Source organism: Mauremys mutica, chromosome 1 (assembly GCF_020497125.1).
Source record: "Mauremys mutica isolate MM-2020 ecotype Southern chromosome 1, ASM2049712v1, whole genome shotgun sequence".
Classification (NCBI taxonomy): Eukaryota; Metazoa; Chordata; order Testudines; family Geoemydidae; genus Mauremys; species Mauremys mutica.
Genome location: NC_059072.1, coordinates 215,088,261 through 215,160,349, shown reverse-complemented (window position 1 = coordinate 215,160,349; position 72,089 = coordinate 215,088,261). Strand labels below are relative to the sequence as shown.

General features: G+C 44.2%; 1 protein-coding gene and 2 long non-coding RNA genes across 4 annotated transcripts in view; 1 reads left to right on the top strand and 2 right to left on the bottom strand.

The window, feature by feature from the left end:
• DMD (dystrophin) overlaps positions 1-442 on the bottom strand; it is a 2,044,659-nt gene extending 2,044,217 nt beyond the window's left edge. The window contains exon 1 of one of the 2 annotated variants that reach the window (XM_044996713.1): positions 296-442. The gene's annotated coding sequence lies outside the window, so the exon portion shown is untranslated. The remainder of the gene's footprint in view (positions 1-295) is intronic. The other variant, XM_044997415.1, reaches the window with a different exon arrangement.
• A 34,549-nt stretch (positions 443-34,991) lies between these two features.
• On the top strand, positions 34,992-44,696 carry LOC123372117. The gene is made up of 3 exons (XR_006580111.1): positions 34,992-35,194; positions 43,857-44,177; positions 44,425-44,696. It is a non-coding gene; the product is annotated as an uncharacterized LOC123372117 (long non-coding RNA).
• A 1,042-nt stretch (positions 44,697-45,738) lies between these two features.
• LOC123372107 lies at positions 45,739-52,248 on the bottom strand. The gene is made up of 3 exons (XR_006580103.1): positions 52,201-52,248; positions 51,352-51,425; positions 45,739-48,149 (listed from the first exon to the last, which is right to left on the bottom strand). It is a non-coding gene; the product is annotated as an uncharacterized LOC123372107 (long non-coding RNA).
• Between the last annotated feature and the right edge of the window lie 19,841 nt (positions 52,249-72,089).

Here is a 72,089-nt window from a genome sequence, read left to right as displayed (position 1 = left end):
CAGCGGCTCCAGCAAGGTGAAAGAGGAGGAGGTATGATACTCGATAAATCAGCAGCCAACTTGGGAGACTCCAGAGACTCCCTTTCCGCCCCGCGCGCGATCAATGCAAACAGCAGCAATTAGAGAGCAAATTGCTAAAAGAAGCAAACAGAAGCATGAATGATTTAGCAGCCCCCACTTAAAAGCGTTCACTTTAATGCAGAGAGGGATTAAAAAAGCACGTCCCCCCCGCTCCCTGTAACCCAGTTTAGCTCCATCAGAACAAACTCCTCATGCAAACAGCCTGGCTCTATACCTGAGGCTATGATCAGTGAAGGCAGGGAAAACTATTATACTGCCTTCATCTATGCAAGGTAGAGACATCTAGCTGGCATCTCTCTTCTCCAGCTCACCCCTCACAGGCGAACTTGGCTAGGGGTCCCAGGATGTACAAGGGTTTTTATTCTTCTTTGTTTGGAAGCAAAAATGCAGCAGTGGTAGAGAGCGCAGCCTCCTTAAAACCTTTAGCCCCGTGGCTAGGACACACCCCTGGAATGTGTGAAACCCAGATTCAAGTCTCCCCTCCAGGGCCAGATTAACTTTTTGTGGGCCCCCATTAGGGAAATGGGGCATGTGATGGGAGGCAGTCTGCAGAGTGATGGGCTGGTTGGAGACAATGAAGTGCAGTACAGTGGGAGTGGCCCCACTCAGCCCAGCATAAGGGTACTGTTTACAAACCCACAACTGCTAGACGCACACTAGCCCACCGAGCCCTGCACTGCCAGCGTGCCCCTTCCACACTGCCCCCCTGCCCAGTGCCCTGCCCTTATGCCCAGCACTCCTCACCCAGAGACTTCCCCTACAGATCCCTATGCCTAGCGCCCCCTCACCCAGAGACCTTCCCCACAGATTCCTATGCCCAATGCCCCCAGACCTGCTATGCCCAGCACCGCTGCCCAGAGACCCCTCCCACTGACCTCCCACCACAACTGCATAGCACTCTGGACACCATGCCCCCTGCCCAGCTCCCCCACCAACAGATCCCCTACTGGCCAGCACCCCCTTCACAGTCCCACCATCACAGCTGTACAGTGCCCCATATTCATGAGGGAATTCTGCATCAAATTCTGAGCATAATATTTTAAAATTCTGCAATTTTTTTTTACAATAAATAAATGTGGAAACTCCACCATGGCAGTGGGGAGCACAGGCCAGTGGCTGCATGGAGGTGGGAGAATACCCTGCAGCCTCCCCCGCCCCCCTGGGACATGGACTTGGCAGTGAGGCTGAACCTGCACAGCACAAGGGCCATGCCTCCCATAGAAACATGCTGGGGTCCTGCCCCTTTTGTGCCAGGCACACCAGATGTGAGCAGGGAGGCTCAGCCTGGCGGCACGATCCAAGTGCAGGGGGATTTAGTGTGGTGGGATCCAGATGGGGGTAAGAGGGTTCTGTGTGGGGCAGTCTGGGTGCAGGCAGATCAGTGGGGGATCTGGATGCACAGGGAGGTTCCAGGTGCAGGGGCAATGGGAGTCTGCAGCAGGGACCAAGTGAAAGTGGTTGGAGCTCAGCAGGGTGCGGGGGGGAGGGTCTGGGTGCAGGGAAGATGGGGTTCATTTGGGTGGGGGTCCAGGTGTCCGTAGTTGGGGCTCAGTGGGGAGGGTGTCTGGGGGGCTCATTGGGGTGGAACAGATGCAGGGGAGATGGGGCTTGTCAGGGTGAGGGTTTGATGGGCCTGCTTAATAGGGGAACCCCAGCTGCTGCCAAGGGGATCCACATGCTGGGCCCCCGCTTCCCCTATCCCCTTCTCTTCCTCATCCTATGCCCCTTTCCCACTGCTCCATCTACTCCCCAGGCTTGGGGGACAGGGGGGAAACCAACCCCCAGCACAAGCTGGTGGAGCGGGCTGGGGCTGGGTCACTCCACTTCCTGTCACCCAGTGATTGCAGGGCAGGCCCGACGCCGCACTCACAGAATGGTGGGAAGTGGAGCAACCCGGCCCCAGCCCACTCGCTCTGCTCCCCTGGCTCCCAGCCTTGGGACTGGGGGCAGGGGGGAACCGCCCCCCAGCACTCACCGGCGGAATGGGCCAGGGCCAGGTCACTCCACTTCCTGCTGCCCAGTGAGTGCAGGTTGCACCCGACCCCTGCTGCAGTCCCCTGGGACGTTGCTCAGGGGAAGGGGTGGGAAGAGGCAGAGCAGGGGCGGGACTGGGGTGGAGCAGGGGTGGGAAGAGGCAGGTGGGGGGCGGAGCAGGGGTGGGGGATTTGGGGAAGAGGCAGAGCAGGGGCAGGGGCAGCTTTCCTGGCCAGCTCAGCAGGCTGGGGCCCCTTCTGACTCTGGGCCCAGTGCCATGGTAAACGCAGTACTGCCCCCCTCTCCCTGATGTGCAGAAGGGATTTGAAGTTAGGTTGCTCATCTCTCAGGTGACTGACCTAACCACTGGATGTCCGGATATTCTTTTGTGGGTGGGTCTCAATCTCTCCTGTGGGAGCTGTTCCACTATGTATCAATAATTAAATATGCATTATGAGAGAGAGAGAGAGATGCTATAGGCCAGTGACTTGGGCACTCAAACCTATTCCCAGACCACTTGGCATGTGCTTGCTAAGGGCACAATCCTGAGGGGTTTTAATATCTCTCAGGATGAGACCTTATACAACCAGGATTTTTTCCCCCACACCTCAGCTGGGCAAAGCAAATATTTCATACCACAAAACCATCTGGAACAGGTTCTCCCTTGAAAGCCAGGTGAAAATGTCTTCTGTTGCCACAACACTATATATATTTCAGGCACTGGCTCCCCCTTTTCTTATAAACTCAGAGCTACTGTCCATTTATGCATTTATTTGTTTCATTGTAAATGTATGTGCAGTTTTGTCATGAGTCTGGGACTCTCGGCAAGTTGGAAATATGTATCTGTAGATGGAAAAACGTATACACTCCTCACTTAGAGTAATTAAATGGACTTCAAAGTCTGATTCCACTCTAAACACTGACTAAAATCGTCTCTAGGAGTTTCTTGTTTTGCCTGTCACGTTTTGTTCCACTTCAAATTAGAAAGATTTTTTGTTTAACTCCCAACTCTGCAAATATAACCCAGTAAATAAAAGTCAAGCTATGTTTTCTCCTTTTAGTCCATTATCACAAAGTATAAAGATCCTACATACAAAACTATACTCAGTTAGACCTGTGCATGTAGGACAAAGTAGAGACAAAAAGGTTGCACACATTACCGATAGCACAGTCTGGGAGATAATCTGATTACTGAGCCCAACCAAGAGAGGAGAACAGGAGCTGAAGGCACTTCAGCAAGATTTCCAAATCAAAGTATTTTAATTTTTGACCAAAATATTTTAAGTTTTCATCAAGAAGTCAAAAATTTCAGCATTTTTTCTCATTTTTTCTACAGGAGAAAAGAAAATCTGACTCGCTGTAGTAGACCTGCACAGCCCTCAGGCTAAAGCAAACTTCTCCCCTTTTTATCCTGGATTCACAAGTCCTTCCCCTCAGTTACAAGGCTTCACCCCTTCATGCATGAGTACCAGACTGTCCTTACCCAGTCATAGAGTCATAGACTTTAAAGAGAGAAGGGACCAATATGATCGTCTAGTCTGTCCTCCTGCACAATGCAGGCCACAGAATCTCACCTACCCACTCCCGCAACAAACCCCTAACCTATGTCTGAGCCATTGAAGTCCTCAAGTCATGGTTTAAAGACTCCAAGGTGCAGAGAATCTTCCAGCAAGTGACCCATGCCCCACGCTGCAGAGGAAGGCGAAAAAACCCCAGGGCCCCTGCCAATCTGCCCTGCAGGAAAATTCCTTCCTGACCTCAAATATGGTGATCAGCTAAATCCTGAGCATGTGGGCAAGACTCACCAGCCAGACACCCAGGAAAGCTCTGTAATAACTCAGGTCCCACCCCATCTAACATCCCATCACAGGCTATTGGGCATATTTACCGCTAATAGTCAAAGATCAATTAATTGCCAAAATTAGGCTATCCCATCATACCATCCCCTCCATAAACTTATCAGGCTTAGTCTTGAAGTCAGATATGTCTTTTGCCCCCACTGCTCCCCTTGGAAGGCTGTTCCAGAACTTCACTCCTCTGATGGTTAGAAACCTTCGTCTAGGCCTCTTCATACTGTCAGCCACAACCTGCTTTTTATCATTAGCTTTCATCTTCCTAAAATGCCTTCCTATTGCCTGCAGTTATATAGTCTGTGACGAATGCCAGTACAGGGGACCTGTACAACTTTTAAGGGCCCAGCTCCACCACACCTACACCCTGGTTTTAGACACCACTGATCCACACACACACACACACACCCCGGTGCTGCTTAGCCCTGTAGGCTAATTTACCTCTTAAATTTTTTCTGTAAAAATTCCCTAGGTCCTTAAAAATGTTCTACTCTCAGCACATACACTACTTCCTCACTTCAGACGTCTGTACATCTATATCATGTCTATGCCCCAGAGGAATCCTCAAATCAGGTGAAGATATGCAAGGCAACACCTCTCTCAGCTGTGAAGCCTGATAGGTATGCTCTGAGTTTGCCTAACCTAACACCATACAAAACAGTGAGGAGGGGAAAGAGAAAGAGGACAACTGCCTTATAACCTTTAACCCAGTGGTTTTTGCACCCACCTAGAATGTAGGACGCACCAATTCAGTCCCCACCTACTTTAGAAGGGGAAGGGATTTGAACCTGGTCTCCTATTACACAGATGGGTATCCTAACAACTGGACTATAGACTCATTATCACTTTCTCTATGGCCCAATTAATATTTAATAAAAAGCAGAACCGCTTCAACAAGAGAGACCTACATCAGGCTATCCCTAAGTCAAGTGAATAGGGTGCTCACCTGAGAGGTAGGAAATTTCTGTTTAAATATCTTTGCCTTAGCAGGTGAGGGGGGAAATCAAACTGGGGTCTTCCACATCCTGTCTGTTTACCCAAACCATTGGGCTAATGGTTATAAGGGAGGCTAGTGTGGCCTCTTTCACCACCAGCTGTTTTTTGTGGTGTTAGGAAGGAGCATGAACTCTTCTTGCAGGAACAATTTAAGTGCTAGGAGGAGCATAACTCCACAAGAAAGGAGGGGCATAGGTAGCAGAGGGGATATATGTTTCCATCTGAAATGTGTTCAGCTAAAGGGCCTGAATCTTCTCTTGCTTATGCCAGTGTAAATGGGAAGTAAATTACTCCACTGAGCAGTAAAAAACAATGTAAGTGAGAAGAGAATCAGGCCAGAGAGATGATGAAGTGAGTAGATATAGGAAGGAAATTCCAGGCAACAGGTGCAGTTCTATATTCCAGAAGCATGAATGCATGGTGCTGTTCAGACACTCAGGAAAACCACATTAAAACAGTGAGCCAGATTTCACCTGGATAAAATCAGGTGGAGCTGAATTACATCAGGGTAGCTCCAGATTTTAATTTTTGATAATAAACTCTTATAAGATGAAGTAGGTGGGAGTTTTTACACAGTGCAGTATTCTCATAAGTATTGTTGAACTTTATTTGTGGTCATCAGTTTAATTTTTTAAGTGGTGAGTAGACTAGGAATACAGTAGTGTCAACCACTAAAGCTATAAATAAATAAAATCATGAGTCAGACTCCCAAAAATCATGAGATCGTCCCCCCATGTGATGAGATTTTTCCAAAGAAGATTGTGTTTTTGGTCTGTCTTCTTATTTTTGAACTCCTCCTGTCTGCCTCCAGTGTGCAACAATTACATTACTATACATTTGTAAGTTGGCAGCATTGTGATTTTGGCTTTTGGCACAGGAGCGCTTGCTGGAATACCCAGCTGTGTTCAAATTACAAAGATTTATATAAAGTGGTTCCTGATGGTGCAGAGAGCCTGAAGCTCATCCTCGAACCCCAAAACTCCCACTAATACATACTGTGCTCCCCACCCCCAAGTCCCACATCTGTTTTTCCCCCAGCTAAAACATGTGCATGTGTATAAGAGATTGCAGGATGGGGGCTTTAGATTCTCAAAGAATTCAAAGAGAGAACTCCACAAGACCTTCTGTTATCCATTACATTACTCTCTTTGCTAGTCTTTTTCTTCTCCAGTGGGGAATGCTGGTTTGTGAGGCAGCAAATACTGCTCTCCAGGGAAGTCAATCACAAACCTTTCATAAATCTTTAAGCCTCTAAACTCCGAATCAAGGAGAGACCCCAAACTAATCTAAGAAACTAATAAATGGTGTTATATCCCTGCTGTAGAGGCAAAAGTTCCACTGATGCTAATAACAGCTATTTAACTGAGATAATAGTGGAGTCCTGTTGCTTTATGGTGAGCTCCTTGCTTAGAAAAACACCCATTGGCCTAACTAGGAGATTATTTCTTAAAAATGAGTATTCAGGCCCGAAAAGTCTTCACTGTGTCACAGTTGGCAAAGCCAAATGATTAGGCTGAAACATCTGTATTATCTCCTGGATCAGTATAGTTCATGTTAACATAGAATATCTTTTTTGATACATCTGGAGTTCTCATTGATTTGTTCAATGGCAAACAAATATACTCAGTGGGAATGTGGCCAAGTGAAATTAGACCAGCCTAGCAGCTTTCTTTCTGATGTTCCCCGGTGCTGCAGAATCGGCATTGAACATACACAGAATTTAAACAGTGTTTTTTAAGAATTGAACCAAGTGCTAAAGACCCTTTTAAGAACACAATACGACTAAGATTTTTAAAACTAAGGAAGATACTGTGTGCTGAAGAGCTTTAAAAAACAGGCCAATTTTTTGGTGCCTAAATAAGGATTGAGTAACCCCACTGTTAGGCAATCATTCTTTAAAATCTTGCCCTTAGGTTTTTTGACACTCAGACTATATATATATTGAACATAGCCCAAAATAGAGAAATCATGCTCTGCATGGATGGTATTACATGTCAGAAGAGAATTTCCTCCGTGCCATTTTGGATTCCTAAAAGCCAGTTTCACCAGTCTTCTAAGCAAATAAAGTCTTCTACAGATCATTCTGGATCCCATACAGTCTACTTCTAAATCACACCACAGTAAATGTTTTTAAAAATGCACATTCAAATATAGCTTTGGTCAAATATTATTTGGGAGTATATTTACTTGTATTTCAACAGTGTATATTATTTGAATATCAATATACCATAATTATGGTCATTCTGACTCTCAAAAAGCCATTGGGCTTAGAAAATGTGTTTTCAGATGAGTAATATCTTTTTTAAATGGCATTTCTAAGTTACGGAGTGCCCATTTCAGAAAATTATTGGCTCAATAATATCCTCTAAAATTTGTTTGTAATCTGACTTTAGCTGTTCTGGGACATCACTTGTCAATCCTTCAAGACACATCTATATTTGAATTACACTTGAACACATTAATGTGGTTTTAAATTTGAGTGTAGACAGTATGTAACTATTTCATTCTAGTCATATTTAGGCTGCCAGCTAAGGCCTACAGTACAAAGTTAGGTCAACACAAGGCAATTTACATCACCCTAACTGTGCATGTGTCTACACTTAAATTTGTCTCCCACCGATGTAAGCACTCTATTGCACCACATAGTAACACCACCTCCCCAGAGCAGCATAGAGTCATGGTTGATGTACTTAGCTCTACACAGTGTGAGTGTATACATTGAATTACTTAAGTCAACCCTAACTGTAATCCAGCAGTGGTCGCACAATGCCTGACACTGACTGTGTTAGTCACCATTGTGAACTACACTGCCCAGGGGTCACAGAGACCAGAAGTGCCTCCTCCCCTTTCAAGCCCTGTGAATTTTTTAAATTTCTTTTCCTGATTGCCTGGTTTGATGAGCACACCTAGCAGCTTTCCATTGTTGTGTGCAACTGTCCAGCTGACCATGCCAGCTACACACTGCAGATACATTCCAGCCTGGAGTAGATAGAAGATATTGGGTCTCTTGGACCTGTGGGGAGAGAGGCCGTACAGGCACAGCTATGGACAAGCCATAGACATGTCAACATATACAAACAGATTGCTCAGAGGATGCAGGAAAAGTGGTATGTCAGGGATCAGCAGGAGTGCTGCATGAAAGCCAAGGAGCTGTGGCAGGCATACCAGAAGGCCAGGGAGGCCAACAATTGATCTGGAGCTGAATCATAGACCTATTACTTTCATAAAGAGCTGCATACCAGCCTCACTGGAAACCCAAGCGCTGCCCCACACAGCACCAGGGAGGCCGAGTCACAAGACTTTGCTGTAGACAGCCAGGAGGTGGTGGTGGTGGATGAGGAAGAGGAGGAAGGTGGGAGACATGCAACCAGGATTCCCCTTAGGCCATGAGCCTGTTTGGACAGTGGTGAAGTCTCGGTCAGTCCCACCAGTCAAGCAGGGGTGAGCCCAATGCCCAATGCTTGGGTAAGTGTGTAGATAAAGTTTCAATGACAGGGATGGCACCCCCAAAGTAGCAGGGCACGTCATTTGACTTTTCATTAATTTACTTGTGCTACAAGAGGTAGTGGTACAACCAAGAGAGGAAGAGTTTCTATCTGCTTTTCATTCCCCACTAGACTTAGATTGGGGGAGGGGACATGCAGTTTGTTTATGTACATAGGGATGTCTCTTGAATCCTCCTGAGAGATCTCAATGAAATTTTAATGGAGGTTCTCTGAAATCCTATGATAAAGGTTTCTAGGAAGGGCTGTTTTATTTCTTCCTCTGCCATAGGACACTTTCCCATGCTACTTAGCAATAACTTCAGCAGCCACAGTTGCAGTACAGCGGCTAGCAGTGTATGGGCCCAGACAGGCTCGAGCCACCAGCAGCAGCTGTGCTCGCTGTGCCTTTGTGACCTTCAGGAGTGAGTTATCAGCTAAGATCACTACCATCTGGGAAAACAGCCCCATTGCCCTATACTGCTGGAATCATGCAACCCCAATCCCCGGCAGGCCACACTAACCATAGCTAGAGCTGTAATTGGAGTCATGCATAAGCCATCTCTAGCAAAAGTGACAACATAGGGCTTAAAACTTTAGGGGAGCAAGGGAAACTTCAGCAGCTTATGTTTCGCTTTCCGCTGTGAATATGCTCACACTGGTACCTCTGTGTATTTTATGTTCAGCTGCTGCCATTGCCACCTTCAGGGTCTCCCCCTCCACACCCATGGAATGCCTGAGGCAGATAAGGAGGAGAAAGAAGAGGACTTGAGATGACATGTTTCCCAGGAGATGCTGCAAGCCAGTGCTGCATCAACAAATGAGACCAGGCCCTGGAGGATGACCCTTGAAAACAGTCGGGGGAAGGAAAGAGTGGAGAGGAGAAAGGTCCAGGAGTCCCAGCAGGAAAAGGAGAGGGAGATTCACTAAGACATAATGGGGTTTCTCAGGCCATGAACAGATGCTACAAACTGTGGTGGACCTACAGCTTCAACAATCCTGAGCTTGCCTCCTTTTGCAGCCCATTGAGAACTCAGTATTGGGATCTTCTATACCACACCTCAACATTGCACATAGCATTAGGTGTCACTGCACTACCACTACCACTCCACCCCAGGGGACATCAAAGACAATCACAGTTTCACATATACTACCATGGCTTTTGCATGTCAGTGTATGTGTAGCTGAAATGAAGATGAATGTTCTTTTCCCTTAATAAATTAAGAGAACAGAATTTATGAATTCTTATTAAGTATTTAATGTATTTGTTGTAAAAGTACATCGGGTTTTTTTTATTTTGCACTGATTTTGTTACAAATAAAATTCTATTATTTGGAACTTAATTCATCTTTATTAGTTCACAACATATGCTCCACGTGCTCAGCAGAACCAATTAGCTGTTACTATGTAGTTTCACATAACTCATAAGATCGTTCCCAAACAAAATTAACAGGTCTGTTGATAATGTTATAGTCCTACATGTACAGCCATTACCACATGATTCCTACCAGGGCACAAAAGAGCAGGGCCGGGTAGAACACACTACAACACTACACATTACTGTGGCTCATTGTTAAAATGGTCTTTCAAAACCTCCTTGGTCTATATAGCTCTGCCTTGAGCTCTAATAGTCCTGGTATCTGGCTGCTCAAATTCAGTAGAGATATACTCCACTTCCGCCCTCCACCCCAGTAGAAACTTCCCCCCTTTTCTTTACATAGATTATGAAGGATACGGCAGACAGCTATCCAGTGATGAGCTGCCAAAATCTTAACAACCGGTTCCCTATAAAAAGTTCTGATTTAAGGGGGGGGAGTGGGGGAGAGGCCGGGGCGGGGGGAGACATACCCGTGGGGCCGGGGGCCCCTGCAGGGCCTGGGGCAAATTGCCCCACTTGCCCCCCGGGCAGCCCTAGAGCTTTCAGCCCCCTCCCTCCTTACCTTGCCAGCAGTTCAAAGCAGCAGGATGACTCAGGAGCTCAGTTGAGCTGCCCAGCTGCTGGCCATGCTGCAGCTGTATGTGGGGGGGGCGGGGCTGGAGGGAGACATCCTCGTGGGGTCAGGGGCCCCACTTGCCCCCTCCCCTCTGGCCAGCCCTGGAGCTTGCAGCAGGACCCCCCCACACACCTTGCCGGGCCTCTCAAAAAGCGGTAGCAAGACGACTCCGGAGCTCAGCTGAGCTGCCCAGCTGATGCCAGCGACTGGCCATGCTGCAGCTGGAGGGAAGCGGGGGAAGGGCCGGGGGAGCCTCAGCCTCCCCAACTGGGAATCCTGGGAACAACAGGATGGTCCAGCCCGTGGGCCGGAGTTCTTTGCCCACCCTCTGGCCCTTTAACAACCGGTTCTTCATGGAGGTCTAATTTTAGCAACCGGTTCTTGGGAACCTGTGGGAACCGGCTCCAGCTCACCACTGGCTATAACCATTTGGGACATTTTTCTCACTGAGGTTCAATCTTGTGAGTAAACAACACCAGCATCCCTTCAAATGACCAAACTCACATTCAACTGTCATTCTGCACCTGTTGAGCCAGTAATGTTCCTTTGTTCTGTTGAGGTGGCAGGTGTATGGCTTCTTGAGCCAGAGGAGCAAGGGGTAGGTTGGATTATGCAGGATCACTATTGTCATTTCGACATTCCCAATGGTAATCTGCCAGTTGAGAAAGAAATTCCTTACTTGCAGCTTTCTGAGCAGCCCTGTATTCTTACAGATGCAGACATCATGCAACTTCCCTGACCAGCCCAGACTGATGTCTGTGAAGCATCCCTGGTGATCCACCAATGCTCGCATAAGCATAGAAAAATATCCCTTTCTGTTGATGCACTCAGTGGCAAGGTGGTCTGATGCCAAAATAGGGATGTGTGTGTGTCACCTATCACATCACAGCAGTTCAGGAACTCCATTGCTGTAAAGCTAACTATTACATGCTGCACATTGCCAAGAGTCACCGTCTGGCATAACAGGAGGTGATTAATGGCCCTGTACACTTGCATCGCAAAGGCCCCAGTGGTGGATTTCCCTTCTCCTAATTGATTCCTGACTGACCAGTACCAATCTGGCATTATAAGTTTCCACAGGGCGTTCACCACTTGGTTTTCCACTGTCAGTGTTGCTCTGATTTTGGTGTCCCTGAGCCGGAGGGCAGGGGAAAGCTCAGCACACACAGATCTAGGCATGTGGCTTTGCGCATCCAAAAGCTCTGGAACCACTGCTCATCATTGCAAACCTGCATTACGATGCAATTCCACCCATCAGTGCTTGTTTCTTGGGCTCAGAAGTGGTGCTCCACCATCTGCATCTGTTCCATTTACTCCAACAACTTTGAACTTGTTATTGCTATGTCCTACAGCAATCTGTTCTCCAAAGATTTGTCATTCCCTACTCACTTGTTCTTCTTACAGCTCTGCAAATACTCCAGAATCATGAGCCATGTGCTTGCAATACTGTGCGCAGATTGAAGAGAAGGTGGACAGTGAGGACAGCCACGTGGGTTTGGGGGATTTTGAAAAATAGTGCAAAAATTATGGGATACAGATACCATTATGGGCTGGAGACAGTTACAAACTGGGAAGTTGACCACATTGTCCTAATCACCCCTGCATGACTCATTTCACCCCTAACAGGCACTGCCAAAACTTCCCAAAAGACAGTGTGCCAGATGGTGGCGAGTTGCACAGTGGGATGCCTACCCATGGTGCACCACACTCTGCTTTAATACAAATACTGCTGCTTAGTACATGTACCGCCAAATGTACATGTACTGCCCCAAGTGATGTATTAACTGCAGCAGCTGTATGCTGATGTAACTTTAGTTGACATAAGTTTGCATGTAGATATGGCCTAAGGTTAAACATAATTAGTAACAAACATTTGTGTTCTAGAACAAACATTTGTTTAGAGTCTAAACCATGCATGTAGTTTGGGGGGGGGAGGGGGGCATTGCCTTCACAAACAGAGGTGAGGCGTGTGTGTGTGGGGGGTATTTAAGGCCATGTGTCACTCCCCCCCCCCAATTTCTGTGAGCACTGAGATGCCCTGCAGGGCTTGCTCTGCTCGCCTGCCAGTTGGAGGGGGAGGAATGAGGGATCTGTCATTCCCACACTGCACCTCCCTCCCACAGCACATTTCAGCTCACAGGGAACAGAGGAGGCAGGGACGGCAGCTGTTCTCCTACTCTCAGGGTAGCTGCCTCGGCAGCTGGATCCCACCTCCTGAGTCCTAGTGCGTGTCTGTTTCCTCTACAACAATGAGTGCCCATGGGGGTGGGGGATGGCGGGCAGGGCAAGGGGTGGTGTAGGGGAAAGAGACAGTAGGGAAGGGGGAAGTGGCAGCGGTCAGGGGACACTGGGGAGAGGAATGGGGAGAGAATAGGGAAGAGTAGGGGATATGAGAATGGGCGGGGGGAAGCAGAAGCCCAGCATGTGGCATCCTCTCTGCAGCAGCAGCAGCCCCAGGAGGGAGGTGGCTGCAGCAGCACCAGCACAGCAACATCACTTCAGCAACCAGTGCTGATGCCCAGAGTGGTCACTAGCAGCTGCTTGGGCTTACCTGTTAAGCTGGCCTGTTCCCATCCTCCCCAGCTACGGCAGCCCAGGTATCACTCAGGGGTGGGGAGGAAGGAGAGACAGCCAGTGAGCCGGGGGAACTGGCTTCGGTGTGCATGTATGTACTATTGTCCCCACCACCACCAATATAGTCGTCAAACTAGGGGTATGTCTATACTACGGGATTATTCCGATTTTAGAGAAACCGGTTTTGTAAAACAGATTGTATAAAGTCGAGTGCATGCGGCCACACTAAGCATTAATTCGGAGGTGTGCGTCCATGTACCGAGGCTAGCGTCAATTTCTGGAGCGTTGCACTGTGGGTAGCTATCCCGTAGCTATCCCATAGTTCCCACAGTCTCCCCCGCCCATTGGAATTCTGGGTTGAGATCCCAATGCATGATGGGGCAAAAACAGTGCCGTGGGTGATTCTGGGTAAATGTCATCACTCAATCCTTCCTCCATGAAAGCAACGGCAGACAATCATTTTGCACCCTTTTTCACCTGGATTGCCCTGGCAGACGCCATAGCATGGCAACCATGGAGCCTGTTTTGCCTTTTGTCACTATCACCGTATGTGTACTGGATGCTGCTGACAGACGCGGTACTGCAGTGCTACACAGCAGCATTCATTCGCCTTTGCAAGGTAGCAGAGATGGTTACCATCCCTATTGCACCGTCTGCCATTGTAAATTGGCAATGAGATGATGGTTATCAGTCATTTTGCACCGTTTGCATTTGGAAATTGGCGATGACGGTTATCAGTCCTTTTGTACCATCTGCTGCTGTCATGGGTGCTCCTGGCTGGCCTCGCTGAGGTCGGCCGGGGGCGCATGGACAAAAATGGGAATGACTCCCCGGGTCATTCCCTTCTTTATGTTTTGTCTAAAAATAGAGTCAGTCCTGCCTAGAATATGGGGCAAGTGTACTAGAGAACCAGAGAGCACAGCCGCTCCGTGTCAGAGCCCCAGAGATCCCGCAGAAATGATGAGCTGCATGCCATTCTAGGGGGTGCCCCTGCAACAACCCCACCCGTTGTTTCCCTCCTCCCCCAACTCTCCTGGGCAACCGTGGCAGTGTCCCCCCATTAGTGTGATGAAGTAATAAAGAATGCAGGAATAAGAAACACTGACTTTTAGTGAGATAAAATGAGGGGGAGGCAGCCTCCCGCTGCTATGATAGTCCAGGCAGTACAGAATCTTTTCTTTAGACATGAAAGCGGGGGGGCTGATGGAGCTCAGCCCCCAGTTGCTATGATGAGTTCGGTTACCAGCCGTTCTGTACCATCTGCCGGGAATGACCGGGAGTCATTCCTATTTTTACCCAGGCGCCCCCGGCCAACCTCACCGAGGCCAGCCAAGAGCACTCACGGGCTGATGATGACGATGGATAGCGGTCATATTGTACCGTCTACCACCTGGAAGGGGATGCTGGTGTTCAGCGCTGCAGCACCCCGTCTACCAGCAGCATGCAGTAGACATAGGGTGACACTGAAAAAAGGTGAGAAACCATTTTTTTCCCTTTTCTTTCGGGGGAGCTAATGGCCACCCCCTGTGATTCAGCAAAACATGTAGGGGCATGTGATATGCTCATGTGACCCTGGACTCCATCTTGGGCCAGTAACTTTCCATACACAGGGGCTGTGGGCTTTGTTTAGAACAGTACATTTCCATGCACATGGCAGAGGATATAAAAGATACCCAAGACATCTCCATTTTGCCTCTTCCTAATTTTCTAGACCAGCATTTCTCAAATGCAGCCACCATGGCTGCATGCGGCCAACAGGGGTTTTCTTGCGGCCACAGCCTTCTGGGGCGGGAGCAAACCCCAGGGTTGCCAGCAGGGGTTGGTCCCTGCCTCCTTCTGGAGCCAGAAACACTGTGGGAGCAGGCGACCAGTGTTAGTTCCCCACTTTCCTGGGGACAGTGGGGCTTGGGCTTTAGCCCTGGGGCAGTGGACGACATTCTTTGGCCATGCGGCAGCAGGCTCTGTCCCCCCGCCACAGGGCTTTGGGTTTTGGTCCTGGGCTCACCCCCCACCATGTTGCCCCTGGCCCCCCGCTGCCTCCTCCTGCCCCCACCCATGCATCAGGACCCCAGGCTCCAGCCTCAGACTCACGCCCCCATCGCCCTGACCCCTGCTGCCTCCTCCACATCCCCATCCAGTCCTCCATTGCCCCTGTCTCTCCTGCCTCCTTAGCCCCCTCCCTATCCAGGGTTTAATTTGTCCCCCAGCTTGTGGGAATGAGTAAGTCTGCTGTGAAAAGTGATATTAAGAAATATACAAATATCACTTTTCACAATAGCAGACTTACAGCTAGGAAGTCTAAAAAAAAATCAATCAAAAAAGCAAGACATGCAAAATGCCTTATCTGTGTTTCTATTCTGTTTAGGTCCAGTAAAGAACAGGGACAACTGTACATTATTTTTATTATTGAGTCTGCAAAAAAACCCTGATAAATAAATTACAATGATTTGGACATGTATATGTGCATATTTATTTATTTTTTCCTAGAGTTAATTAAGTATTTTAGGAAAAATTGTCATAGTGGCCACCATCAAGAGTTGGTGGCTACCAAAAAAATCGTTGTGCAAACCCCTGCTCTAGACTGTGGATTTTCAAGTAAAAGGAGTATCTTGAACTAAGGGCCTTCCAAACCTTTGGAGGTTACCAGAGAGACTCTAAAAGCCAGCAGTCTATTTCCCTCACTGCCACAAACCTGATAAGGAATTTGCAATCATTTGTATGTATGTTCTCTATTAACCAGTTGTAACTCTTCTTTTCTTAATAAATCTTTAGTTAGTTTACCAAGGACTGGCTGACAGCATGGCACTTGGGTAATATCTGAGATACATATTGACGTGGGGGTAAATGTCTGATCCTTTGGGATTAGTAGAACCTCACGTAGGGTGAATTGAGTTTTCAGTAACCTCTCACTATAGTAGACCTGTTTGTCTGGATGGGAGCCAAGGGCTGGAATGCCTAAAGGGGACTGTGTTTGGCTTCTGGTTAACCAGCGTGTTTAATAGAAGCTTTTTTGTTACTGACTTGGTGAATCCAGTTATACAATAAATCACCAGTGGGGGACTGTCGGCCCTGATTCTTGTAGTCTTCCTTGAGCGTGGCATTCTCAGAGTGGCCTAGCTCAGGCACCCAGTCAGATATGCCCAGGTACTTCCCTGCCCAATTAACTGCCTCACGGTTACTCAATGAGTTAACTACTCCCAGGTGAAACTGAGCTGCATCATTGCCCCTTCTGGAGCCTGTCAGAGATAGGCTGAATCCCTGACTCCTTCAGAAGGCCAACTACCCTCTGACACAACCCCTTCATCTACATAGAATCACATGGCATTAATAGAAAATGAGGCTATTGGTACTAAAAATAAAGAGGAAATTACTTCCCACTCTTTCACTGTTTGTTAAAGCAATTTTAGAAACTTGTTCTTCATCTGAGAATTACTTTTATAATCAGTTGAAATGAAACTCCGCACTCCTAATATAGTAAGTGTACACACACACACACACAAACAGGGGCAGATTTATCTCATGCTGGCTGTCTTGAAGTACTTTTTTTAGAATTTTTTTTTAAAATTTGATGAAAATCCATTTAGCTACTGAGTTATATACAAAATATTTTTTGTGGTTTTAAACACATTTCAAGAGCTCTTTTAAAAATCCAAATAACTCTGATTTTTAAATATCAGGGCTGCCTGTGGGGGGGGGGGGGAAGGGGGATGGGACAATTTGCCCCAGGCCCTGGGCCCCACAGGGGCCCCCATGAGAATATAGTATTCTATAGTATTGCAACTTTTTTTATGGAAGGGGCCCCCAAAATTGCGTTGCCCCAGGTGCCCTGAATCCTTTGGGCGGCCCTGTTAAATATCAATCCAGTATTTATTTATTTTCCATCGCAGCAGTGCTCAAAAAGAGGTAGCTGTTTTTCAGTCAGACGTAGTCCCTGCCATGAAGAAATCAAGTCATATATAGCCACATATACACCAAAAAAAGGTAAACTATAGTTCCCACAATGCATGTAATTCTCTCTAATGAATGTGTGCAGAACATTTTGTTAAAAATAATGAAGTAAGAAGGATTTTGAAAATGTGATGACCCACTGAAGTCACTGGGAATTTTGTCATTGACTTGGTCAGGGGCGCGGGAGGTTCATGCTGAGCATATTGACTACTTGGAGTAATTCATTTACCTTGACAAATAAATTATGTACCATACAAAAATATCTTCCATGACTCTCTGACTATGAGGTTTGATATTCATTTCCAGTTTTGTGCACCTCAGAGCTGAGGGGTTCCGGAAAGTGGCCACTAAAATGCCTTGGCCTCTTCTAAAGCCATCTTAAAGGTGGTTGAACTCTTATTCCACCCCACCTTTGCTCCACCTTACCCCCCACCCATGCCCGTATCTATTACATAGTATTGGAAAGATGACAAGATGCCTTTCTTCCATTTTATCCATCCATTTGAGATTTGTATGATTTGAAGGACACTGCATTTTGGTGCATGCAACACTATTACCCACACAATTTGCTTCCCATTGTGTCATGTAACTACTAAAACCAACACTAAGGAGAAGGGGTCAGGGAAGGGGATGGGGACAGTGTGGGTGTAATGACAGTTCCTCTTAAGCCAGAACAGTAATATGATGTGGAGTATTTTATTGTAAATAAAGAGTAGCAAAACCAGCATCATCTGATTTAAATCCCCTTAATTTGGGGGGACCGTTTGGATCCATATTCTTGAGCTGAGCTCTAATTTTAAGAAAAATAACAAAAAACATCTGGCTAAAGACCACACATGAAAAATTTCACACAAAGGAATTTAGGGTATGTGGGTGGTAATGGGTGTGGGGTGTTAAATTCAGACCTACAATAGCAATCCAGTTACAAATGTTTATCTCAGATAGTTTTTGTACCTTATCCATCAGCACAAATTCCAAATACTAGATGTCTAAGCCTAAACATGCCTAATGGCAGCTATGAGAATTCAAGTAGGCATCACCGCATAAGTGTGTCTGAGTCTGTTGTGTGAGGCAATGCTAGTGCCTTGGTATATTTGAGCCTGAGAGCCATAACTATGGGGTTACTTTTGTATTATGTAGCTCCATAATACACGGCTTTTTAGTAAATAACATATCACTGTACAATAAAAATGTCATCTTAGACCTTAACTTTTATTTACTGCCAGTTGGTTATAGGCCTCTTTATTAAAGACTCAGTATATACATATATTTTCTAGAATTAAGTATGGTAAAAATCATATCTAAAGAAAGCATTCCCTTATATTTATAGCTTTTAACAAATCTCAAATGTTGCAAAGACTGTAGCAGCAAAGGTTTGTTCAGGAAAAAAGCCCTTGCTCACCATATTCAGAATAAATTTTAATTCAATTCCATCACAAAAACAATGTCACAAGAAAGCCAGTTACATGGTTTTATTATGCTTATGGCAGCATTTGAGTTCCCCGAAGTTAGGTTAGTCACCAATTTGGTATGTATTTACCAGTAAAAGAGAGAGAGAAAGAGAGAGTGAGAGTGTTTGTGTGTGCACGCAGGGAAAGAAAGCAGCTGTGTGACTGAAAGTGAGTTTTAGAAAGGAATGCCTTGCTTAAACTTAACTCTAGCTTCACTGCCTAGAGCCTTAATCTTGCAAACATTTATGCACTTAACTTCACGCATGAGAGTAGTCCCATAAAATGTAAATAAATAATAGTGCTGAATTTATATGGCAAGGCATTGTCCACACAAGTAAAGAGACAAATTTGCTGTTCTGAGGAGCATACAGTCTGAACAAAGAATGTGTAGGCATTCTGATACCATGAGGAGGAGTGTGATACAAATCTTTACTATAAATAAAGAGGTGCCATAAAAAGAAAATGATCAAGCACTTCTAGTGAGCACATCGTTCTTGGTTACATATGGCTATTTTTATTACTTTATTAACATTTGTTTGAGGGGAGAACTAGGAGTTATAGGTCTTGTGGAAAAAGGGAGGTTGTTGCAGGACTAATGTATGGAATCATAAGCAGGTGAAGGAGAAGGTTTCTGGAGCAGGAGAATATCATAGAATAGAATATTAGGATTGGAAGGGACCTCATCTAGTCCAATGCCTGTCCTGCTCAAAGCAGGACTAATCCCCAGACAGATTTTTACCCCAGTTCCCTAAATGGCCCCCTCAAGGATTGAAATCACAACCTTGCCTTTAGTAGGCTAATGTGCAAACCACTGAGTTATCCCTCCCTCTAAGCTGTTACTGCGTTGGCTGGGAATCAAACCCAGGTCAATTAGTTGGATGGCAGCTATGCGCATCACTATACCACCAATGCATCTGAAAAACTACAGACTTTGCTGTGAGCAGGATTCAAACCTCTACAGTAGAACCCTATTTGAGTTTGATGCCAATGCCTTAACCACTCAGCCATTGGGGGGAGTGCAGAGATGAGGGAAAGATTTGAAGTTCTGTGATTTATGCAGCTTGAAGACGGCTAAGGAGTGCATGATGTCTTGGTGAGGACATCCAGAACTCTGAGCCACTGTGTTACCACTCTGCCTCAGTAAGAGTGAGCTTTGCTACTGCTAAGGCGCATGTCAGTTCCCTGATAAGCCAGTTTGCCTACTTTGCAAGCAAGCTCTTCAGGACGCTGGCTGTCCAACTATTGCCTTGCAGGTACCTATCAGTGAACACCAATTCCTGAGTTCCCCAGAGACATCCCTCTCACTGGATACTCACAGAAATTATTAAGTTTGCTGCCTCTGAAGAGGGGGTGAATATGCTAGCCTGTTAGGTTGGCTGAAGACCCTTCTTCCACTTTAATACGCAGCACTGACATGATTCTGTAATAAAACAAGAATACGTTTATTAACAAAGAACAGAGATTTACGTGACACAAAATAAGAAAAGACCAGTATGGTTATAAACAAAACAAAACATGCTTTCTAGTGACTAAAACTTATTTTTTTGTTATAATTTTTCTCTAAGCAGGTTTCTCACTTAATTGTTTTGAGCAGCTCTTGCTTTTCAGGCCAAGAGGATCAGCTTTCTTAGGCTCAAAGGGTTCTGTCGCCTTATGTCCCCTAAATGATGGATAACCCAATGGTCTTTTTTGCTCCCCTTATATTACTCAAAGTTCATAATCTCTGCTTTAAGAGCCAGGAAGTCTTCCTGGGATGCATATTTTGTCCCACCGGGGTGATTGTTAAATGGTCTTCTTCCTCACTCGTATGACTTTATTTACCTTATACGTAAATGTATTTTCATTATTCTCTGCTTGTAACCAAGCCGAACAGACAGGCAAATACACATTCCTTTGTCTAGGGCAGGCTGGTTTTATGTTCTGCCTCTCAAACCCATTTTAAGAATATATTTCCAGCACATGCCTATAACTCATTGTGCACACCCTGTACATTCCATACAACATGTGATGCTTTTGGGGACCAGTGTATCACTAGTTTACTAATGGCACCTTGTAGGACACCTTCGGGATATATATTATGAAAACAAAGTGTTGGGGCAATGAGTGTGTCAAGCCTGATGTGAATTACAGTATAGTGGGCCCTCTGCCTTGTAGGCACTCTTAGCAAAAGCCAAGAACTGCTGTGGAGAGAGAACTATCGTCTCTCCAGATGGCACCCTTCCAGAATAGGCCTAAGGCAAAATTAGTGAGAATTTCTTTGGGGAATTTTGTCCTGTCATTGACTATTCTGTAAAGTATTTGTTTTGTGTATGAAGTAGGACTTCATTTTCCTGTGCGGCTAGTATGGAACTTTCAACAAGCACTAAGTTAACATTAGACATTTATATGACAAAATGTATTTTTAAAATGACACTTTGTTAAGGGCTTTCTTATGATTGTGAGCCTCAAGTATGTCTATAGAGAGACCTGTCAACCATGAAGCAATAGCACTGATAAATTAGTTTGATTGCACAGGGATTGCCAGCAAAATATATTAAATAATTACTTTTAGATTGAAGGACTAATGATTAAAAAAAGATGCTGGAGGTTAGAAAGAAGACTTGGATCTTTCCTTGAAACAGAAGTGAAAGAACAGCACAGTAAGAGGTCATGCTTTTCTAGTGGAACTCTTTAATTACCTGCAGGGTTGAAAGGAAGCTTTTAGCCAGACACAATCCTGATTAACATATATTAACAAGTCTCTCTCCCTTATAGTCTGTTACTTTTACTCTTAACATTGCAGATAGTGTACACTCTGTGTGTATATCCCAAAAGTATAGATATAATTTGCTTGCTATGCTACATACAATTTCTTAAATTTGAAAAATAAATGGAGAACCCCGGCTTCATATATACTAGAAGGGATACATAATATGCATCATAGATACACAATGGTGGTATAGTAATGCACAATTCGTAGATCATTTTTACATATGGTTTGCTCACCAAATCCTGATATTTCAACAATTAAACACATACCTAACACAAGTGACTGGACTATTCATATACATACATTTAGGCAGATGTGTAAGTATTTGCTGTGTAAGGGCCCACTGGGAAACTTTTGTACATTCATTATTACATATTGTCTGAAAAATGATTTCCCACGTTTTTATGTTAAGCATTCATATCTCTCAAGATACAGTCATCTGTCTCAATATTTCTATTTACATTATTTCTGAAATTCCTGTGGTGCCTCACTAGCAGTTTGAAATTAGGTAACAATTATTATTAGCAAACATTTATACTGTAGTACACACCATCCTTTTGGAATGGAGGCTCCATTTTTCTGGGTACTGTATAAATGCAGGCAATGATCTTGCAACTGACTGCAGCGGGGCTCTGTTTGGGCACAAATACCTTTTAACCCAGCTCTCTTTATAGAATTATCGCTTTCGATAAGAACCCACCCTTTCCCTAATGGGCTTCCAAACTAAAGGCTCTGAGGCTCAGCGTCTATTCTCTGTTATATTGTGTATTGTTTGGTGTAAGCACTGCTGAAGAACCAAAGAAAATATAATGGGCAACTCAAGATCCTTCCTGTGATATGCTGATCTTCTCTAATTCACAGAGACTGGCATTTCAGAGACAATAAACAGCTTTAATTAAAATTTAATTGTTATATTACAGTCTCCCTCCCCCCCCACTGTTGATAAGGGGCGGGGGGCACAATTTAAAGCAGCAGTTTTCAAACTTTTTGAGCTGAAACCCTCCTTTGAGTTACAGTTCTTGGCTGCATCCTCCCCAACCCAGACAAAAAGAGGTGAGCCGGGGGTGGATGTGGCACTCCCTCCCAAACTGCACCATGCCAAGCTGAAGCCTGAGCCATTTGGCATCAGAGCTGAACCCCCCAAATGTTACTCCACACACCCCCAGGGGACATACCCCACAGTTTGGAAACCTCTGATTTAAAGGTTCAGGTGGTATGCAGCAGGGTTCAGGGCACAGCATATAAACTCTGGCACAAATCTGAGAGGGCACGTGACCCCGCGTGACCCCGTCACGGGTTAGGTACACCCTGTCACAGGGTGTTGGGTCACATGTGGTCAAAAGAAAAGGCAAAGGCCGTACCACAGCCAGTTAAGTCCTATGCTGATGACCCTTACTATAAAACGTGGTAGTATTGCCCAGTGACAATAAAGACGCCCTTCCACTCAGGGCAGTGTGGTCTAAAGGCTAAAGACAATGAAGGAGCTCACTTCTGGGGTGCTGTGTGGCCTATTGGCTCATTGGGGAAGTGGGGTGCCACCTAGGGGTGTGTGTGTGGCGCTGAGGATAGGGGGACTTGGACCGTCCCTGCTCCACCAAGTCACAGTCCAGGACCCTGGTGGTGGTGGGGCTGTCCACCACTGAGTCAGTGGGGATCCCTGAAACACACTGACTGGTTCCCCACACTGGTTCACTCACTGGAGAAAAGACTAAATACCCTGGGCTGCTTCCTACCCTTTCTCCCTCAGTGATGCTCCACAGTTACCCATGGTCTCTGGGGTACTCAAGTGGCAGAGCTACTGCCAACACAGTCTCTTTTCTGGGCTTGTCAGGCAGCCTGCAGTCCGTCTGGAGCTCTGCATGCTGTGGTTCTGTAATCAGGGCCTGCAGCAGCTCCCTGGAGAGAGTCTGCATCATCCCACTTCAGCAGCCTGCCCAGACTGAGTTGGGCTGCTTCTTTTTATACTCTGCCTCCAGGCTGAGTATGCCCAGCAGAGTCAGAGGGGCAGGGCTTCCTGAGCCTGCAAAGCACAATTAATACTTTCAGGGCTGGTGCGGGATAGGTACACCCCATCACACACCCCACATGTTGCCTCTGGCACTTAGATGTAGTGGAAATAATTATATTTTATTATAAAAATAAAGATTTAAGAGATACTGAGTAAGGATAATGGAAACAGAAATGGTTACATATAAAACAAGAAATATAACATACTTCGAGTCTGAACTTAACTTTAACAAGCTAAAATCCTTGTCTAAAGTAGTTTCTCACCTAAAGCAATCTCCCAGCATCACCAACACGGTTGGGATCCATTTTTCTTGAATGCAAATAGCACTCCCTCAGTGATGGATAAAGATGTGTCCTTTTTATATTCCAAAAGTTCATTGTTCTGTACCCAGAATTAGTATAACCCCGGAGGTTTTGTCTCTGGTGTCTTCCCATCCCTGTCAAGTATCAGAGGGGTAGCCGTGTCCCTGTTTACTCCTTACACAGATTTGGCTTCCATTGTCTTGGCTTACAGTGCTTAAGTCCCATAGCTGACAGCAAGACAGGTAAATGAACTTCCTTTGACTCAAAACTTGTTTGTCAACCCTGACTTGATTTAGACGTATGTTTTGTACATATACACAACTTCTTAAATATCATCTGCACATATCTTTGTTTGGGGATTATGAGGATCAGTGTGCTCCTGGCTTTCATTTAAGATCTCACATTCTTTATAGATAAATACTGACAAAATACTGACAGCAATGTGCTGCGTGTAGTGAGTTTTTCAGGGCTGTCAGACAAGCACTTACAGAACAGTGAACCCTTTTGGCACTGAGAGGTTCTTTGGGTCACATGGGTGTCCCAGGGCAGCTCTTCCTAGACCTTATATGGGGGACCAGAGGAAAGAAGGCAGGCCCTGACATCTGCATTGTAACTTAATTAATACATTTTAATATTAATATGGTTTCTTTCCTGGTGTCAGTAAAATGTGTCAAATGACAGGGAAGTAGAATCAGGGATACTGTAGATGTAACCAAATAATGGTGACAGGAAAACAACACTTGGGCAGCTGCTAGCAGTTTATACCTTCTTCACTCTGTCAGGGTGTTACTAGAGTATGTAGCTGTATGGTTGGACTTATTCATCTTTTACGCCTCATGTAGTTCAGCCTGTCAATGTGGAGGAAGAAAATAAAACAATTCAGAGAAACAGAAAGATTTACATCTTGTATGATGTTAACAGCTGATCGAAGTGGGATGATTTCATTAAAACTGTAACCAACACAACTTTTATAACAGTCAGTACACTTCACCACAACCTTACCACCATAAACTATATGGCCTCAGCTGTATTGTATTCGATTTTCTTGTTCATCTGATATCCCTTTCACTATTTTTTGAGTTGTATTGTCAACAATTCTCTTTACTGTTAGTAAGGTAAACATTAGCAATAAGGACTCCACTCCTGCAAACACTTTTATATTTGAGTAACAATAAGCATATGCACAGGCCCTTTAAGTTTATTGAATTACTTAAATGCATGAGTGTTTGCAGAATCAGGGTCTATTTTTGAAGGGCTGTACTGTATCCAATACACCCATCTGAGGACAGTTTTCCTCAATGTTTACTTATTTATTTTATTTTTATTCTTTCCACTGATAAAACAAGGCCCTGATCCTGAAAAGTCTTAATCACATGCTTAACTTTACACGTGGTGAGTAGTTCCATTAAAATCAATAGGACTATTCGCAATGCATAAATAAGTACACTACGTGCATCAATGAGTTTTTGCAGGCCCAAGTTAACAACAGAGGTATACATAAAGTTGCCAATGACAATTGAAATATCATTATGCCTCATATTTTACATTGTAATTATTAGAGATCATTGGAAAACAATATCCATATCAGGGGAATTCCAACATTTCAATTTTTCTTTTGTCCCAAATGGTTTTGATAACATTGAAACATAGTATAAAATACAATATTAAAATTAATGATAGTAAAATAGAATACAACAGTCAAAACAAAATATTTCAATATCAGAAAAATGAAAGTCAAAATGAATTTTGAATTTTCCATCAAAAATTAAGTGAAAAATCAACACATTCCCACAAAATATTTACATGTAATCAAAACAGCATTTTCCAACAGAAAACTGTTTTGTGGAAATTTTTTGATCTGTTTTAATAACTAATTTATATTTACAGAGTCAATAAAAAGCATTAACATAAAATATTACATAGTATGATGAGAAAATAATTTAAATGGTATTTGTAAATGAATCCATCAGTTTACTTCATAAAGGGCTATGAAAATTAAAACAAACAAAAAACCCACAAAAAAGAATGAAGAGGAAGGTGAGGACAGGGAGAAAGCAAGTTCCAGATTCACAACCAGTGGAGACTTGAGGCCCAGATCCTGCAAACATTTAATCATGTACCTAAATTTATGCACGGTGGGCAGTTCCACTGCAGTCAACAGACTGATTCCCAGAGCCAGATCCTCAGCTTGTATAAACTGGCACTACTCCATTCAAGTCAATGCAGCTACTATGATTTACCCTGGTTGTGCATAAGTCATTGCAGGGTCGAGGCAGTAATATGAAAGTTACGTCTACAATGCCCTCCCCCATCAAAGGATGATGGTAACAGTCTGAAGTGACAAATACAAACAAATCCATTCATTTGATAGAGAGATGTCATTTTGATGAAATAAGGGCTCAGTTCTATAATCTTTCACTCATCTGAATAATACATCGCCAGACAATTTGTCCCATTGATTTAGATGAAGCTCTTGAACGACCAGGGACTACTCACATTAATGAAGGTAAGTGGGATGTAACTTTAAGTTAGAGCAAGGTGAAAGCTACAACTCACTGAATAAGTTTTCAAATTCTAAATCTGCATGGAGTACCAGAAAGGAAACTGATCCAATGGCAAAGTGACTTCTGCCCTATGTTGAACAGTATGACCACCATTTAAAGGCCAGGAATATGACCCAAGCATATGCATACACGCATTACTTTAGTTGCATAAGAGAAAAGGATTTTAATTGAATTAAGATGAAAGAGCAAAGAGTATAAAATTAATTTGATATTTCTGTGTGATGAAATACATTTAAAATGTTTTTAACGTATTAATCTCACATTTTGCTTGCTCCTGAAGCATTAGACTCACTGGTTGAAATAATTAAAAACACATTTATTGTTTCCTGTCCTCTGTGGCAGGATGAGAATCGTTGCTGCAAGGAATTTTTTTTAATTATCAAGATAAGAATAATGCAAACAACATTTATAAAACCTATGTTAATGCAATATTAAATGCCAATGAAACATTCACAAGTCCGGAAATGAAAAGTTAGGGAGCTCTTTGGCACATTAACTTTGTCCATATTATACGTAATGGAGATATTAGGGTAGAAATTTAATGGATAGTTTAATGATGAAAACATATGTGGCCAAGTTAATGTTAGAATGAAACCTTTTAACATTTTCATTTTCTGATTTTGGTCCTTGCAAGGAACTCTTGGTAGGTGGAACCCCACACTTAGGAGACCCATTAGAGCTAATGAGGATGTGCATGAGTACAGGGGTGCACCAGCATGGAGCTTGTTACAGGACTGAGGCCTTTTTTTTGTTTGTTTTTAACCTAATTATCATTCTTTCCTGCATTATAGTCCTGTTTCAGTAAGGGCCTTATTTTTTATCAATATTTTCCATAATTTTGAACACAAACTGAAGATACACAAAATATTGTACCTGTCCATGAAACTGGTGCATTGTATTTTACAGAACTTCATAGTGTCCTAGTCAATATATATCTTAATATTTAGAGAAAATATGTATTACACAGGTACAAAACTTAATTTTAATAAATGTAAACATTTCTTTTAAACTCAAATATTATTTCTCTTTAGTGTCTACCACACAGGAAGTTGTAAGTTCAGCTGGTTTTGAATTATCCATTAAAAATATTGTACATCTTTAAAATTACACACACACACACACACACACGGTATGTCTACAGTGCAGAAAAAATCCCACAGCTGGACCATGTCAGCTGACTCAGGCTCACCAGGCATAGGCTCTGGGGCTATACAACTGCAGCGTAGACATGCAGGCTTGGGCTGGAGCTTGGGCTCTGGGACCCCACAATGGGGGAGGGCCCCACAGCCTGGGCTCCAGTCCAAGCCTGGATGTCCTCACTGCAGCTTCATAGCTCCACAAGCCCAAATCAGCTGCCATGGGTCAGTCTTGGGTGTTTTATAGTGGAGTAGACATTTCAACCCCCACACCCCTCCCCACACACACCCCTGCCCCCCGCCCCCCCGACACACACACACACACACACATACACACACACTTCTTTCAAAATACCTCAAGGGATTTTCTTCCAAGTTTAAAAAAGAAATCTTTAGTTTGAGATAGACCAGGGATCGGCAACCTTTCAGAAGTGCTGTGCTGAGTCTTCATTTATTCACCTAATTTAAGGTTTTGTGTGCCAGTCATACATTTTAACGTTTTTAGAAGGTCTCTTTCTATAAGTCTATAATATATAACTAAACTATTGTTGTATGTAAAGTAAATAAAATCAGCTTGCGTGCTGCCTTTGGCACATGTACCATAGGTTGCCTATCCCTGTGATAGACTATGAAAAAATGTAACCTCAACAGGGGAATTTTTCACAAAGCTACGAGGAAATAAAGACAGGAGGTTTATACTAGGTTTAAAGTCATCTTGCAGCCTTAAGCATAGTATTTAATATTTTGTGGAATTGTGTGACACCTTACATTTTCTCCTGAGGATCAAAGCTTACTTTTCTGTAGTAGAAGTATATCTACAATAGGATAGTGATATTCTGTAAAAACATTGCAAGTCTGACTTTAACTCCTGACAGATGACCTATAAAACAACCTTATTCTTATGTCGTGCTTTTCATTAGTTGATTGCAAAGCCCTTCACAAAGGAGGTCACTATCATTATCCCCATTTTACAGATGGGGAAGCTGAAGCATAGAGAGGTGAAGTGACTTGCCCAAGATACGTGGCAAGCCAGTGACAGAGGTAAGCATAGAACTCAAGTCTCAGTCCCCATCCAGTGCTCTATCCTCTAGGCCAAACTGCCTCCCCATTGACTTCAGTGCTGCAGGATCAAGCTCTAGAAGAGTAACTAATGTCCATTTACAATAATTACAAACCTCACGGATTTGCTTGTGACTGTCCCAGATAAACTTTTTTAACAAAGTCAGCAAGAGTGAGACAGGTAGAGGACTTCTTTCTTTGGGACAATTGGGTGACTTTTTTACCTCTGACTGTTCCAGGTAAACACCTGATTAAAGTTTCTTATAAAATAAGTTGGCTGTAAATCATTAATAGGTTAGTGGAAGAGCCTCTCAACTCACAGATCAGGGCTATTAAAACTTCTTTGTTATAATCAATTTCAATTAGCTTTACCTTGTGACATCGCATATGCGAGATATGTGTATAGTGACTGATCACCACACATCCTGTCTTGTTAGTGCTTCCTTGTTTTGTGTAAACTGATTCTAATAATTCAACAACTGACAAAGGAGGAAGAGAGGAGGGGCTTAAAACAATTAGCAGAATACTGGCAGATGAAAGAGTGCTGTACACAATGTATTAGTTTATTTTATTCCCCAAGCAACTTCTTTGCAATTCACACCTAGTGTCTAGCATGAGGATGTACCTTTGATAGTCTATTCATTATCTGAAAGGTTATTATGGTTGGTGATCTTATTAATCAGACTCTGACCAGGAAAGGAAGTAAGGAAAATCATATACTGCAATTCAGAAAACTACTGCCTCCAGGGGACAACCTAGGCAAAATGACTCGAACAGGAAGGTCAACTAATCTAATTGGTAATAGTCTCATTACCTTGGAACTGCATATGAAGTGCCTGAGGCAGTTGGTCTTCTTCATAACGTTTTCATTATACAAAGATCCCAATAATCTGAGAGGGTGACAAGCTTATTGTATTAATAATAATATGAAATGGAAGCGTTTTGAACTGGCAATCCATATTTATTATTAAAGGTGTTCATGTAAAAGGCAAGGATGTACTAGTTCAGAGTATACAGTTGTCATTTATGAAAGAATGCTTTTATGTGTATTTAATATAAACCACTACATTAATGCAATGTTAACATTTCAGTTAAAATAAGACCATTTGTTCAAGGTCAAAGATAGGTAAGTAGTGTTATTCCCATTTTAGCAATGGAAAAGTTGAGGTACGGAGAGGTTGCATGACTTGCCCAAAGTCACAAAATTACATTTCCTGTGTCAGCTTGGTTATACTGAGTTTCTATATATTTATGGCATATACCGGTATTTTAAAACACAAGCAATGTGTTAAGCTATACAATTAATAAGGGAAAACAGAAAAAGAAAATGTGCAATACTGGGGAGTTAATATTGCTCTTGGAACTTTAATTTTAGCATTATTTTGTAACTTCAATTTAATGTCATTTATATGTTACACATCACAGATATTAACCAAATGGAAAGATTACCTTGTCAGTGTGTGTCAATTATTTTCAAAGGTGAAGAAGGGGCTGTATAGATCAGTACATCTGGTACGTGGAAAAAGCTTTTTATACACAGCCCAGTTTATGCACATTGTCAAACAGCATGGAGTGACTTGACACAGCTGGTTTTATTCTCTTTGATTGTACAGCTTCTCCCATGATGCCCTCAGCATTAGTGTTGGAAAAATCCTGCTTGGGTCAAGAACAAGAATGAATCATAGTCCCCTGCAAACATTTATTTGCATTATAGAACTACCAGACAATTGGGCATGATTGGCAGTTTCTGCTCAAAAGAGGCACCAGAGCTGGAATAGCAGGTGTGATGGAGGTCAGAACAGAGGATCATTGTCAGCGCTGCTGAAACTAACACAGCACTTGCAAGCCAGGAATGCCTGAGTTCTAATCACAACCTCTCTGCCTTAATTTCCCCCTCAAGACGGTGGGGGTAATACTACTTGCATGCTTACCTCAAAGGGGTGTTCTAAGGGTTAATTCATTAGCACATTCCAAGGACTTTGAATATTAAAAAAGTAAGTGCTAATCATTGTTATTACAGTAAATACCAGTCTTTGGCCCAAGTGTTCAGTCCACTTTCATGAGCAGAGGGGAATATAAAAGAGCAGGAGGCTGGGAGAGGCACAGAATATGGGAACAACAGCAGCTTTTACAGCCTGGAGCCCCCTCCTGCACCCTAAATCCCTCAGCCCCGGCCCCACACCAGAGCATGCACCCCCAGCCGGAGCCCTCACCTCCCCCACCCCAACCCCCTGCCCCAGCCCAGTGAAAATGAGTGAGTGAGTGAGGGTGGGGAAAGCGAGCGACAGAGGGAGGAGGGGATGGAATGAGCAGGGTGGGGCCTCAGAGAAGGGGCGGGACTTCAGAGGAGGAGCAGGGCAGGGGTGGGGTGGGGCAAGGGTGTTCGGTTTTGTGCGAGTAGAAAGTTGGCAACCCTAATCTGACCCCTCTGATACTCCTCCTCTCCATCTTCCATAAGATTGGTCACCCATTTCCTTTCCACGGATAACCTTTCCACAGTGTGACTTATTAATGTTGCCCTGGAAACTTTTGTATGTTACTAAAACATTGCCTTCAAGATAAATACTGCTTTGCCCTGTGCTGCAGTACAGTGGAGGAGAATTTAATTGGTGTGCAGCCTCTTCTTTATAGCTCAGTACACTCTTGCTCAAACCATTATGATTGGTTGGTTTTGAAATATAAGCAGACAATGCCACTTAACATATTGTGGGGAAGCTAATGAATGATCTGATTACTGAAATGAAGATTTGTTATTAGATCAAGGAAAGCAGGAGTTCATAGTCATGAATTCAGGCTATTTTTCAGCTTCAGTTTATTAACAGTTGCACATCAAAGGATAAGTCATGCTGTACTCCTAGCCAAAAGAAAGATTTGTTAAGAGAATGCATGAGTAGACTCTTACTTCTCTCCATTGCCATCTTGGTTACATACAACAGAACAAGGATGTCATTGTTTTTGAAAACTTGTCTTCATCTAAGCTTTCAGCTTCAAACCCCGGAGAAGGGACTATGGGGAAAAAAAAACCTGGTGAGGGTCTTCTTGCAGTTTTACTGAAACTATTCCCAGTGAAGAGGAGCCTGGATTCGTTCTCCTTTAAGTGAGCCACAGTTCTGCCCCCAAACTCTGCACATCCCTTGGGATCTGAAGGAGTCATTGGCCATTGGCCTTGTGACTCTACACAGGCTCTGGGGTCCTCTACCTGCACACCTCAATTTCCTGATAATGCTACATCGAATTTCTACTACTAAGATCCCATTTTTCCCCAGGAGGGCTCCACGGAAGTTGTAATACCTTTTCTGAGTAATCTCTGGGCAGGTTTGGGGATGGGGGACAGGTAATGATGCTGCCAAACACCTCTCAAACTAGGACCCCTCATTCTGCACCCTCTACATGGAGGGACCATGAGGTGCCCTTCTGAGTGGACAAGGGAGTTCTAAGCACAGCAATCTGGGGCTGACCCGGGCTATTAAGATTTGTTTGCTCTTTATTGAGCATTGACAGAGCATTTTACTATTTGCAAACAAAATAGATGTTATTACTGTATTATGTGACCTTGCAGCCTACTTATGGTGGGTTAGCACAACCAGGCAGAGACCCCAGACACGACCTCAGTAAACAGAAGTACTTGCACTTATTAGTGGAAGAGGGTACTGGAGTAACAACCTAACTGCTGCTGATACTGCTCTTACTGAAGAGTTTCCCTTTCTCTCAGATGAAGGGAGCACAGACACACTTCCTTTCAGAATTACATCGTGAGACAGGAATCCTACCCTCTAGGAGGAGTCACACCCTTTAGGGGCAGTCTGTGTGTAAGTCAAATCACGCCTTCTAAGCCAGCCAACACAGTAACTTTGTTATATTACACGTGAGAGCACATCTGCTTTTAGTTTTATCATATGCATTAGTATTTATTTTTTCTACTATGATTAGGTACAGATAACCTAAGATTTCCAAAGGGATCAGCACCTCCATTCAAAAATGTTTAGGGGGCTGCAAATGAAAAAGGTTGAAAACCACTGTTCTAGGAAAAGTGCAAAACTCTGGCCCTGATCCTGCCGGGCAGATTCTCCTGGGCAGTCACTTATGTTCATCGAGGCCCCTTTAAAGTTAATGGCACTCTGAACCGGTGCAAACATCTGATTGTGGATCAGATGACAGGATTATGGCCAGAGTCTGTATATTTTGATATGCTGTGTTGTAAATTGATCCACTTTTTTTTTTATCTTACAGCATAGCAATATCATTACCTACTGATAGGGTTCTCATATTGTAATATTCTTATCTGTTATTTCATAAGCATGTTTAAATACATTTCACAAGATTTTTAGGCATAATATTACATCCTACATTTAAATGATGTACAATGCAGTTGATGATAAGGAACTGAACATAAAGGATCAGCTATAAAATAGCTCTTATGTGACCTTGTACCGTGTTCCTCTGTTTCTTGCTTTTCAAACAAACAAACAAAAAACCCTTTTGGTCTTTCAGCTTTTTTTGTTTTGTTTTGTTTAAGTGCCTTCAAAGATAGCTATGCCCCAGTGCTCACACAGCAATATAGCAATGTAACTTCCCATTACACTGATGTAGCCCCACTGAAGTTAATAGGACCGCATATGTGTAACTAGGGTCAGAATTTAGTTGACAGATAGCAAAACAGTTCCACTATGAATAGTCCTTATTAGACCATTCTTCTGTTTAAAGGGGACCCAGCTGAATATCTATTTTCTCCCATTGCAGATGAACCGCAGGGACATAGAACAAACAGTTATTTCAGAATGTTTTGATATATTTTTCTATTGTTAATATGATTTGTTGATTTTCGCCTTGATCACATGCTGCTACACTAACTCATAAGGTAGAACATTGTTGTTATGCTTTTGAATCACTTTCATGTGTCCACCAAACATTTTCCTAACTCATTCTTTAAATGCTTTATTTTTCTCTCTCAACCACCCGTTGAGTCATAATTTAAGTGGGGGAACAATTCACCAGGAGATACTACATACAGTTCCCAATAGAGAGCGCCCACCGTTCTGCTGCTGTAGATTGGTATTCAAGCAGTGGTTTCTACAACAATTGCCTTTTGGCACTAGATGCACTTAACAGCTTCCCAGTATATCAGAACCAGAGATGTTTCTGCATTCAGAGTTTTGCAATCAAATTAAAAGAAAAGAGGGGATGGTGAATGGAGTCATGAAATGTGTACTGGAGCACCTTAATCTATTAGAACTGTTGTGCATTTCCAGTTAATCAATTATATGGTGCCTCTTCCTTTCCACTCACCCCAACTGTTAATGACTGCCATAGTAAATAAAGTTTTAAATAGTCTGCTAGGATGTTCACTGGTATCTTGCAGGCAGACTGAGTGGCTGCCAGCTCCTTTGCTGTCGCATCTTAGGGTCTTTCACTGTCTGAACAGCTGGAGGATAGCATATAACGCTGGCAAGCGGCCACTATCCCTCTCCACACCCCAATTAAAACCATGGCCACAGCAGAAATAGGGAGGCCCTGACAGCAGCTTCATTTTATTACAACCACCACCATTTTTAAAAATGAGATATTTAAGGCTAGGTAAATGGTTCAACAATTTTTTTTCTGTTTAATCCTGTTTGTTCAAAATTATTATTTGCCAAGTAATTTCTATGAATAATTCTCAATCTGTAGATTGTGCACAATGTTAGAAATTCCAGCTATGTTTGTTAGTTTTGATTAGAAATATAGGTCTCCATGCTATATATGAAGAGTGCAGCTCAGAGTCAGGTCTCTGGTGCAAATATTTGCATTTCTAAGCTCAGTATTCACTTTTCACTAATATTCTCCAGTATTCAATTGTGTAGAATATTCACAGAAATTGGAGCATGAAAACAATCAAAACAAATTTATGTAAATTTAAATGATAGCTGCAGAGGTGCCTTAGTTATTTTGCAGCATTTGATCTGTTCTAAAATATTTACAAACAAACTCAATGGACGTCACCTGTGAATAGATCTTTTCTAACCAGGAAATTAATATTCCATTCATACTGTTGAGTGGAAGAAGAAAGTTTTCAATATAGATGAACCAGAATCTCTCTCAAGTGTGATAAGAAGCCTCTTCAGCTTCTAGCACCTTTTCCCCAAACCAAATCTTTTCTGTACAGGAAAAGATCTTTTTTTAAAGTTTCCTCTTATAAGGAAAAAAGATTGCTAAACACTTCCAAATAGCTACTCCTGAAGCAATGTTACAGATAGTATTAGTAAATCCTTACCTGGTCATTTCCTATTCATCCTCAACCCATTAAACTAAAAACTTTACTATGCTGTTCTGGCAGAGATTAAAAGATATGACTACAAATGGTCAACACATACACCAGTTTAATGGCATTCAGTTGGATGATGTCTAAGCACCACCAATGCCCTCTTGAAATTCATGAAGGCCTTGATTCAGTAAAGTAAGTGTTTAAGGTCCCATTTAAGTCAGCGTGAATAGGATTTAAACACAAGCTTCAGTGATTTGCTTAAATAGGAGCAAAATGACTAACTTTTCTCTTAACCTAGGCCCTGATCGGGCCTTTTCTTTCCTTCTCTCCTTTTGTAATCTTTATGTTCTTCCTCTTCTCCTCCTCATGCTCCAGGAGTTGCATGCTAGACCAAACCATCAAATTTTTATTCCATGGGAATGTAGGGGTCTGTGACCGTCCGTCCCTGTCAGTCTGGGAGGGAGGCTATGCCACCTCGCTATTGCATACCTGTCAAGGCAATACTTAAGGTGGAATAAGCAGTCTGAAGAGCCCTGACTACGGTTGCTAGGCATCCAGTTTTCAGCTGGAACGCCTGGACAAAAAGGGACCCTGGTGGCTCCGGTCAGCACTGCTGACTGGGCCACTAAATGTTCGGTTGGCTGCAGTGGCTGGCTCCGCACAGCTCCCAGAAGTGGCTGGCATTTCCCTCTAGCTCCTTGGTGCAGGTGCAGCCAGGGAGGCTCCGCGCACTGCCCCTGCCTGCGGTGCCCGAGCACCGGCTCCACAGCTCCCATCGGCCTGAGGTAAGTGCTGCCTGGAGCCCACACCCCAAACCCCCTCTCACACCCCAACCCTGAGCCCCCTCCCACACCCAAACTCCCTCCTGGAGCCCACATCACAAACCCCCTCCCACACGCCAATGCCCTGCCCCAGCCCAGTGAAAATAAGTCAGTGAGCGAGGGTGGGGGAGAGCGAGCAAGCGACAGAGGGAGGGGGAATAGAGTGAGCAGGGGCAGGGCCTTGGAGAAGGGGTGGGGAAGGGGAGGAGCTTCGGGGCAGGGGCAGGAGGCGAGGGAAGGGTGTTTGGTTTTCTGCAGTCAGGAAGTTGGCAACCCTAGCCCGGACCCTCTGGGCAGGGCAGAGCAATAAACAGTCTTTCGCCTGGCCTCCTGACTCACGCAAATGGCAGACAAATGCAGTTCGCTTGAATTAAGGTGGGTAGACAGTCACCCCAGGGGTGGGGGGACCAAGATTCACCCTATTCCACCGGGTCCAAGCCCAGGGCCCTAACAGTGGCAGATGCTTCCAGCACTGGGTCAGCGGGGATCCCACTCAAACACACTGATCTGAATTCTGGCAACACCACCGGACTATTGTCTGGTGTCTCTGGGAATGTACCTTTGTCTCCTGGGATTCCTCTGTCTCTCTGGGCTACACAGCCAGTGGCAGCAGTCCCAGTAGCTCCTGCAGGAATTCATCTGTCAGGAGTCCCAGCACCTCCTCTGGGTCCTCAGCATTGGTAGATCTCTTCTCAGATGCTAAGCTCAGCATCAGGAGAGAGACATATGCCTCCTTCTCTGGCTCTGGCACAACTGAGCTGCAGAGCCCACCTTTCAAACTTCCTGCCACCAGGGGCGGCTCTAGGAATCCCGCCGCCCCAAGCACGGTGGCACGCCGTGGGGGGGGCGCTGGCGGTCGCCGGTCCCGCGGCTCCGGGGGACCTCTTGCAGATGTGCCTGCGGAGGTTCCGCTGGTCCTGCGGCTCCGGTGGACCTCCCGCAGGCATGACTGCGGAAGGTCCGCCGGAGCCGCCTGCCGCCCTGCCGGCAAAATGCCGCCCTGGCGCGCTGGGGTCTGGAGCCGGCCCTGCCTACCACACCTGCTGCTGCTGATGGGGGTGTGGCTTGCCTGGCTCCGCCCACCAGGGGGGCGGAGAGTCGTTCCTCCCCTTCAGTCTTGGAGGGAGGCCATGCCCTCTTGCTGCAGGGAAGAATGCTAAAGTCTGCAGTGTCATTCTTCATTTGATTTTATACAATGCCCACAAATTTTGCTGCCCCCAAATAATTTTTCAGCTTATTTTATGTTGGCTAATTATTTGTGTGTATATATATATATATTGTGTGTATATGTATATTAACCAATATTGATATTGGTTAATCTAAACTCTCTCTCTTCTACCTAAACAATTAAACGGACATTCTTCCCATGACCTCATCAAAGAAATCAAAGACTAACTTTTACAGAGCACACTTTCTCTCTTTTTTCTCAACATGTTTACCATCCTAGTTTCCTACCCATTACCTATTAGAAGAGCATAAACATGCATTAGTGACACACAGCTCACAATGTAGTCTGGTCTAAAATATTCAGTTTGATTACTTTCTAGTTGTGGCATGATCATTTATTCCACTGATGTTTCCCAAATTAATATCTGCCATTATGACTCTGGTCTAACTCAACAATTGTCAGCAGTGACCAAGTGCAGTAGATGTTTTTTCCTATAACCTCAATGGAATATATAGTCCATTGTGATGTGAATGTATCGTAGCAGTGGAGCAGGTAGTGAGGAGAATACTGATTTTTGGGGGGGGAATTCAAATTTTCCAATGCAGACCAGTAACACCCCTTTCGAAGCCACTTAGGCTGGTAACACAATCAGCTGACTATACCTGTCAATATATAAATCTTGCAGAAAAGAAGTAGGTACTGTTTTATTCCTCCTCATTGTAACCATGTCCTTTTTTGGCTGTATCATCAGGCATTGAAATTAGCAGCAAAAAATAGCATTTGACCTAGTACACTAAGACTTCTCATTTGAACAAGTCTGACCTCTCGAGTGAGTTGTATGAGGACTGAGACTATGACGCTTCTTAACAACAGGTAATTCTTATACGTTAAATACTGCTTTTTTACCCAATGGAGAGACCACATTTTGGCTATCCACTGTACTTGTCCAGGAAAAAGCTCCCCTAATGGTTTCCAGTGCAGAACTGACCTTTGTATTGTGTTTGTTGTCTTGTCTGTATGGTGGGGTATTTAATCTTGTCTGTTATGACCACTGTATTTGTCTGCTTTATGAGACTGACACAGTAGCCTGCCTTTGGAATTCTGAAAACTATCAATGCATTCATTCAAAAACATGTCTTCTAGCCAATGAGACAAATGATAAAATCTTTAAATTAGATTATAATGTTCACTTATAACCCCCATTTTCACATACTGAAATTTGAGCACACACATACAAATCCCCCTATCTCCAAACCAGAATTGCCATCCAAAATACTTGTCCAAAGTAATTTACCATGCCTGACACATGACCAGAAGGGACATCTTGCTGTGGAAGGTTAATGAAAATTCCTTCAAGTATTTGAGTTAAATAAGGGTAAAAAAATATACATTTTGTATTTTAAATCATTCTAGCCATGGAAGTACAACAGAAACAGTAGACACATGAAAGCAAATTTTTGTATGTAAACAGGGATTGGGACCCCTTTGCTAGGTTAGAAAAATAATTCCTTGATTTAACAACAGAGTTGGTCAAAACTTGTAATTTCCATTCCACAGGAAATTCTGACATTTCAAAATGTCCTTTCATCCTGAATAGGAAAAAGAGGTTCAATTTTTGTAATTAGCTGTGAAACAGTTTTAGAAAAAATTGTTTCAGGTCAATCAAAATATTTCATTTGGATAAACTCAAAATGCTTCTATAGTGGGGTGGTTACTCGCTCCAGCCCTGACAAGGTTAAGGCCAGCCCTGGGAGAGGTCTGGGACTGTAAGGAAAAGCCCAGGCTGCTTAGGAAAGCAGGCACAGCTGGGGCCATGCCCCAAACAGAGCAAAGCAGGTCCTTATAAAAGGCTGCTAGCTTGGTGCTAGAGTAGGTCTCTCCAGTTTTGGAGGGAGCAGGGCCTGGTTCTTGGTAGTAAAAGTACAGGGAGTGAAGCAGGGCTGGGGAAAGGCCAGAGGAGCAGGGGAGCTCTAGCCTGGCAACTCCCCAGGCTGCAGGGCCTGGTCCTAGGCCCACTCCTGAGGTACTGGGTGGTAGAGGAAGACAGCAGGTCCTACCCCCTTGCCTGTGCTGTCTGGCTCTTATACTGCAGTCTGCTCCAGGAAGCAGGGGCTCATTGCTGACTGGCAGTACCCACTCGCTGAGGCAAGGTGGGATTAGGGGGTTGGGGGTTCCTGGGGAGGGGAGACCCTGAGAGTGAGGGGTTACTGCCAGAGGGCAGCACCCCAGATAATTGGGCACTGGAGTCCTGGAGGGACACGGGGGGCCAAGTGGTAGCAGGACACTGGCCTTCAGAGGGTGCTCCAATGGCTGGAGAGCTAATTCCCTGAGATGACCAGCAGGAGGCACGGCAGGGGTAAGTCCCACACTGTTACAGCTTCATTTAGATTGAGTTTTTATATTTTATTTTTATATTGCATTAAAATTATACAATTATAAAATAAGATTTCTAAACAAAAATTATTAAAAACAAGGTTGAAATGGAACATTTTGTTTTATCTAAATATTCTGGGTTTTTTTCTAAACCAAATTTCACTGAAATCAACACGTTCCTAGTTAATGTTTCAGTTCTGAAGACACTGCATTTTTCAACATCAATATATTCTCTCAGAAAACTTTCAGCCAGTTCTGTTTAATAAAGTGATGCCAAGTGTGAAAAATGGACTCAGTACATACACAGAAGACAACTTCTATGTGTGGAACAGAACATAGCGTGTGTAAGGTACTGGGACAGGACACACGCTTTGCTGAACTTTCTGCCTCTTAAGTGAAACTATCCCTACATCTACCCAGCCTATTTATTCTCCCTGAAAGCTGTTCATCTGACTGTGTGATTGTCAGACAATGCCTACAGTTCAAATACTTGGTTATCCTGGGCTTTGCACCCCTTTGTAGAATAAAATAATGGAACAAATATTAAGATAAAAATAACAAACATCCATGGGACGGTGGAGTCATGAACCATAAAACTTGGACCATAAAACTTGCCAGATAAGATTTTGGCTAATTTGTGTGACACTTACTCACTTTGAATAGAACCTTACATCGTAAAATAAGTTGTGCAGTAAGGGTGTCAGAATCTGGCTCTTCAAGTACACATGAAACAAAATAAGTGTACTTTATGAAATACAGTAAAACTTTTCATACTCTCACAAAATCCAATCTGAAAAAATAATTCAAATTGAGCTGGATAGGAATGCTACCTTGGGGCTTGTAAGCCATCTGAAAAGACAAAGGAATACACATGGAATCTGGAAAAGGGATTAAACTGCATCTTAATGACATTCACCTATGATACAATATAACAAGGTGTTGTAAACACCAGTCAGAACAGAAAATAATGGAAACCTAGAGAGATTAGAAACATGGGCAGAGAATTCAAAAAGGAGTTTCCACTGGGAAAACTTCAAGCTAATATGTCTAAAGAAAGATAATCAGAAACACTTTAAAATGGGAGAGAAAAAGCTTGTAAGCAGTAATGGTGAGAGGGATGTAATGGTGTTAGTAGGCAGCAGAATAGTCATGGTTTGCAATGTGATATTGGTTTGTGGGGGAACGATGGAAATTTGGATTGCAGGTAAAAGGCATCATATCACACATCAGGCAGGTCAGAATCCATCTCTAGGCTTTGAAATTGTATTCCGTTCTGGGCAACATATGACCAGAAAGTACTAACAGAGAAAAAGCAGCAAAAATACTCACCAGGCTTGAAGGACTGACACATGAGGAAAAAAGGTCTAAATGTGACTCAATAGGTCTACAGTAGTAGTAGGGGCATGAATGCCAGTTCATATGGACATACTTGTGCTAGCTCTCATTGAGCTAGTGCACTAGAAATAAGTGTAGCTGCAACAGCACGCAAGGGCGGCTCCAGGCATCAGCACGCCAAGCGCGTGCTTGGGGCGGCAAGCCATGGGGTGCGCTCTGCCAGTCGCTGCAAGGGCGGCAGGCAGGTTGCCTTCGGCGGCATGCCTGCGGAGGGTCTGCTGGTCCCGCGGCTTTGGCGGACCTCCTGCAGGCTGCCGCCAAATCCGTGGGACCGGGGACCTCCCGCAGGCAAGCCATGGAAGGCAGCCTGCCTGCCGTGCTTGGGGCGGCAAAATACCTAGAGCCGCCCCTGACAGCACAAGCCGTGGAAGCATTGTCTAAATGTGCTGCATGCAAACCGGCCTAAACTTCATAGCCCACCTAGCCCATTCCATCATCACTGCTGCCTGTGCTACTGTGGCTTCTCTATTATCTTTAGAGCACTAGCTCAGTGACAGCTAGCATATGTCTATGTGAGCTGGGAATCACAACCCTAGCTCCAAGTGTAGACATAGCTTAAGAGGGATATGCAAATATTTGAAAGGTATACATGCCAAAGATGGAGAAGGAGGGCTTAATGTGGTACACAGGAGTATAACTAGCAGCAATGGGTTGAAATTAAGAAAAGAAAAAGTGTGGACTGAATACCAGAATAATCCTCCAGATAACATATGAGAGTGAGGAACAGTCATCCAGGGGAAGTGGTGATAGCTCCATTGCTTGAGATATTTAAAACTATACTGAAAAGATACCTCATAGAAAATATACTGTAGGAGAAATGGATTTAATACATCTTCCCAATCTCAAATGTCTATGATGAAGTAAAAACATTGGGGCCTGAAGAGCTGAAACAAAGTTACATAGCTGATTTGGGTTCAGACCATAGCATGCTCCTTGAATCCATCTCTAGGCATCTCTTTGGCTTGCTCCTTGATGACTGGAAAGCAGGTCCCAGGTGCAACTGTCATAGCTGTGATTTCCTGTCTTGTGTCCACACTCAGTTCCCTGAGCTCAGAGTCAGAGCAAAAGAGACAGTTTACTCCCTGGCCCTGCTCAGCTGGCAGGTGTCCCTTCTCCCTGCCATACTTTTCTTGTAAACACCATGCCAATATCTCTTACATGCACACATTCCTTGAAGCACATGTTTATTCATGCTGAGGGTAAAGGTGTGCAAACTTGGAGGCCCTGATGAGATAATCATAATACATATACCCGTGTCTTCAGGAATCATGCATTTATGCCTTCTCTCTTCTTTTATCCTTGAATTATAAAACCTTAGGGTAATCTTAACCTGGCAGAGTTGTTAACTAAAAGTCAGGTAGTACAAAAGTTTTGGCCCCCACAGCATTGTTATTTGAGTTGAGTGGCATGTCAGTGTTTTCTATTCCTTTACATCATGTTTAAATTTACAACTCAATGTATCTGCCATAAAATGTAGACTATAAAACATATGGGGATATGCAGAAGCACCACCAATGTGCCATCACCTTTCAATACTTTTAGTGAATTTTAACTGTGACATATTGGCAATGCGTGAACATTCTATCGACCTTGTACAAGAGAGAACCGACAAAGCCAGATTCTCCACCCCAAGGTGTTTACAGTCCAAGACCAATTCCCCCCATCTCTTTCCTCGAATCATGTGGATGATCTACTAGGTGATGAGGGGATCAAGGAAGCACTTTCCCCTTGACCAGTGCACAGCTACAGCAGCAGGGGAAGGAGAAGATCCCAGAGTGGATGGTATGGGAACAAGAGAATATGGCCAGGTAAGCACTATGGTAAGGTTGGCATCATGTGCTAGAAAAAGCAGCCATAAGCTGCACCACATAGCACGTTGGCTTCTCTGAGACATCCTACCCTCACTGAGGCTAGCTTTCACACTGCTCCCTTTCAGGATGCCTATGTGTGTCAAGAGAAGGATTTTGTGCTGGTTAGACAAAATCAGAGATGCAACGCATGCAATAGATGACTAGGTGATGCACGCAACCCAAAGTGGAGAATATCACTCCCCACTCTCTCCACTCAGTGCACAACATACCGGTACTTCTCTCTGTATTGGATTAACATTCACTTTGCATCTATTCAGAGACACACTTCCAAAGCACGGTGCTTGTCTGAACTACTTGTGGTGGTAAAAATGGACTGGTAGTATCAAAAGAACAGGCTGTTTTATGGAGATTCCCTGTTGTTTTGGCTTTTAGTCAGTTCAAAAATCCTGTCAAGACAGCGAGAATGCTAATAGAAGGGGTAATTCATATCTTCTGATCCCAATCAGAATGAAGTCATGCCCACATGGTAGGATGAGAATGAAAAATAGGGAAAAATTATTCAAGCGCTTTCAAACCAAAATAAGTCCTCACATTTTGGACAAATATTTGAGTGGGTGAGGCATGCAGATCTGAAATACTTTCTGCTATCCATCCCTAATTTCATTTCCTATCTCATGTTGTGATCCAGGAAGCCAATGCTCCAGCATGAGTAATTTTATCACATTCCAGATCTGCAATGAATAAAGCTATTAACTTTTATGGTGTGCTTTAGTTTTGCCAAATCTTGCAAATGTCTATTTTTTGTATGCGTTGTCACTGTCAGGAGTAACAGCTGACAGTGTAGGAATATATGCCAGTTACTAATGCAGGAAGAAATAATAGTGCCCTTTATTCACTCTATAATAAGACCTCATTCCAGTTTAAATGTGGTTAAAATGTAATTTAATCTGAGCAGGAGATCATAATGAGTGCCTTATTCTTGACTGTTGCAGTGGGGATGGACCGCCTACGTTAACAGGGCTATTGCATAAAGATTTATGAATGAAATTTACTTTACAGGGTTTTGGCAGGACTTGATTTTCAGAATCTCTTGTTGGATTCAATCTCATAGGAAAATATGCTACGGGAAGGAATATTAATAATGGTACAAAATGTAAACAAAAGTAATTTCATATGAGAGATTGCCCAAGAGCTGTACTTGTTGAATTAGAGTCCCTATTGCTAGTCTAGTATATATGAAAAAAATGAATTAGATGTTCTTGGTTTAAAAAGAAAAAGAACAAGCCTACCAGCATTTTATTATATTTGCAGACTGTTCGAATGACTTGCGTTTACAGTACTTTACTAATAGCATGCACAGTTTGTGAGATCTACACCTAAGAAGTGGATTATATATTTAAAAAGATAAGTGTGTAGCAGAGACAGGATTAATACATTATCCTGATCAAATTTATTTAGTAACATAGAATTCCTCCAGATGGCTTTGAACAAGTAAGATTTTAACAGCAGCACTTACCAAATCTCCCTAGATAACTTTCTGCCTCAGTTTGAGTATCATTTGAGTTTCCTCACAACATAGTTGTCAACTGTTCTTGACCAAAGCTCTAGCATAGTTGTTGCTCATTCCAGTTACAGAAACATGGTTGTTCTATAGTATAGACAGGAAGATATAAATATAAGAGTGAATGTTTCTAAACAGAAGCTGTCACACTCTATCCCTCCTCCAATGCCATAGAGGACAATTCTACTTCTGTAAATAAGGAGAAGCCCGCTTGTTGTTGTTGCTCGGGTTTAGATACAGACAGCCATAGTGCTCATCTGATTTAATGCATTCAAAGAGTTGAACTGTTTTGCTAACTACTCCCACATCGTCCAACAGTGACTTTGAGAGTCTGTGTGATCAGATGCCAACATGCGGACCCTGGGAAGGAAAGTCTGAGACAGAGGCTATCTACAATGATATAGCTTCTGGTAAATGGAACCAGGAGCTGGACAAGGAAATTGCAGTAAAACTCATTGAATCTGGTACCACCTGACTGAACAATCTGTTATCTGAGGAAATAAAGCCAAGTGTCACTGAGTGCAGAACCACGACTAGAAGGCTGATAACTAACACACCACCTGATCATTTCAGCCAATGAGCTGGATGTACCGTAATTCCCAATACAAGGCCAGAGAGGAGGAAATGGAAATTGTCAAGGTAAGAGATGAAAGCTTTTGACAGTGACACAGGAGAAGAATTTGGCAGCTTTTGGGAGATGGTGTTGAGCAAAATCTGTCAGGATTTAGTGGTATAGTGGATGAGGGTGAGAATGGGGGTGCAGAAGATCTAACTCAAAAGTGACAATGTTGTGAGCTTACAAAACAGGGAGTATAGTGGACTTGTCATTAGTGTTTAAGAAAGAAATGTTTGAGGAGAAAAATAATTTCAATTTTTAACATTGTAGGTTCAATAAGGTGACTTCAGAGCATCCAGGATGAGATTTCAAAGAGACAATTGGAGGTGCAAGTCTGGATGGAAGAGAAGAAAGGTCTGCATGCTGTTGATGGTAGCTGAAAACATGTTGCCTATGAAAAGAGTGGACAGGCAGAAGACAGTGATCCTATAATAGCCCAACCTGTTCCCTTTACTCCCCTTGGGCAGATCTTTCATTCTGCTTTTTCCCTGCCTTCGACTTTTCAAAAAGTTCTAAATATTGCTACATCAGTGTGGATAACATAGCGCAGAGCTTCATTAAATTGCAAATAGAAAATTCACCCTGAGTGAGACACAGGTCACTGTAATTCACATCTGTGCTATACAAAGGACAGTTCTTAGTTTTGTAATAAATATAATAGAAATCATAAATAGAGGCTGAAAAGATTAACACTGAACATCTTGGTTATACTTCATGTGATTGATTCTCCACTGCCCTTCACATTGTGCAGCCATTTACCCCTGTTCAAAGCGAGTATAACTTGCTGCAAAATCACAGGCATAGAGTTTTATACCCACTTGGTACAGATGTAAGTGGCTACACAAGGTGAAAGACAGTGGGGAGTCTGGCCTCCATGTTGTAACTGAGTGAACTTTAGGGCCTGAAACATTAAAGAGAGGAAAAACTGGGATCCCCTATGTGATGAGTTTGTATTTATAGGTTCCCAATTCACCATTTATCTACTTCAGATTAGACACTGGTGTAACTCCATTAAGCTCAATAATGTGCTTGTACTTCTTTACCTGTAACTGCGTGGGCAAGCATATTACATACACTACTTGACTATAGGGATGCAAATTGGAGCTTCGTGGACTCATGGGCATTCCACCCAGGTGGATGCATCTCTAGTAGAGGTGCAGGTGGTGTCAGCACTGCCACTGTCTCCAGGAGACGGGCAACTTTATGGTACAGCTGGAGTTCCATGTGAGGCTCCAATTGTGCTAACTGAGAGCATCCTCCGCCCTCATTGAGCGGGCCTCACCCAATGTTGTGATGCTTTGGGGGTTCACCCAGACTACTAAGGGGTTATATCACTACCTGCCTTGTAACCTGGGTAGCTGTATGCTGTGCTGCTTTGCCTCAGAGTTGTGACACCAACAGGCTGCTCACAACACAATGGCTTCCACCAGCTTGGTTACTCCTTGTAGGGTGTCACAAACACCCCTTCCAGTTCCAAACTGTCTCCCCTGCAGTGTCCAGTTCCTGGACACATACAGAAGTTAACAAGTTTGCTGCCTCCAAAGACACAGAGCACACCCCAGCCTGGTAGTTTGGCTGAGGAATTTACCTTTCAGTGTAATACACAGCACTGAGATGGTCTAGTAATCAAACAGGAATAGCTTTATTAACACAAAACAGATAGTTAAGTGATAAGTAAGAATAGAAGACAGATATGGTTACACTAAAACAAAACAAAACATGCTTTCTAGTGACTCAGACTTTTGTCATCTTTGTTTAATCAAGTTTCTCACCTGTACTCAGCTCTCAGAGACTTCAACCCCTTTGTTTGAAGGATCCAACTTTCTTGGTTACAATAGTTCTGGCCCCCTGTCTTCATCCAGTGATAGATAACAAAATGGCATTTTTTCTTCTATTTATATCTTCTTAAATTTCATTGTCTGAAGTTCAAAACTCCAGGCAGCTTTCTGGGGGGTGCAGCCTCCATCCCTGTCGAGATTGTTAAGTGGTCATCTGCCCCGACTTGCTCGCTGTTGGCTTTGTTTACCTTACACGTAGATAACCTTTTCATTGTGTCTGGTCTCACCTTGCTTGATTTATACTGGAGACAGTCAAGCCAGCAAAACAGCAGTTCTTTTTCTAGCACAGGCTGAGCTTTGACACTGCCAGCCAAACACATTTTAGGAACATATTTCCAGCACATCTCTTTAGTTCTTTATATACCACCTGGACATACATCACTCAATATTAATGACTAGCATGTTACCAGTTTGCATATGACACCTTACAGGTAATAACAGTGAATTGGAGGCAAGGAGTGTGTCAGGCCTGCTGAGAGTTATGGTTTGATGTTCCCTCTGCCAACTGGTGTTTGAGGAGCTTCCTGGATTACATCCATCACTTTTGGTGTCATGCTGAGCAACTTCAGTACCCTACCAGAAAAAGGAGTCATGGGCACTTTGAACCACTGCTAACCCCTTCTAACTAGATTTCCTGCTCCCAAGGGCCTGAGCCTCTATGGATATCACAGGGACAGAATCAGCCATAGGATGTAATTATAACTTAAGAACTAAAGGCTTAACTACTTTTTTTAATATATAAAAAAAACTTTCCTCTGAGGTCTGCAGAAAACAAAACTTCATAAAATGTAAAGCTAATAAAGTGGATGCACAAACTCCCCAAGGATTTTTGTGATCTGTTAGAATCCAGAATGGATTGTGTGGAGGATAGATGATAAATAAAAATCTATAAATGTTTCAAAGTAAAAAAATCAGTCTGTTTATTTAGCAAAAATGGAAATATTAATGCATTTTGCCGCATGGAAGCATTATCTACCATGGATGGTTAGGGATGCTTGCATGATTAAGAGTGATAAATGAGACGCAGTTACAAAATAATTGTTAGGTTATGAGTGTACCTAGAACCTGCATACATGGATGACAATATTAAGTCTATCACAATTTGTTATTAAGCAATGTATAAGTGAGATGAGAGCACATAAGTATTTAAAAAAATATATTAGAAGGGCTAGTCTCGACAACTGACTGGTGCCAGTGATCCACCTCTTTTACAAGTTATAATATCCTTAATTTCACTAGGTGTATTACAAAGACACTAGTATTTAATTCAAATGCAGCTTTTTATACATCCTAAGCCTTGGATCTTTTAAATGTACACTGTATAATTCAAGTTCCTTCATAGCCCTTCATCTCATGTGGATGCAGCCAATAACCTATTTGTGGCTTTGCAGGGCAGATAGTTTATCATCATTTCCTCCCAATGATACAGCAAAACGCAGAAGGGTGCCTAGGAATCTCTAACCAAATTCTCCACAGGTCCTGGAGACTGGGGTCAAGCCAGGCAGCATTGCTATGTTAGCTGAGAGTTTACTGGGGAGAAGCTGTTTACACTTTGGGATTACTGTCAATGTCCTGAGTTTTCCTTAAAGGGTATATAGCCTGTTCTGGCTATGTACCAGCTTGTTAGTTTCTAACATTCAGACATTCTTTAAGAAACACTGTTACTTGGTGCCTGTCTCTGAATCAGACTAACTGGCTAATCTGCCTTCAAACCAGGGGGGAATCTGCTTGCTGGTTGGCGTATTGGTTTTCTCTCCTTCTAATCTAGATGTAAGGCTCTCTGTGGTATAGTTGGGTCTGGTTTCTAAGTAATGTGCTCTGTCTAATGCTCTTTCAAGTGCACCTTACTGCTGCTAGAGCTGCAGGAGCCCCAGTCCCTGGGGAATCAAGTTTGCAGTAAGTGCAATGGCTGCTAATGCTGCTTGCAAGTAATCAATTCAATAGGAGGACTTGATTTACAATGTTGGGGTCTGTCTGTCTTAAAGTACTGGAGATGGAAAAGGAGCCAAGCCAAGCTGAGGGAGTTTGACAATTCCAGCCTCAGTGCCATGTGCCAAAATAGTCAATGATTTTTTTGGGTTCTTTGTATAATAGCTGTGCTCACAGTGTGCTTTAAAATGGTGCTACACCAACTCCATAGCACTTAGCTTGAGTCACCTGGGAGAGAGAGAGAATACAAATAGTTAGATGAGCTCAGGGAAGCTATCATCCCTCCTTTGCCTATAGTCAGGGCCGGTGCAAGGATGTTTCATGCCCTGGGCGAAACTTCCACCTTGCGCCCCCCCCCGGACCCCCACTCCCACCCTAAGGCGCCCTCCCCTGTGGCAGCTCCCCCCCTCCGCCCTGAGGCGCCCCCCTGCCCCAGCTCCCTACCCCCCACCCTGAGGCACCTCCCCCGCCCCAGCTCACCCCTGCTCCGCGCACGAGCATGAGCACCCCGAGCACGCTGTGGCTGCTTCACTTCTCCCGCCTACCAGGCTTGCAGCGCCCATCAGCTTAGGGGCCGCAAGCCTGGGAGGCGGGAGAAGTGAAGCAGCCACAGCATGCTCGGGGAGGAGGCGGGGCAGGGGTGAGCTGGGGCGGGGAGTTCCCCTGCGTGCTGCCCCCCACCTTACTTGCTGCAGGCGGCCCTCCCCACGCTCCTCTGCCCCAGCTCCCTCCGCCTAAATGCCCGCGGCGACCAGGGCAGCTGAAGATCTGGCCGCCACGGTCACTGCCGAAGAAAATGGCGCCCCCCAAATCCCAGCGCCAGGCGGTCGCCTAAATGGTTGCACCGGCCCTGCCTATTGTAGATGCAGAGAGGACAACCTGTTTTGTTACCAATTCTAAACTCAGCTTCAGCTTCTTTTCCCCACTGCTTTGATACACTGGGAATCAGGAACTTGAACTTTCCATTTTATGAACTCTTAGCAAACTGAATTTTCCTTGCCTGGTTCATCCACAAAGGTACAGTAAATAAGAGAGATTACAAGCACTAGGGCTAAAAACTGAAGAAGTGAGAACACAAGAGACAAGGGGAAGGACATAGCATTTTCTATTCTATCCATTACTGCATAGAACATATAATTCTGTAAACTGTGCTACCCATGGTTCACTGGAATTTCTTTGCAGTTGTCTGGAATAACCTAAAAGTTGAGTACAGACCTAGGCACCTAGATCATCTTATTATCCATTTTGCATCTTATTCATTACCTTCAGCATGGTTTTGCCTGGACAGGAGAATGAATACACATTGCAAATACCATTAAATAAAAATGTATTTGCTCTGTATTAATGTATCCTGTGCATTTCATGGCTGGGTCCCTCTGAGATGTCTCCAATGAAGAAAGACCAGAATAAGGGCTATTATCCACTTCAGGATCTGTGTGATGCTAATGTTTTGCCTGCTTCTATAATTTTATCTGGTTTCTGTTGCTTTTAAAATGGGACATGTTCAGACCTACTACTCTAGGTATCTGTGTTATCCTCTCAGTGCTGACTAATCCATCCTGTCTCCAATCTTGCAAACTGTAGATGAGTGTCTAGGAATGAAAGTGTATGTTTATTCCTTTGTATTAGAGAACAACACCAGACCTGCTTCCTAATGACCTACAGTAGGTGAGTTATATTATGCTTGCTGTGTTAGAATACTTAAACAACAGCACATTTTCCATTGATCCGACATTATGCTGTTTCCTGAAATTATCTATGTGGGAAATAAAAGATGGAATGTAAGGGCGGAATGAGCTTCTCATGCAGAGGTAATGTTTGAATTCCCAGGTTTGCATTAGTGAACATTATTCTCCATAAGCTGTTTGTGGCAGATATAGTTGAGCAGCGAGAGAGAAGCTGGATAGAAAATACTGCACTGAAGCTGTACCCTGAAGAAGAAGTAAGATAGAACAAAGTTGAAGTCTTTAGATGAAGAGATAAATATCAAACAGTACTATTCTAGCATAGACTACATTTATTTTTAATGGGCACTGGCTCGTCATCAGCTTGTTAACATCGGAGTCTGCTCAGGTCTTAACTTAAATGCACAAATCTGAATTTCTCATGGGTAATCACAGGGAAGGTATTACGGAAGTAGTGGTACTAGTTGTACACTTCAGTAGGTTAAGGACTATTGAATTCCTATTTAAACACTGGCTTGGCTCTCTCTTTTCATCACAGGCTACAGAACAGAGTTAGACATGCACAAGAACCTATTGGAAGGGGGGAAAAAAAGGGATGATAATGATGTGGAAATGATCCTGAACAGCATAATCCTGAGGTTTCACATATTGAAAATGCTGTCGGTACACATGAAACCAAGAGTGCAAGTGTCAGCTAGGAAAATGAGAGCAAGCAAGGAGGAGGTGGTAAAAAGGGAAACAGTCTCAAAAAGCAGCTCTGAAAAAAAATACTACAAAAACATTGATTGGTAAATTCATTGTCTATTGGGTTTGCTTGGGCATGGAAATTACTAATGAAATTGATGAGTTCTCTTTGTACAGAGCTGAATTACAACATGAAGTAATTTTTACTCTATTTAATGCGAAAGTAGCATATTCTTTTCCTCTTGGCTCCAAAGGAGGCATCAGAGAAATAAAACAAGAAAAAAAGATGAGTAAGGCACTTAGAGGTTTACTGGCAGAGCTATGTCAATTAAGGGTATGATTTTGTTACTGGCAAATGTATGCTTCTAAGAGCCCTAGTGCAGATGCCGTTATGGCAGTATAACTGTGCTTACAGCTGTATAGCCACTTCTGTACAACAGAACTGCATCTGCTAGAGAGCTCTGCTGGTATAACTATACTAACGAAACCTTCCTAGGGTAGGCAAAGCTTCAGTAGCCTCAGACCACAACAGTGGGGTCTTGATCCAATAATACAAGTAATATATCCCAGGTGAAAACCCATGGGAAAATGGCTGGGTTGCATTTACAAGGCCAGGGAGCAAGTGTCTTCCTTTGAACCTGACTCCTTAAGATACTAAGGGGGCATACTAAGAAGAAAGCAATACAAAAGAAGAAGTCAAATAAAGTACGCTGTCTCTTCCACTATTCAGGGATACTAGGGGTTTTCTAGAGACCACTGCCTGCATCACTCAAAGATGGGCAGGGGGAGCTTGAGTGTTACCACCACATTGCATTGCAAGAAGATAGTGCTTAGGGGCTTCTTGGGCTGTCCCAAACCAATACATAGACCCAGTTTTTGGAGGGAACTTTTAGGTTTTTTGATACACCTGGAAATCAACAGCACCTGCCTTTGTCTGAAATACACATAAGTAATGTCTCAGATTTCTAGGGATGTGGCCTAACACCTGATTGTCATACAGTGAGAGAAAAAGCAAATCCAAAAACACAGCTGAAACAAATGTATTGCCTATAAATACGCACCAAATGCATCCTTTGAACATGTTAGTTTTTGTAGTATCTCCACCATTTTCTGTAGTAGCAGGTTGTCATCCATCCTTCATGGGGGATTAAAAGTAGAACTGGTCAAAAATTTCCAGAATACTTCATTTACCAAAAAATGCACTTTGGGGTCAACCTGAAACTATCCACTAATTTGGCCTGATTAGTTGTATCTGGAAAAAATTTCAGGGCCAGCTTTGGAGGTGTGTGTAGGGGGAAGATAGGGGAGAGAATTTTCCTCTTATAACCTTTAACTCAGCAGTTAGGGCACTTGCCTGGAATGTGGCAGACCCAGATTTCAGTCCTCCTCCATAGAGTGGGGATCATGGCTGATCAGGTCTAGTGAGTGGAGCCAAAGTCAGACCTCATAGGTATAGCTGGAGCCAAGGGCCAGAGCTGGAATTTGAAACCAAAGCTGAGGATCAGAGATAAAGTCATAAGCTAGGCAAAGGAGCAGGATCTATCATAACAGCCAGCTGGGGACCCACCTAATTTCATGGATAACTTCCTGGTGTCCCCTCTAGGCTTAAGGAGTGCACCTGGACCAATCAGGTGCTCTCCAAGCACTGCCAATCTGGGGGCAGCATATACAGTGTTGCTTGGTTCCATAAGTATCACAGTCCACTATTGTTGCTCTGCCAGAAGGTAGCATAGGCATGGCAATCACTCAGAGACAAGCAGGCCCAGGTTACAGCCCTACATATCCTCCCACAGAGACTTGAACTCAGCTCTCCTACAAACTACGTAAGCTCCCTAACGATCAAGCCATTCTAGGGCAGGTCTTTCTTAGTTTCTCCTGTTGAAGCTGTTCCACTTTGTATAAATACTTACATATTCACTGGAGCAGGGATTGGAACTCAGAATTCCCCCAGTAGTAATAATGGGCCAAAAAGAAAAAGAGGATGACTATATCCTGGTGATTAAGACACTCACCTGGGAGGGAGTGAATCAGGCAGAAAGAGAGTTGAATCTACACCCCTTCCCTCCCAGGTGAGTATCTGAAGCACCAGACTATTTTTCTCTCTGCCCCAATGAATATTTAAGTATTTATACAAAGTGGAACAGCTTCAACAGGAGAGATTGAGAGTTATTTGCCCTAGAATGGCTTGATGGTTAGGGCATTCACTTAGGGGACAGGGAAAGGAAAAGACCTGAGTTTAGGTCTCTTCTCCAGAGTGGGGATTTAAAGCTGGGTCTCTAATAACCCAGGCAAACACCCTAATCACTGGGCTAAAGGTATGGTTGAATAACATGTCCTCCTCCTCCATATGTTTTTCAGTTTGCTGAGTAGTTATCCAACTCTACTTGAAAAGTGATTTATTTAAAAAAAAAGAGAGAGAGGAAGTTTAAACAACTAAAATTAGATTTTTTTTAATGACTAAGGTTTTATCCCATCTAAACAGTGAAACTTGATGCCATGGACTGGAATCCTACTGTGCAAAGAGATTATAAATCAATAATTGCAATACAATTAGGTTTATCAGTGAAAAGCACTATGAAGTCAGATTCCTGAGACTGTTTAACATACTCTACCTACAGGAATAATAAAGTTATGAGGTGATTCTGTGCAGATGGTTTTAGTTGCCACAATGACTTGATAATATAAATCTAATTATAGTCAACTCAGATTGTTTCAGGGATTCAGACAAAACTCCTGTTTCACCTAAAAGCTACTGTCTGTTTTGGATGTGTCAGTCTTTTGATCTTCATGGTAACCGATGAATCCTTTGGTCAGTGGCAATAGCCGATCACTGAAACATCAACAGTAAACAACCCATTTCAGCACACCAAATCTGGGAGCTGCAGAAGTCTGATATATAGTATATAAAGGTAGATAAAATTCAGAAGTGATCCCAGCCAGAAGGAGCATGTTTGTATAATTTTTGGTGGTGCCCAGAATGGGTCCAAGTCCCATCCCCCCACACCTGCCTTGTAAACTGATATATATTTTTAAAAATAATGTAAAAATGTGATGGCTCAGGGGGGCTGGTAATGAGGGGTTTGGGGTGTGGGAGGGGCTGAGGCAGAGAGTTAGGTTGCAGGGGTGAAGGCTGTGGGGAGGGGCCGGGGATGAGGGGTTCATGATGTAGGAGAGGGCTCAGGGCTGGGGCAGAGGATTAGGGTGTGGGGGGATGAGGGCTCTGGCTGGGGATGAGGGGTTTGGGGTGCAGGCAGGCTGCCCTGGGGATGGGGCCAGAGAGGACTCCGCCCCCCCCCCGCCAGCCTTCTCCCCGCCAGCAGCAGCGAGGTCTGGAGGAGGGGTACCCCCTCAGCACACTCACCCCGCACCACTGTCACTGCACATGCTCCTAGGGTCCCTCTCAGGTCCAGGAAGCCCCCTCACCTCCCTTGTGGTGGGTACCGGGGGGAGGCTGCCATCACATGTGCAACTCCTCCCCTGCTGCTGCCCCTCACTGTAGCCTCACTGGGGGTTGGGGATGTGGCTGCCCCTTGCCCCGCGTGGGGCAGGAGCAGTGACTGCGGGTGGGGGGACTCCCTGTGCTGGTGGAGGGTCCTGCCAGAAAAGGGAAGGTTCTGAGGCAGAAGGGCAGGGGCAGGATCAGCCTGCCCTGGCACTAGTGAATGGGGGCACTAGGAACTTGCAGCAGCAGTTGGTGCCAGGAGCCAGCAGATCAGAACGCAGCCAGTGTGGAGCTCCAGGCAGGGATGTTCCGGGGTTCATCTTTTTTATTTGATCCAGGGTCTCTCTTCAGTTTTCTATTTCTAGAACAACCAGCAACAATTATAGTCTGTATTAAAGGCAACATTTGGCTTTAATTATGTGTTTACAACTTCTATTAAAGTCAGCAGAAGGCCCACATATACATCCAAAGCCAGTTAAAATGTATTTTTAATTTAGAGGATTACATCAATCGAGTACTAGGCATCGATCTCCAGGAGGATAACCATATGTGTTTAAATTCATCTGGCTGCTCATTTTTATATCTGTCACCAATCTACCAATTCATATACCAATCTACAACATTTACATTATCCAACAGCTTCCCATTTTAAAGGGTCACTTTTTCAGCTAGTAAGTTATTGGTTGCTAGCAAGAGTTTTTTGTTATGATTTTGCTTATATCCATTGGGATGCTTTGTACTCCCCATTAACCAGTAAACAGAGAATGAACTCTTTCACTCCTTCCACCTGGTAAGATCATCATCACTTCCCCATTCTTCTTAAAAGCCACAGAAGACACATAGGCTTTACAGTGGGCCCTGAAGATCAGCAGGAACATGAAAGGAAACAAGTATCCAGTTCAATGAGATAATAGGGGGACTGAGGAGTACAACCATCCCATTTGGTGGCCTTAAGGCATAAATGTGGTGCCTTTTCAGGCCACTAGATAAAATTGAAGGTGGTGCCAATGTGACCTTAAATACCCCTGTATTCACACCTTACACCCTGAAGGACATAAATCCACACCGTGTAGAGGTCAAGCATAGGAGTTTATTACACACACCACTGGCGGAGTGTCACCTTGCTTATCAGGCTCAGAGATACTGCCAATCAGTTGATTACAATAGAATATATAGATTTTTCATGGGTGGGGGTAAGTGATGGGCAGGGCCGGCTCCATGGTTTTTGCTGCCATGATCGCGATTGCGATCAGTGGCACTTCGGCAGCAGCTCCACCATGCCACTTTCTTCTTTGGTGGCAATTCGGCGGCAAGTCCTTCCCTCCAAGAGGGACCCGCCACCGAATTGCCGTCAAAGAGCCCGACGTGCTGCCCCTTCCCCTTGGCAGCCCTAAGCACCTGCTTGCTGAGCTGGTGCCTGCAGCTGGCCCTGGTGACAGGGTAGGCAGTTCCACACCCCGGGATAGGTTTTGCAGCAAGACAAGATTGCACAGTAGCCAATGGTTAACAGGTTACATAATGTCTCCGCCCATGGTCTCAAGTTAACAAGTTAACATTTAATTAATACTTTGATAAAATGTTATTAGTATAAAATATATATGTTGAATTCTGATTTGGGGTCCATAGAAATGGAGTAGCTCCTCTGATTGTCCAGCAGATACGTTCTAGGGGTTATAGCAAAGAAACAGTGAAAGTATATGGCAATAAAGATTGTCTTCTTTGTGTCTAAAGGCAGGCATTGGTCCCTGGGAAGGGAGGCGGAAGGATGCCATATCTTATACTGACGTGCCAACTTTTCATAAACTCAAGGTTGGATTTGTGGGAAGAACGTCTCCCTACAGAAGAGACTAACACAATAGGAACAGGGATCCTTTGTTCAAACTGCAAGTCTGAATAAGACACAATTATTTACTTCTTAGCTCCAACACCTGGCAATTTGCTGACTAGTCTTATTTTAGCAAAACAAGATTATCTGTTTACCCCAGTTTTCTCTTAGCTAATCACTATTTGCTAGGCCTCTGGTCTCTTGACCATACTCTGAACTTTGGGTCTGGAAAAGAGCTGGCACAATCCGTATAACAGGTTGTTACATAAAATGCACATGGATTTTAACCCTTCACACCCTAATAATCTTACAACAAAATTAGCCTTGTGATGTACCATTTGAAAATTAATAACATGCTGGTCAATAAAATCATAGTAAAATGTATGTAGAAACATATGTCAAGTTATGCATTCCCCTGTATGAAGTTACTAGCACATGTTCAAGACTAGACAGCCTTACCTAGATAAAGATGTTAAACAGACCTATCCTAAACAAAGGAATGTGAGTTTACCTCAATCTACATAAGCAGTAAACAGGGCCATCAAACTAACAAGAGGAGGAGATTGTAGGAAACAGAACAATTTTCTCTTTAGCAAACAACAAGGAAAGAAAACAGCATGAAACTTTCTTCAGACCCCATGTTGCCTTCCTCACAGTTTGAATAAACTTTACAAGGTGTAGCCTTCAGAAGAATCCACTTCAAAGGCTCAATGACTATAAAAGAAAAGGGCAGAGCACCCCAAGTTCTTTTTCATATAAGATGGCAAAGGAACCAGCAATTTGGGCTCATGGCAGAGATTATGACCAAAGAGAGGGAATCAGCCATTTTACTGGAAATCTGTGGGTGAATTAAGCCATCTTGAACAAAGCCTGTACCTTGCTAGATTAAGGCTATGTCTACACTACCGCGTTAAGTCAACCTATGCTACGCAACTCCAGCTACGTGAATAACTTAGCTGGAGTCGATATACCTTAGGTTGAGTTACCGTGGAGGGTCAACAGGTGAAATTCTCCTGTTGACTTACCTTACTCTTCTTGTCGGGGGTAGAGTACAGGGGTCGATTGGAGAGCAATCTCCTGTCAATTTTACTAGACCCACTAAATCAACCACCGATTGATCGATCCCAGCTGTAGTGTAGACGTAGCCAATTTTTTAGATTTTTAGATGCATGTTTCCACTTTTATTTCCTTGAAACCTTTTCTAATTTCATTTTATACTTGAACTCACTTAAAATCTTTGGTTAATAAACTTGTTTTACTTTTTATTCAGACATAGCACCTTTGGTTTAGATTAAAGTGTTGGTTAACTCCAGTTCAAGTGATAAGCTTTTCAGGTTTTGTCTCTTTAGAGGAGCAAAGAGACCTTATTATTCCTTTGAACATTGCAGGAGAGGACTGGACATCTCAGAGCACTCATGTTTGGGAAAGTTCAGGGCTGAGGATGTGTTCGGGGAGGGGAAGGTTGTCACCTGCTAACATCGACCAAGTCTGGTAAAGACAAGAGTGTCTGATAACGTTTTGATTTAACCACTTTGAATCTGAGTGGTACAGCATTCAGAACACAGCATACATGCTGATTGCATGGGACACAAACAAGTAGAAAAAACATTTTGGGGCACTCATATTATAACCCTAAGTAGTGACACAGCCTCTCACTGATCTGAATTGCACTCCAGAATATGACAACCACCCATGCCCCATCTCCCTCCCCCGCACCACCACTGCTTAAAACCTGGCTCCACTACTGCTCCCACATAAAATGCCCTTCAAATCCATTCTTGAGTAAACGAAGGGACTGCTAGCTAAAGCATCTCAGCTGAGATCGTCAATGGTGAAGCCAACATCCAATCCTTGTGATTACGCAAGATGTGTCAATTGGATTTTTAGTGACTGAGGATATTTCTGATGCTTTCCAAGACCACCATCCAGGCTTAAGATTTCTCTCCCCGCCAACTTAATAAAGTTCCACATTACACTCTGAATTGTGAGCCACGTATCTCTTACCCCCAATTTTTCACGTTAATCACACATGATCCTAGAATACTGATTTACTGCAGATGTAGTTTAAATGCCAAAAATCAGTAAGCTAATATTTACTTTCTCCTCTTTTTCACAAATAAATAAGCAAACTAGGCTTCATATTCCTGGTGCCATTTCTTCGTTGCAGCAATGTTTTTCAACCTCAGAATAATTCCTTCAATTAGAGCAAAACAAATCCTTACTTTCCCTCTAGGCATAATTGAAACTTCTCTGGAATAAGTTACTAAATTTACCAGTCAATCACTGACAGAACTGAGTCTCCTATAGGGGTGCCCTATGGCTACAGTTGAGACTATTTCCTGACAGTTCAAAATAAATGCCCATTACTGTTTAAGCCATTTAGCTCCTTGCTCTCTTACAGAGCTGAGTGGGATTTAGAATTTCCATCCCATACAAAATTTACATTTCAAGATTGTTTTCATTCCAAAAGGTGATAAAGTTGAAATTTGGAAGTCTTCCTTTAGAAGAATTTTAAAGAAGAATTTATGAAAAAAGTTCCATTAAGAAATGATGTACCGTCTCCTATAATACATCCACATCCATGAGTCCCATGATGCACCACAGAGGAAACGCCATCAGAAAATTATTTTGTCCGGAAATTCCCAACCAGCTATACTCCCTATCAGTTATCCCAGCAGGATTTTTAAAAAAAAAAAACCCTTTATTTTTCTACAAAAGTATATATATAAATTCCTCCTGCCTTCTCACCAGTTCTTCAGCTGCAGCCCAAAATGATCAATTCAGTGTGACCCCAGGGGAAAAAGCTCTTGCACAATATCTTTCTGCAAGTCTGTAAACTGTTGCCCACCCAAGCAGCAGATATAGGCTCTCTCAGCCACATCCACTGAAAAGACACCATCACACAAAGTAGTCTTTTAGGTAGCTAGGACTGAAATAATTCAAGACTTTACAGATAAGCCCTTTGCATTGTACCCAGAAATGGACTCCCCATCAGTTCAGATTACAGAAGATTTGGTGTTATACAATGAAAACATTAAATAGTCGACCACCAAATTGTAGACTGGCTGAATTTTTTTAAACAGATTTTCAGGTCTAGCCCCAGGTAGAGTACATTACAACAATCCAACTGCAAGCTGACAAGGTCAAAAGTAACTGTAGCAATGTCCATATTGAAAGAAAAAGTTTGCAAAGTTCTAGCCAGTACAATTTGTATGAGGGTGGTGGCATCAATGAAGACTTTTCTTGAAACTCCAACCTTTAAAGCGACATTGCCAACTTAAAAAGAAATGTGAAAACTTTCCCCCTACTATGTAACAAGCCACATATATTATTGTACTGGAAAGAGATCAGAGAAATAATTATTTGTCTTGCAGAAGCTTTATCCATTGATCCTCTAAATTTTTTGAACTGAACAAAAACAGCAAAGCTCTTTGGGGCAGGGAATGTCTTTTTTCATAAGAGTATGTACAGTGGAGCACTGATGCCTGATTGGGACCATTAAGCACTACTTTAATACAAATAGAGCTTGTCAGAAATTTCTAGATTTCTAACTTAATTTTCATTAAAAGTCTCAAAAACAATTTTTGCATTTTTGCTTGGAGTTAGCTTGATTGAGTAGAGAGCTTGTCAGAATTCCTATACAAAAGAAATTTAGATGAAGTTTTAAAAAATTAAGTTTTGAATGCAAAATTTAGCAAAATGTCTTCTTTTGAGTACCTTTAAAGCAAATCTTTCAGATTAAGAGCACGTGTTTAAACTGAGCTTTCATCTTGAGGCAACCAAGCTAGAGTGCTACTGAAGACAGCTAGAGTTCTTTTACAGTGATGCCCCAAACAATATAAACAAAGTATGCATGTGAACAGGTTTACACTACAACCTCAGAGTTATGAACAACAGAGTTACAAACTGACCAGTCAACCACACACTTCATTTGGAACCAGAAGTACTCAATCAGGCAGCAGCAGTGACAATAATAATAATAATAATTAATAATAAAAACCACAGAAAATTCAGTACAGTTCTGTGTTAAATGTAAACTAATAAAAAAGCAGCGTTTTTCTTCTGCATAGTAAGTTTCAAAGCTGTATTAAGTCAATATTCAGTTGTAAACTTTTGAAAGAACAACCATAATGTTTTGTTCAGAGTTACAAACAACCTCCATTCCTGGGGTATTCAACTGAGGTTCTACTGTAATTTGTTTCCTAGGAAGTGCCCCAATAAAGCAGTTTTCCCAGTTTGCCTTGTCCCTTTGAGTAAATTATAAATACCTATAGTACCTTTTGTCTCAAAGCACTTCACAAATGGCACCTATCTGAACTGTAGTGACCTCTGAGCTGATGGAAAGCAAAAAACAGCACACTGTACCACAGTGGGGTGCATGGGTTGCATTTGTGCAGGCAAAATGTACCACACAAGCTCTCTAATATCTACACAGAGCCAATAGGGATGCAATTAAAGTCTTGTCTGAAAAATCCACACTATAAACTCCATGGAAATCAGTCTATCCACCTTAAGGATGTAGGCCTGAGACATCATTCCTTAGATCTGAACTTGCAGCTTCAGGGAGACTAAATATATCAGACCACAAAGCCATCTCCTCCAACAAACCCATAGAAACTTTTACTTTTTCTTACCATTTTCTTTTTAAAATCAGCTGCAGAAGAGACCTGTTCTGCCATTTTCCCTCCCCTTGCAATCTCTCACCACCCTTTGTGTTTTGGAAAAGGCCCTAACCCACCTACAGTGCAGAGGGACATTTGTTTTCGCTTGTGCACATGGCTGCCCTTTGCTCTGCCAAGCTGCAGGGAGCACCTAATAGCTTATTTAGTGTTTTACATTTTGAAACCACTGTACAAACATACTTTACTCCCCATAACCACTGTGGGATTTTAAATTTAATGTCAGCTATCAATTGCCAGGGTTTCTAAAACAATTGTTTAAAGAGGGCCGCTCCCCCGCACACACACATTTCATTCATTTTTGACTGTACATTGACATGCGTTTAGAGGTAGGGAGCAGGGCATCCTGCAGGGCACTGGAAATGGGGGTGGGTGAGAATGGGGGTGGGTGAGCAAGGAAAAGAGAATTCTGTGGGACACTGGGAGTCAGGGAACCTTCCAGAACTTTGTAGCTCTTCATATTCCCTGGCTCTGTGATTCAATTTCCCTTTAGTCCTCATCTTTGCCCTACATACTCAGGCTCTATATTTCGAAGTGTGCAACCTCTTTTAATTTTCCCTCAGTTCCACAGGATATACCACACACATTAGAACATAATCAAGTCCAAAGAAGACCCCACTTACCTGGTAAAGGGCCTTGGGATGAGCTCAAGTGCTAAGGAAGAGGTAACCATGACTGTTCCTTTTGCAGGCACTAGTGGCCCAGCAACTGAAACCAAGATATCTGAAGAGTTTATGAAGAAAGAAGGACAGTCATCCTGGATATTTGATGGTAATGTGGAGAAGTGGGGAATGGGATGTTGAAAATGACAGCAAAAGGTAATTGACTTTGGGTACGTCTACACTACAAGACTATTTCGAATCTACTTAATTCGAATTTGTGGAATCGACCTTATGAAGTCGAATTTGTGTATCCACACTAAATACACTAATTCGACTGTCTGAGTCCACAGTAACGGGGCTAGCGTCAACTTTGGAAGCGGTGCACTGTGGGAAGCTATCCCACAGTTCCCGCACTCCCCGCTGCCCATTGGAATCCTGGGATTTCCCCCCAATGCATGCTGGGGGGAAAAATGTGTCGAGGGTGGTTTTGGGTAACTGTCATTATTGAACCGTCACTCCCGCCCTCTCTCCTTGAAAGTGCCGGCGGGAAATCTGTTCGCGCCCTTCTCTGGTCGGTTACAGCTCGGACGCCACAGCACTGTGAGCATGGAGCCCGCTGCGATCATCGCTGCACTTATGGCCGTTGTCAACTCCTCGCACCTTATCGTCCACCTCTTCCACAGTCAGCTGCTGAGAAATCGGGCGAGGAGGCTCCGGCAGCACGGTGAGGACAGGAAGTCACAGAGTGGCGCAGACCTCTCACAAAGCAGGGTACGCCGCACAGTGGAGATCATGGTGGCAATGGGTCAAGTTCATGGTGTGGAACGGCGATTCTGGGCCCAGGAAACAAGCACGGACTGGTGGGACCGCACAGTGCTGCAGGTCTGGGATGAATCACAGTGGCTGCGGAACTTCAGGCTGCGTAAGGGCACTTTCCTTGAACTCTGTGACTTGCTGTCCCCTGCCCTGAAGCGCCAGGACACCCGGATGCGAGCAGCCCTGAGTGTGCAGAAGCGAGTGGCCATAGCCCTCTGGAAACTTGCAACACCAGACAGCTACCGGTCAGTAGCGAACCACTTTGGCGTGGGCAAATCTACCGTAGGGCTTGCTGTGATTCAAGTAGCCCACGCAATCGTTGAGCAACTGTTCTCAAAGGTAGTGACCCTGGGAAACGTCCAGGTCGTCATAGATGGCTTCGGCGCGATGGGATTCCCAAACTGCGGTGGGGCTATAGATGGCACTCACATCCCTATCCTGGGACCGGCCCACCAGGCCAGCGAGTACATTAACCGAAAGGGCTACTTTTCTATGGTGCTGCAAGCACTGGTGGACCATAGGGGACGTTTTACCAACATCTACGTCGGGTGGCCGGGCAAGGTTCATGACGCGCGTGTGTTCAGGAACTCTGGTCTGTTTAAATGCCTCCAGGCAGGTACTTTCTTCTCGGACCACAAAATAACGGTTGGGGATGTCCAGATGCCTACAGTGATCCTCGGGGACCCAGCCTACCCGCTAATGCCCTGGCTCATGAAGCCCTATACAGGCGCCTTGGACAGTGAGAAGGAACTCTTCAACTACCGGCTGAGCAAGTGCAGAATGGTGGTGGAGTGTGCTTTCGGACGTCTCAAGGGGAGATGGCAGAGCTTACTGACTCGCTCGGACCTCAGCGAAAAAAATATACCCGTTGTTATTGCTGCTTGCTGTGTGCTCCACAATCTCTGTGAGAGCAATGGGGAGACCTTTATGGCTGGATGGGAGGTTGAGGCCAATCGCCTGGCTGCTGATTACGCTCAGCCAGACAGCCATGCCGATAGAAGATCCCAGCGGGAAGCGCTGTGCATCCAGGAGGCTTTGAAAGATAGGTTCCTCGGAGAGCAGGGTAACCTATGACTCTCCAGTTGATTTACAGAGAAGCTGAACCTGAGCCTGTTTCAGTGGCTGTTGACTTCGATCTGCGGTTACATACCCCGTTCTCCAGGTTTCCCCCCTTCCAACACACGTTTTAAAATAACTTTAATGGAACACTGATTATTAATAAAGTTTTCTTTAATTATGAATTCCTGTTCAAGGGTTGAAACATGGACGCGGACTGTGGTGGGTACGGTGTGCACTGATGTCCAGACCGTTTCTACACTAGAGGAATGACAGGCTCCTGCTCCTACAGCAGTCTCTGGGGGGGAGGACGGTTGCAGGTGGGTGTGCAGGAAGGGGTGGGTTTGCAGGAAGGGGTGAGGGGTGCCGTCTTTGGGACGGAGTTTGGATGCAGGCTCTGGACTGGGGGTTGGGGCGTAGGAAGGGGTGAGGGGTGTGTGGGAAGGGTATGTGTCCATGGATGAGGGCTCTTGCTGGGGCTCAGGGCATCGGAGAGGCTCGTGGCTAGGGGGGAAGGGCATGGTAAGGGCAGCCTGCCTTGCCATTTGTGGATGTCAGGCGCTAGGACCCTGGGGCAGCATACACCTCACAGACTGACCCGGGGCAGCATTCACCTCCCAGAATGACCCTAGTGCCTAGTGACTGCAGTCTGTGTATGTCCTGCTGTTGATCCTGCACCCAAGTCTGTACCCTGGTAATGGAGGCTATCCTATGCAATTAAAAAACCCCTCCCCCCCCTTCACACAAAGTCTTCTGACAAGGAAAACGTGACGGAAACAGTGAATAACAACAAACTACTTTTAATACTCAACGACACAGTGGGGGGATGAAACTTGGATTTGGGACTGGGTGATCCAGGAAGGGAAGCACTTCTCATACTTTAGGGAATGAGAGCTGTTTGGTACATGAGCGCTCTGCTGGGGTGGAGTGACAGTTTTCACGGCCCCTAGCGCCCCTCCTTCTTGTGATTTTTGGTGAGGGGGGGACAGGACTTTGTGGCGAGGGAAGGCGGTTGCAGATACAGTTCAGGGGGGCTCTCTGCTCCTGCCTGCGGTCCTGCAGAACATCTACAAGGCGCCGGAGCGTGTCTGTTTGCTCCCTCATTAGCCCAAGCAGCGTTTGAGTCGCCTGCTGGTCTTCCTGCCGCCACCTGTCCTCCTGTTCGCTGTGTGAGCGCTGGTGCTGACATAGGGTCTCCCTCCACTATCTCTGCTCGGCCGCCTTGGCTCTGGAGCAAGCCATCAGTTCAGAGAACATGTTGTCCCTAGTCTTTTTCTTTCGCCGCCTAATCTGCGCCAGCCTCTGTGAGGGGGATGCCGGGGCAGTTCGTGAAAGAGCCGCAGCTGTGTGATGGGAAAAAGGAAGTGATTTCCTTGAAAAGATACATGTTTGCGAACACTGAACACAGTCTAGTCAGTTTCTGTGAACAAGACTATACAGGGCACTTAGTCTCACGAGCTCTCAGGACAAGTTCGAGATTTCGGAATACGCTTTCATTGGCTGCGGTCTTGCACAGGAGATCGGACAAGCGGGGTGGTACAGCTGAATCCGTGTAGCAGCCAGGCCTGATAAGCACTACACTATAGGCTGCTTAACAGTTAATGGATAGCTGTGCCCTCCCGCTAAGGCAATCTGTAAAGCATAAAGTCTGACCCTGTTCCAGCCCCTCGCGGCTGTGCACGGGAAAGATCACTGTATGCTTTTCCTCTGTGGCCTCCAACACGTGGCTGTTAAACAAAGGTCATTGCTATGCAAAGTAAAAGTCAAGCATTCGCAATAGTAACTGTACACTAATTGCCCTAATTAGATGCAGCAGTCGCCGAACGAGATTACCCTGAGGCGGGTCACTCGGAGAGAGAGAGAGAGAGGATGCTGCTCGAATCCCTGCACAGACCAGGACCGTACGCTGCAATGCTGGTGGAGGCAATGATTCCGCTGTACATTAGGATGGCCTGGCGCGGAAGAGTGTGCTTCCACGGAGCACCAAATAAGGCACCTCTCCCCAGGAACCTCCTGCGGAGACTTTTCGAGCTGCTCTCCGAGAGCTTCGTGGAACTGTCCCAGGAGGATTTCTGTTCCATCCCTATATGTGTGGACCTTCTCTTTATATAGTTTTTTAAGGAAACGTTTTTATATAGTTTTTACATATTTTTTATTCCTGTTTTTTAAAAAATAAATGTTTCCATGTTTATAGCACTTACCGACTGATCCTTCCCCTGATTCTGAGTCCGGGTTAACGGCCGGGGAGGGTTGGTAGGGGATCTCTGTGAGGGTGATGAAGAGATCCTGGCTGTCGGGGAAAGCGGTATTGTAAGCGCTGTCGCCTGCGTCGTCCTCCACAAACCCTTCCTCATCTTCCCCATCGGCGAACATCGCCGAGGAACTGCCCCTCGACACTATCCCATCCTCAGAGTCCATGGTCACTGGTGGGGCAGTAGTGGCAGACCCACCTAGAATGGCATGCAGTGCCTCGTAGAAGCGGCATGTCTGGGGCTGTGCTCCGGAGCGTCCGTTTGCCGCTCTGACTTTTTGGTAGCCTTGTCTCAGGTCCTTGATTTTCACGCGGCACTGCGTTGTATCCCGGCTGTATCCTCTGAGTGCCATGGCTTTGGAGACCTTCTCGTAGGTCTTTGCATTCCGTTTGTTGGAGCGCAGCTCCGAAAGCACAGACTCATCGCCCCACACAGCGATCAGATCCAGGACTTCCCGGTCTGTCCATGCTGGGGACCTCTTTCTATTCTGGGATTGCATGGACTCCTCTGCTGGAGAGCTCTGCATTGTTGCAGGTGCTGCTGAGCTCGCCCCGATGTCCAACCAGGACATGAGATTCAAAGTGCCCAGACAGGAAAAGGAATTCAAATTTTCCTGGGTCGTTTCCTGTGTGGCTGGTCAGAGAATCCAAGCTTGGACTGCTGTCCAGAGCGTCAACAGAGTGGTGCACTGTGGGATAGCTCCCGGAGCTAGTAAGTTCGATTTGCATCCACACCTAGCCTAATTCGAGATAGCCATGTCGAATTTAGCGCTACTCCCCTCGTCGGGGTGGAGTACCGAATTCGAACTAAAGAGCCCTCTAGGTCGAATTAAACGGCTTTCTGGTGTGGACGGTTGAGCGGTTAATTCGAATTAACGCTGTTAAATTCGATTTAAAGTCCTAGTGTAGACCAGGCCTTTGACATTCTAACTACCAATGCTGGATCCATATTGAACAGAAGCACAGGTGGTGAGCATGGTATGAATGGAGACAGTCTTTTTAAAGATGCTCAAGTCTTTTTAAAAAAAAATCCAAAAGAAAGCTTAGCTCTCCATCAATTACTTGGCACCCCCATAAGTCTGCTGAAGCCTAATGGGCCATTGTAACATTCCTAGTTGGTCAGTGAATAGCTCCCAAATGTGCTCTCATTAATCCCCAAAATCATTCTGTGCACTAGATCACATTGAGCTTTCAGATAAACCACTTGAATTTTCTAGGTCAAGCTGTAACACCAGCAGATCCCAGTCATCAGCGGGCGGGTTTAAATTTTGGACCTCTGGAGCTTAATGCATCCGCCTCTATTGCATGAGCTAAAAGCCACGTGGCTCTTAGCTAAGGGTGTAGAGGAAACTCATTGATCTCGCTCTTTAAGTGGTCTCGGTGCCTCTAGATGGGATAGAACACCACACCCAGAAGGGTGTGGGTTTCAAAGCCATTCTTCTTCAGACAAGATGTGCTATGAAAGCATTAGAAGACATTTCAAAACACAATTAATATCTTATTTTCCTAATTGTGCTATCACCTCAGTTTTAGGCAATATTATTTTTAATAGTTACCCTCCAGCCACAAACATAGGATGCAAAAATCAAAGTAGAAATGACTTTGTGTTTGTTTTGATATGTGTCTCGTAGGAGTCACAAAAATGAAAAGGAGTTCTTACCCTTTAACTATGGAGAAGCCACAATAGAACTTCCCATAACACAAATTAATGTAGATTCATTTATACATGATCATTTAGTCACCTTGCATAGAGTGGTTCACTTGTCCAATATAAATACTTTCTGAGGGAAATTGGATACAAGTTACTTGCAAATGTTCAACAATAAATATATTGGGAGGAGTACAAGATCCTGAGCTATACTGAATTATTAGGACCTTTAACATGAAAAGCCCTATGTTCCAGGAGTGCTGGGCAGCAACTTGGTGGGACATCCATAGGCTCAGACAGGTGCCACATCTGAGGAAGTATGAACAGAAAGTGGCTTTACTTGGTCTAGTGAAGATTATTAGCACACCACTGCCCCAATCCTCAGACATTACTGTGGCCTAGTGAGTCACTGTCACAACATGCTCTACTCACCATTAGAGCACCTCCTTCTGGCCATGTCTGGGGATTGGCTCTGCCAGTCAGGCACCCCTGCCTGCAGTTGCTCACTTTGTCTTGCTTTCTCATGACTTGGATGCTCCCCCTTTGTAGCTTGACCCTCCAGTCAGGTCACTCTAGTTCTCCCCTACCAGGTATGTATCAAAGTCTCCCAGGACCCACTCTCCAAGACAGTCTTCCCTTTTGATACCCCTTAATAATGCCATTTCCTTAGTGGCTTGTAAAGGAAGCCAGGCCCACCCTTTTACACTAGGTTCCTCCCCAAGGACCCTACAACAGGCACTCAGGGTCTGCATAATCCTAAATCTCACAGCTGTATCTCTAGACTACTTCCTACCTAGCCTTTTCACACCCATAGACCAGACCCCATCCTTCCCTTTCTGTGCTCAGCTACTCGGCTTTATATAGGCCCCTCCTATTCCTGTTCAGCTGAGCTTCATCTTTAATTAGTAATTTATTGCCCTCTGGCTCCTCCTCTGGGTGCAGCCTTGGTGGTTAATTGACCCATCCGGCCACCTTAACACCTTCAGGCTTTGTGTGGGGTGGACACCCCATCACAGTACCTTGGTTAAGGAACATGTGTGGAGCAGTCTCTGTCAGGGGTGCTGGAACAATTTTTATAATGGGGGTGCTGAGACCCATTGAACCAAACTGTAAACCCTACTTCACCAAAGGCAAGTCGTGCCTGATCAACCTGATTGCCTTCTATGATGAGATACCTGGCTCTGTGGATATGGGGAAAGCAATGGATGTGATATATCTTGACTTTAGCAAAGCTTTTGATACACTCTCCCACAGTTTTCTTGCCAGCAAGTTAAAGAAGTCTGGATTGGATGAATGGACTATAAGGTAGATAGAAAGCTGGCTAGATTGTCGGGCTCAATGGATAGTAATCAATGGCTCGATGTCTAGTTGGCAGCTTGGTTTTGTTCAACATCTTTTTTAATGATCTGGATGATGGGATGAATTGCACCCTCAGCAAATTCACAGATGACACTAAGCTGGAGGGAGTGGTATATACACTTGAGGGTAGGGATAGGGTCCAGAGTGACCTAGACAAATTGGAGGATATGGCCAAAAGAAATCTGATGAGATTCAACAAGGACAGGTGCAGAGTCCTGCACTTGGGAAGGAAGAATCCCATGCACTGCTACAGGCTGGGGACCGACTGGCTAAGCAGCAGGTCTGCAGAAAAGGACCTGGGAATTACAGTGGATGAGAAGCTGGATATGAGTTAACAGTGTGCTCTAGTTGCCAAGAAGGCCAACAGCATATCAGGCTGTATTAGTAGGAGCATTGCCAGCAGATCTAGGGAAGTGATTATTCCCTTCTATTCAGCACTGGTGAGGCCATACCTGGATTATTGTGTCCAATTTTGTCCCCCCACTACAGAAGGGATATGGACAAATTGGAGAGAGTCCAGCGGAGGACAACAGAAATGATTAGGGGGCTGGGGCACATGACTTAAGAGGAGCGGCTGAGGGAACTGAGAGTGAGGGGGGATTTGATAGCAGCCTTCAACTACCTGAAGGGGGGTTCCAAAGAGGATGGAGCTAGGCTAGTCTCAGTGGTGGCAGATGACAGAACAAGAAACAATGGTCTCAAGTTGCAGTGGGGGAGGTTTAGTTTGAATATTAGGAAACACTATTTCACTAGGAGGGTGGTGAAGCACTGGAATGGGTTACCTAGGGAGGTGGTGGAATCTCCATCTTTAGAGGTTTAAGGCCAAGCTTGACAACGCCTTGGCTGGTATGATTTAGTTGGTGTTGGTCCTGCTTTGAGCAGGGGATTGGACTAGTTGACCTCCTGAGGTCTCTTCCAACCATAATATTCTATGATTCTAAACCCTGTATATAATGGAAACCATTTCAAGCCAGGGGGGTGCAGCAACACCCCCCAGCACGGCTAGTACCAGCACCTATGAGCTCTGTAGACACAAATGAATACTCTGGGCCATCTCTCGCTTCAAAGAGGCACTCAGAGTAGCTTTCATTGTTACAGGAACAAAAATCTTGTCTTAAGGAATTCTGAATGGTTTCTGCAGGGTGGGGGCTCATCATTTTTCATGTGTTCTATTGCTCTTTGTTAACGCCTTCTTGGAGCAGCCAGGTGTGGGACATGAGCTTGAGCTACATCTTCTAGACCATGGTTTCTCAAACTGGGGGTCCTGACCAAAAAGGAGATTGCAAGACTAATGTAGGGGGGTTGTGAGAGTGGTGGCTGCTGGCTGGATGCCCAGCTCTGAAGGCAACGCTGCTGGCAGCAGCAGCACAGAAGTAAAGGTAGTATGGTGGAGGGGGTTGTCACATTTTTAGGGGTGTCGTCACAGCCTGAAATATTTTAAAAAGGGGTCCCAATAAAAAATAAAAAAAGTTTGAGAACCCCTGTTCTAGGCTATACTTGATCCCTTGAGTTGCATCTTCTAGACTGTACTGTAAATTACTAGCTTTGTAGCTTTCTGAGCAACAATATATAAGACAGCAAACACTTGGAAGGGTTCAGTTTCTCCACTTTGTTTAGAATACCTTTTGCTTTAAACGAAAGCCTTCAAATCAGAAATATTATTATCAGGAAAGGAGATTGAATGGTTAATAGCAGTGAATATGCCCATATGAAACACCATTAGGCCCACAATACCAAGGCTGAGAATGACACGCAAGAGAGATTGAATTAATTGGATTGAATTGCATATTTTTAAAAAATACTATATATGCAATGCGTTTACCAACTCCCCTTTAAAGCCATGATAAATATCATGTCAGTTTTGAAAGTTAGATGTTTCATCTCTACAGTGATATCCATGTAAACAAATTAATGCAAGTACAACAAAATCAGGGGTGCATGAGCTAAAGGAAAGCATGTAAATAAGACATGGAGATGTGTGCAACAGCTGGGTAAACATATTTCTTTTTTCTGCTCTGAAAAAATCCCAGCTCTGGATTCAGTGCACAGTGGATTAGCAATCCTGATAAAGACAACTTTAAGCAATATTTTCCTGAGACCTAATCTCATCCCATTGACTTTAATGTTAAAGGAATTTGGATATTAGCAATTGTCATGCCGCTTACTGACAACTTATTAGAAGAGATATTCCACTTTAATGGTTTTGCTGGCTGTGAGCCCAAGACGGGACATGAACCTGTATGTGTGCCTCCAGTGCGCACTGAAGACTGTGCTGCACAGCTGTGCATTTCTGCTGGCTGTCATTCTTTCAAAAGGTGGACCTTTTCTTCACTGACAAAGTTCAGGTTCTGGAGGCCTGGTGCTAAGCAAGTGCGAGTAGTCTCAAAATCTGTTGTGTTGCACATTCTGAAGAATAACAATGACATCTTGAAGGAGTATGCAATCAGCACAAACGGAGGGTACAAGTGTCAAAATCATGGCAAGGAGGCAGACTTTGGTGAAGCCCCGGGACTCTGGTTTCAGCATAAGCTTGGCCACGGTACCCATCTCTCTAGATTGATTCTAAAACAGACAAGGACTCAGCTGGCAGCAGAACAGGAGAATGAGTCCAACAATTCAAATGGCTGGCTCAGTCATTGGTTCAATGTAAGGAACACAGTGAGAAACAAGATGCTGATTTTCTGGCAGCTGCTGAAATGGAACGTGGACACCCTACTCAGCTTTCTGGATGAATTCCATCCGCATGACATCTTCAGTGCTGATGAGACTTCTCTCTGCTACCGGGGCTTTTGAGACAGAACCCTTGGTATGCTGAGCAAAGTGTTTATGGGGGGTGGGGAAAGCTATGGAGTGCATTACATTGTGTTGTGCAAACATGGATGGGGTGAAGAAATGGTGTCTTATGGTGACAGGAAAGGAGAAGATCCCTCTGTTTCTCTAAAGCTGACTCAGAACTGCCTGTGATCTACAAGCACTCTAATACCTGGATGACTAGTTCAACATTTCAAGAGTGGCTGAAGAATTGGAACAGAGAACTGCACCTACAAGACAATTGTCCAGCTCATTCATGTAATGTAGAGTTGCTGCATATGATCAGGGCCACCCAGAGGATTCAGGGGGCCCGGGCTCTTCACTTCAGCAGTAATTCGGCGGCAGGGGGTCCTTCCGCCCCAGGGTGGAAGGACCCCCCGCCGCCGAAGACCCGGAGCGGAAGAAGCTCCAGGTGCCTGGGCCCCGCGAGAGTTTTCCAGGGCCCCCAGAGCGAGTGAAGAACCCCGCTCCAGGGGCCCCGCAAAACTCTCGTGGGGGCCCTGTGGGGCCTGGGGTCTGTGGCAAATTGCTCCACTTGCCCCCCCCCCCGGGCGGCCCTGCATATGATGTTGAAAATTTTGCTTCCCAACACATCCTCAGTCATGCAGTCATTGGACATGGATGTCATTAAAAACTTCAAAGACCATTACTGCACTCATCTGAATGTTTGAATTGTTGCCTCTCTTGCTGCTGACTTGCAGCTTTGAGCAGTGGAAGTTGCAAAAAAAAAAAATCCAACTCCTTGATATATTTCATCTTCCTAAGGAGTCATTCTTCCCAGACTGTTTACAGGTGCTTCAGAAAGAGAGGGTTTGGATTTCTCACAGACACCCTTGGGCTGGCAGATATTGACATGCTGACTGATGTTGCCGTTCCTGATAATTTGACAGCAGAGGAATTTGAGGCCATTGTCAATTTTGACAGTCATGTGGAGATGGCAAGTGAACAGCTGATGTGGAATGGTCACAGCTGCTAAGCACCCACAGGTTGGAGAGTCACAAGAGGATAGTGCATCACATCAGGAATCTGAAGAGCCTTCATTTCAAGAACAGTTACATGCTGTGAACGTTTTCCACAGGGTATGCCAGTATCAAAGCTTTGAAACTGGACATGAAGCTGCACACAAAACTGAGAGGGATTTACAGCTGGAGATGGCATATAGCAAATTATATATAATTATGTGCTGTTTTACTTAGTGTGACACACCTGGAGCTCCGATTGTAGGTATAGTACTGTATTTCTTACCAACATTCCTTTTTTTGTTTTGCTTTGCTTTGTTATCATTTTATGTCAGCAACTGCACAGAGTCA